The 72,089-nt window shown below is 36.7% G+C and overlaps 2 protein-coding genes, 1 long non-coding RNA gene and 3 other non-coding genes across 9 annotated transcripts; 1 reads left to right on the forward strand and 5 right to left on the reverse strand.

Moving 5' to 3' along the window:
• The first annotated feature begins 12,747 nt into the window (after positions 1-12,747).
• Positions 12,748-24,531, forward strand: LOC121975244 (ubiquitin-conjugating enzyme E2 2). 3 transcript variants are annotated; one of them, XM_042526787.1, is made up of 6 exons: positions 12,748-12,968; positions 13,533-13,702; positions 13,782-13,807; positions 19,639-19,728; positions 21,447-21,535; positions 24,119-24,531. In XM_042526787.1, exons 2-6 carry the CDS (start codon positions 13,578-13,580, stop codon positions 24,245-24,247), a joined length of 459 nt encoding a protein of 152 aa, XP_042382721.1. In that variant the 5' UTR covers positions 12,748-12,968; positions 13,533-13,577; the 3' UTR covers positions 24,248-24,531. The 3 variants fall into 3 exon arrangements, with proteins under 3 accessions (XP_042382721.1, XP_042382720.1, XP_042382719.1); XM_042526786.1 differs by having other exon boundaries at positions 12,749-12,968; positions 13,569-13,702; XM_042526785.1 differs by having other exon boundaries at positions 12,749-12,968; positions 13,573-13,702.
• A 585-nt stretch (positions 24,532-25,116) lies between these two features.
• Positions 25,117-25,187, reverse strand: TRNAG-GCC. Its single transcript has one exon. It is a non-coding gene; the product is annotated as a tRNA-Gly (tRNA).
• Positions 25,188-25,288: 101 nt separating this feature from the next.
• On the reverse strand, positions 25,289-25,359 carry TRNAG-GCC. Its single transcript has one exon. It is a non-coding gene; the product is annotated as a tRNA-Gly (tRNA).
• A 55-nt stretch (positions 25,360-25,414) lies between these two features.
• On the reverse strand, positions 25,415-27,759 carry LOC121977641. The gene is made up of 3 exons (XR_006110986.1): positions 27,383-27,759; positions 26,872-26,963; positions 25,415-25,740 (listed from the first exon to the last, which is right to left on the reverse strand). It is a non-coding gene; the product is annotated as an uncharacterized LOC121977641 (long non-coding RNA).
• Positions 27,393-27,495, reverse strand: LOC121979034. The gene has a single exon (XR_006111315.1). It is a non-coding gene; the product is annotated as a U6 spliceosomal RNA (small nuclear RNA).
• A 599-nt stretch (positions 27,760-28,358) lies between the features above and the next one.
• On the reverse strand, positions 28,359-47,179 carry LOC121975245 (25S rRNA (cytosine-C(5))-methyltransferase NSUN5-like). Of its 2 annotated transcripts, none has more exons than XM_042526789.1 (13): positions 46,857-47,179; positions 45,417-45,475; positions 45,228-45,278; positions 44,721-44,856; positions 43,163-43,251; positions 40,708-40,806; positions 39,622-39,675; positions 38,992-39,136; positions 34,042-34,103; positions 33,763-33,850; positions 31,317-31,400; positions 29,003-29,155; positions 28,359-28,897 (listed from the first exon to the last, which is right to left on the reverse strand). In XM_042526789.1, exons 1-13 carry the CDS (start codon positions 47,092-47,094, stop codon positions 28,668-28,670), a joined length of 1,488 nt encoding a protein of 495 aa, XP_042382723.1. In that variant the 5' UTR covers positions 47,095-47,179; the 3' UTR covers positions 28,359-28,667. The 2 variants fall into 2 exon arrangements, with proteins under 2 accessions (XP_042382723.1, XP_042382722.1); XM_042526788.1 differs by having other exon boundaries at positions 29,003-29,164; positions 46,857-47,178.
• Positions 47,180-72,089: the final 24,910 nt, after the last annotated feature.

Below are 72,089 nucleotides of genomic sequence, written 5' to 3' on the forward strand. Positions count from 1 at the left end.
CATTTTCCATTTTGAAGAAGGATCTATTAGAAGGATCATAAAATTTATACCATCTTAACTTCTCAGAGTATCCTATAAAATTACAGCTAACTGTTCTTGAGTCCAGTTTCCTTTAATTAGGCTTGTAAGGCCTAGCTTCAGCTGAACAACCACAGACGTGTAAGTTTCTAATACTAGGCTTCTTACCGGTCCACATCTCGAATGAGGTTTTAGTTACTGTCTTACTAGGTACTCTATTGAGTAGGTAAACCGCAGTCTTGAGTGCTTCACCCCACAAGGACTCTAGTAGAGAAATGAAAGTCATCATACTTCTTACCATGTCTTTTAGGGTTCGATTGCGATGCTTAGCTATACCATTCTGATTGGGTGTACATGCATGGTATACTGAGGTACAATTCTACACTCAGCAAGGTAATTCGTAAAAAGTCTTGGACATTGTTCACCTGATCCATCATATCGACCATAATATTCACCTCCGCAATCGTATCGGATAGTTTTAATTTTCTTACCTAGTTGAAGTTCAACTTCGGTTTTGAAAATTTTTAACATATCCAAAGATTGTGATTTCTCATGAATAAGGTATAAATAGCCAAATCTAGAATAGTCTTCTATGAAGTTAATAAAATATGTGTGTCCATTCCAATATGCCTTAGGTAATGATCCACAAATATCCGTATGTATTATCTCCAAAACATCACTACAACGGCTAGCCCCCTTATTCCTTTTGTTAGTGGTCTTCCCCTTGAGACACTCTATGCAGACATCAAAGTCTGGCATGTCAAGGGAATCGAGAATTCCATGTGACATTAACCTTTCTAGACGTTGTTTTGATATATGTCCTAAATGTCTATGCCATAACATGGAAGAAGTCTCGTTAGTCAATTTACGTTTTGTACCTATACTATGCATTATTACGTTGTCAACCATAGGAGTAAAGGTGTTCAATTTATAAAGCTTATCAACCAAGGAATCATTGCCAACCAACACTGAATTAAAGAAAATACTAAAAATTCTATTTCTAAATGAACAAGAATAACCTGATTTGTCCAAATAAGAAATTGAAATTAAATTTCGTCGAAAAGACGGTACAATAAATATATTTTCTAAATCCAGAAAAATATTATTGGTTCCTAAACAAAGCCTAAAAACATCAATCGACTTGACTTTAGCCTTCTTTCCATTTCCTGTATAGATATATCTTTCACCATCAAGCAGAAGTCGGCTCCTGAGACAACCTTGCATAGTGACACTTATGCGAGTAGTAGCACCGGTATCTATCCACCAAGTGTCAGTGGGTACAATAGCTAGATTGACTTCCGAACTAACAAAGTTTAGAAGTTTACCTTTCTTTATACGCTAGTTGGCGTACTTGAGGCAGTCTTTCTTCATATGACCTTTCTTCTTGCAGAAGAAACAAGTGGATTCCTTATCCCGCTTCTTGTGCTCCTTATAGCCCTTGCCTCTAGAATCTGCAGTTTGTTTTCCTTTTCCTTTGTTATTGATCCTCTTTCATTTCTTGCTTGTACTTTGAGAACTAGATGCTAAGTGAGCACTCTCAGATGTCTCAATCTTTAGTCTCCCCTCCTCTTGCACGTATTGGGCAATAAGCTCATTCAATGTCCACTTTTTCTTTTGAGTATTATATGATATCTTAAAAGGAGTGAACCGTATAAGCAGAGACATCAAGATGAAATACACTAACATACCCTCAGACATATCGAGTTTTAGTGCTTTCAGACTTGTCGCTATATTGGACATATCTATAATGTACTCCCTTATGTTTCCTTTACCATTATACCGCATGGTTACCAACTGTATAAGAAGTGTGGTAGTCTCGACCTTTTCATTTAAGATGAATCGGTTTGCTAATTGGTCCAGGAAACTCCTAGCATCTCCTCCCTCTGTTATTAAGCCCTTTATTGGTGCTGGTATGGAAAGTTTCATGATACTCAGACACATGCGATTTGATTTCTCCCACAACTGAAATTTAGCCCTCTGCTCTATAGTGCTAGCATTGGTCAGAGGTATGGGGCAATCATTCCTTAATGCATAGTCTAAGTCCATGCAGCCTAAGACTACGATCACGTATTCTTTCCATTCAGTAAAATTTGAACCAGTTAGTATTGGGATGTTATTAATGCTGACAGTTATATATTGCACTGAAATTAAAGAGAGAAATTTATTTAAGCTCACGATTTGACTAAAGCCAAGAACATATAAGTAATATAAAATTATGCAATAAAATAAAATTTTAAATGCATATAAATGGGCTCTTTATGAGATACTAAGTACAACATAATATGTCTTCCTTTGGGTTGACACATTATTTGTTAGCGATACTCTCTAATATAACTCAAACTTTAATTGGTCACACAATGTATCTTCCTTTGAGTCGACTCATTGTACGCATAATATGACACTTTATATGAGTTATATTTTGGTTCATAGCTCACAACAACCTTAATTGGTCACATAATATGTCTTCCTTTGGGCCAACATATTTTGTCCATGATCTGAACAAAATAATATTTTGTTCTATAGTTGTAAGCTACCTTATGCATATATCTGGCATAAAAGTAACCTTCCTTTGGGCCGATTACTTTTAGCATAGATATACGTCTACTAACACAAAATGCACTAAACCTACTTAAGGTGTCTTCCTTTGGGTCAATACATTATTTCAACTTAGTAGTACGTTGTGTGAATAGACTCAAGAAAATTCTAGAACCTTTATTCGAACAGAAATTACTTAATCAACTTTAACAACATAAAAATTAGACTTATTAATCGATTGATACCTTATGATAATCGATTGGTATGATCCAATCAATTATCCTAATCGATCTGAAATCTACTATATGCGACTACAAGATTATATATAGAATTCTTCCTAAGTAGCTAAAGTTTCCTTTAAGTTTTATAATTAAATAGTATTAAATAATATTATTTAATATTTTAATTATTGCTTTAAATAATTATGTAATGCATTTTGATTTTTTTTTTCTTTATTCTGTTCGTTCATTTTTTTATAACGAAAAAAGAAAAAGTGGAAAAGAAAAAAAAATCCTTTCTTTGACTGTTTTATTGAAACAGTGATTGTTTATTTTTTTCATCACTATTTCGAAAAAAAACTTAATCGATTAAAAAAATAATTCTAATAGATTAATAATTAAAATAATCGTGAGTTTAAGGAAAGAAATAAATTAAGAAAAAAAATCTTAATCAATTTCTATCTATTCTGTTCGATATTTTAGACTTGGTAATTAATTGGTCGATTAAACCATCACTAATAGAAGATCAAGCCTTTCTTAAATTTTATATACAAAAGATTTCGATATTAACTAGGAAAATTTTGATATAGCATACAAATAACAAATCAACAAAAAACCTAAATTTTATTGCCAATGAAAATAACAAAACAGAATCTTGGCTCTGATACCAATTGATAGTTCTTGTAAAAACTTAAGCCGCATGAATTCTAAACAATCAAAATAAGAATTCGAATAGAAAAACCAAGAACATATGAGCATGGAGCTTCGTTTCATCAAGAACATGACATAAGAAAGTAAATACTATAATTATAAAGAACTTGAATGCAACAGAATTGTCATTGTTCTTCGTGTAGAGCTTGTCGATCCAACAATCCTGCGGAAGAAGGAGAAGAAGGTTGACCTTCCGGAGGAGTTAGGGTTGATGGTGTCAAATCCTCTTCGTCAATGGGGAACGAAGAGATATCTCAAATATGCCCTAATCTCTAGGGACCAACCCATTATATAGTGCACATCTATTATTAGTCCATCGATAATTATAGATGTGGGACTATAAGTCCATATATATACTGAACATCTATTATAAATAAATAGATGATAATAGATGCAGGACTATAGGTTCTACACACATGAGATCCACATCCAATTACCCGAAACTCATTGGACATAAGTTAGATCACTTTAAAGGGTTCAGATTGTATTCACGTGTGTAACTTACAAATAAACTCATCTAATAGAGATAATTATATCCAACATGAGCGTGACCTCACATCGTGCTCGTTGACCGACTACCTCTATTTCACCATCAATGACTCTACATTATGTCAGCAGTTAGACTTTCCGCCATTACCCCTTTAAATTTTTAATATCTACCAATTAGATATAACCCCTTTAAATTTTCACCATCAATGCCCCTTGATTGGTCCAATCCAAGTGTTGCTATATTAGCTCATCTAACCTGGTTGGCCTATTTGACCATCTCACTCCTCTTGATGGGTCTAACTAACTTGGGCAAGAGATTGGGTTAGACAAGTTGATATGATCAATTTGATCAATGCCCCACTAATCAACTCGCCCTATTAACTAGCTTGCTTGATTTGATAAAGTTACCTAGTCAATTCAACCTAATAGCCTTATAATAGGATGGGTTTTCTGACTCGACCAAACCACCTTATACGACATGACTATGTGATCAACTCATCTTGTTTGACCAACATGATCTATTTATTAGCTCAATTGGTGCGATCAGCCCAAGCAACTTACCTGCTATGAATGTTTCTTCATACCATTCAACTTGCTTAATTTGATAGACCTGCCTTAGCTCTATCGACTTGACTGGAGTGACCACCCCTATGGATTTGCTCTGTTAAATCAACTTAATTAAGTGTATTATTCAAAGAGAGTAAATAAACAATAACTATTTATCATTATTATGAATTAAAAATGATAATACTTTATTATTATTTTTTTAGTAATATAGTTATCCAATTTTTCAAATGACTAATTTTGAAAGTGATCCGTCCGAGTCTAAGAAACTTTTCCGTTGCCAACTAGAATAAATTCAAAAGTATGAATGAGAAATGATGTATCATTTCACAGCTAGTGTTTCAAGATTTTCTTCTAATTAAAGAATGATAATCTTTTATTGTAGCAAAGATGAAGTCGTCATATTAACAACCTATCCAGAATGATCCCACCCTCTAAAAGGGTAAATCACAAGTAATATATATATTATAGATAATCATAATGATAAAATTAGAATACCATCAATTAAACACACTAGTAGTATTTTATAGCATTTGACAAAATTGAAACTATAAGGGTTATTCAGAAAAATATTTAAACTCAGGTGGCAAAATAAATATTATTATTAAAAAGGGTGTAAGAGTATCCTTTAAATATAGTATTTATGTAAAATTTTATAGTTTACATAAAAAAAAAAAAACTTTATATCAATTACTTTATTCATTCTTTAAATTTAGATTTCATGAATAGTATGTTTTTTAAATTTAGGGAATAAAATTCATTCCTTAAACATTAAAATAGCATCTAATTTGGGAGAAAATAAATAAAGGGAATAAATTTAATAATGAAAAGTAGATATTATATAGGGTGAAAGAAAAATAATAAAAAATAGAATAGAGAGAAGAAAATAAAAAATAAAGATAATGAAAATTTCAGAGTAGCTGATATATTTGTTGGTGCAACCTTAGGTCAAGGTTGACCTGGTTGACTCGACTCGAGTTAACCTGACTCGAAGTATATTTTGATGTTTGACAAGAATAGAGAAGTTGTATTTTGATGTTTGACAAGAATAGGAACTTGGGGGATTGTGGGTGCAACCTTTGGTCAAGGTTGACCCGGTTGACCCGACTTGAGTTGACCTGATTCGGGAAAAGTCCAAGTATGGAGACTTGGCACGGGAAAAGTCAAATCAGGGAGCTGGGCACGGGAAAAGTCCAAGTATGGAGACTTGGCACTGAAAAGTCCAAGCAGGGAGCTTGGCACGGGGAAAAGTCCAAGTATGGAAGCTTGGCATGGGAGGTCAGAGAGGGCTCGGTAGCTCGTTCTCTGGACCGGACGACGAAGTTGGAGAGGGCTCGGTAGCTTGTTCTCCGGACTAGGTCAGAGAGGGCTCGGTAGCTCGTTCTCTGGACCGGACGTGGAAGTCGGAGAGGGCTCGGTAGCTCGTTCTCCGGACTAGGTCAGAGAGGGCTCGGGAGCTCGTTCTCTGGACCGGACGAAGTCGGAGAGGGCTCGGTAGCTCGTTCTCCGGACTAGGTCAGAGAGGGCTCGGGAGCTCGTTCTCTGGACCAGACAGAGTTGGAGAGGGCTCGGTAGCTCGTTCTCCGGACTAGGTCAGAGAGGGCTCGGTAGCTCGTTCTCTGGACCGGATGAGGAAGTCGGAGAGGGCTCGGTAGCTCGTTCTCCGGACTAGGTCAGAGAGGGCTCGGTAGCTCGTTCTCTAGACCGGGAAGGCTTTAGGTTTAAGGCTGGGAAATTGGATCGGTCTGTTGACCGATCCAGTGATACCTTAGTTATCTGATCGGTCTGGTGACCGATCAGTAACCCAACAGAAGCTTTCTGTGGGTTATCTGATCGGTCCGTAGAACGATCAGGAAGCAATGTTATCTGAGGAAGCGAGGGGATTCAGAGAAGGGGGGATCGGTCTGTGGACCGATCCACCTATATCCTGATCGGTCCACAGACCGATCAGGGATACAGGACCGATGCCTGATCGGTCTGTGGACCGATCAGGGACCTCCTGGACCGATCAGGATGAAGCCTAATCGGTCCAGGCTTAGCCGTTGTGACTCAACGACTAGATTTCTGGATTCTTCTTTGTCTTCTTCGCAGTGCAGTTTATAAGCCTCTACAGTGAAGGTGGAAACATCTCTCGAAGATCTTCTTCTTCCTCAAGACTGCGATCTGAGCTTTGCTGAGCTCTTCATTTCTGAAGCTTCGTGTGAGCTTCCATCGGCTGGTTTTCTAGCTGCTATTTTTGGATCCGTGAAGTTGCTGCTTCATTAACGGACTCCAGTCGACAACGAGAAGACAAGCAAACTGGGTAGTGTGTTTTTACATTCATATTGTCCATTGTTTCTTGCTCAATTCTTTGTACTCCATTATTGTTGTTGCAAAAGGAATTGTGATGAGGTTTCTCCACCCAGAAGGAGTTTTTATTAGTCGGTTCTCCGGGGTCTCATCCACCGACGGATTGATAGGATTCGTCCACTTTACGGACACGCCGAGGAGTAGGAGTATCATCTCCGAACCTCGTTATATCATCGCGTTTGAGGTTTGATCTTCTCCACTTTCGTTTCTATCTTTTATTTCCGCCGCGTTAACTAAAATTGTAGGAAGAAACATGAATTTGGGGTCGGCTATTCACACCCCCCCTCTCTAGCCGCATCCGAAGGTCCTAACAACATTGTGCAGTGAAAAATAATTATCTAAATTTAATAAATTAGATGGTTTATCTTATTTTTTTAAAAAATAGGTAGATCTGCCACCTTAATGGCTTCCTAGTGCCGACCCTATGGATATGGAGGGAGGTAAATGTAGGTACATAAGCAGAAGACGAATGGTGGGATAAACCATGTTGGTCATCAGTTATTGGGAATCGATCGTTGGTCATTACGCTAGAAATATCATGTGTTTACCGTCTACGCTACGTCCTGAGATCTTTATCTCAAATTAAAAAGGAAAAAAAAAAAGAAAAAGGTAAATCCACTACTTTAACGACCCCCTAGTGTCGGCTCCACAGATATGGAAGGAGGTAAATACAAGTACACAAGTATTAGGCGCATGCTGGGATAAACCTCTGATCGTCAATTCCTGAGAATTGACCCTTGGTTATTATGCTAGAGATGTCATGAGCACACCGTTTATGCTATGACCAAATTTTAAAAAAGGTAGATTTGCTATCTTAACGACCCCCTAGTGTCGGCCCCATGGATATAGAGGGAGGTAAATGCAGGTACAGGCGTTAGGCGTATAATGGGGTAACCCCTAAATCGTCAGTTCTTGAGAATCGGGCCCCTGGTCATTACGCTAGAGATGTCATGCGCTCATCGTCTGCGCTACGCCCTGGGGCTACGATCAAATTTTAAAAATATTATAGAGAATGGATGCTATATAATAATAACATTTTGGCATAAGTTAACTAGAAGAAAATAATTGAACATCAGTTATGACGATAATGATATATATTAATAAACTTAGACTTTGGTTATAAAATTTATAGTCTAAAATAAATATGAGCATAGTAACTTACAATATCTTGTTCAGATGCTCCATTAGGATTCAAATGTTTGATTTGTCATATATAACCTTTCATTTTGGATATTGCACTAAGCATAAGAAGCCTTTTTTTTTTTTTTTTTGCAAAGATCTTGGTGGTCGGCTATGATTCACAAAATTTAGATCTACATGAATCTCTTTCTCAGTTCTTGACCAGAATTAATCCTTCGATTGGTTGATCCCATTGATTAGATTTTGTGAAATATACAGGTAAATATGACATAAGTGTTTATCTTCTTCAAATGAGTATGAAGCTTATCGGGGGGTTGCACTCATTTTAGTAGAAGAGAAACTCTCACAAAATTTGTTGACATAAAATGTGTTATACCAATATTTGGTAAGTTATTATATAGTGAAAAAATATGAATTTAAAATTATACAAATTTTGATTCAACGCTAGGTTACGTCGTTTGCTCAACTTGTCCTGATGTTGTCATTGTTGTGTCATGTCATCTGTGTTTTGTCCAAATGTGTTCATTGTTAGGTCACGTCATATAGACACAAAAAAATGTGTATTTAATGCATGATCACGTTGCCTACTCAACTTGTCCTGATGTTGTCTTTGTTGTGTCACATCATCTATGCAATTTTATCCAAATGTGTTCATTGTTAGGTCATATCATATGTACAATATAAAAAAAGTGTAGATATAACATACATTATAAATATATACCCATAAGCAGCATGCACCTCATCCATTCAATTATCTCAGAAAATGGATAACAATAATGAAGGTTTATCAAATTTATCATCTTCAAGCTCTAAGATGATAACTACACGAAAATTTTTGGTGCAAGGCAACAACTGATCGCTCAGGTGATTTCTAGCAACAATCAAATTATCTTGAATTTGTAGGATTAAGGGATGTGAGAGGGAGGATGAATCACATGTATTTTTAAAATAGAGTCTATTAGAAATTTAAAACAAAGTGCAGCGGAGAATGGAGATTGAACAAAGTAATAAAAGAAACAAACACAAAGAGACAAAACACGAGATGTTTATTTGGTTCGGAGCCTTCGTCAACTCCTACTCTAAGACTCACAATCCCTTGGATCATATCGATGAGAAATCCACTATAAACCTCTTCCGGAACCACCGGACGAGAGAATTGAGTATAATAGTAATGAAGGATAGTGTAATAGACTACACTACCTTAGAAATAAAGTAAATGACTGTAATTTAAATTTACCAACACGTGATTATTGAAGTTGAGAGCACAGTGGTGGTGTCAGTCTACTAACAACGGTCGGATGTCTCAGAGCAATAGCGTAGTAGTAGAGCATAGTTGAAGCAGTAGAAGAGTCGAAGCTCCTAATTGAGTTGTCTACCAGTTATGGTTGAGTAGCTCTTTTAAAGAGTGTTGGAGGAGCCTTCAAGCTCGTTTGAGTGGAGCCTCAAAAATGATCCCCAAAGTCTTGGACTTAATTACTTCCACTGACTTCGGTTTCTATCTATGTGAGGGCACCTCCAAGCTCTTCGCCAACTTCGGTTTCTATCTATGTGAGGGTGCTTCTATGTTCTATAAGGCACCTCTATGTTCTTTGAGGTGCCTCCAATACACCTCCGAGGCACCTCCAATACGCCTCCGAGGTGCCTCCAATGCGCCTCCGAGGTGCCTCCAATGCCTTCAGGGCGCCTCCGCACCACAAAGTTTTATCCGACAATCTTGTCTCCTTGAGGGCACCTCAAACTGGTTGAGGGTGCCTCCAAGCGCAGATCCAAGGTGCCTCTGAGTACCTTTAAGGCACCTCAAATACTATTCATTATAGGCTAATTTTTGCTACTTTAAGCCTGCAATATTTATTAGTCCAAAAATAAAGTGTAATATGTAAAACAAGGTTAACACAATATAGAAAAGCATTATTAATTAGATTTTGCCTTTCCAAGATATGGATCCAGTCATGGTCTCAATTTAGGTATCTAAAATGGACCTAAACTGGACCAACGCCTAAAAGTCCCTAATTGAGACTCGTCCTCCCTTGAATACTCTCCTCCAGTGACTTACTTGCTTACCATGAAGAATCGCTTAACTTGCCTTTGACCCACCAGGTTTTCCTACTAGTTGTTAGGTCCACAAACCCAACTAGATTTTGGTCAGTTGTCAAGTCCCGCGAATACAGCTAGACTTTTCGCCAGATATTGGGTTACTTCTTGACATATTTGGACTTCCCATCAACTATCAGGTTAAATAGATCTAGTTGGATTTCAGCCTGGTGTCAGGTTCTCCAGACCCCTCAAATCCGGCATACTTAGTGACAAGGTTAGATCACACCACACCTAACTTTAATTTATTTGTCATTCATTAAAACTTAGGTTTGACCATTAGTGTTAACTGTACCAACAGAATTATCTCAATGAAGAAAACAACCAAAGCATGAATTAAGGCTCAATTTTTTGTCACAACATGATCAATCGTAATCGTGAAGCTGCTGATCCTAATCAATTAAATGATTATTTTGCCAAAAATGCATTGTATAATGGTGCAATGTTTCAAAGAAGATTCTGAATGGGACGAAATTTATTTATGTGTATATGTGATGTTGTTAGTAATCATGACAACTATTCTATACAGAGAAGAGATGGGCTTGGAAGACTTGGTTTGTCCGGCTTGTAAAAAATAACAGTTACATTTCATATATTAGCGTACGACATCCTAGCAGATGCTACTGATGAGTACATTAAAATAGGGGAATCAACTGCCATTGAAATTGTGAAATGATTTTGTCGTGCTGTTGTTGATGTTTTTAGAGGTCAGTGTCTACGATCTCTAAATGTTCCCGATGTTGCTAGGCTACTTCAAATTAGTGAGCAATGAAGGTTTCTAGGTATGTTAGGTAGCCTAGATTGCATGCATTGGAGATGGAAAAATTGTCCAATAGCATGGGCAGGACAATATTTTGGTCATAGTGAAAACTAATAATTATTCTAGAAATTGTAGCTGATTATGATATGTGGATTTAGCATGCGTATTTTGGGTTGACAGGATCGAACAATGATATTAATGTACTTGAGTCTTCTCATCTTTTTGCTAATCTTGTTGAAGGTTAAATTATTCCTGCTCATGATGTCATTTAAGGAAAAGAGTACAATATAGGTTACTATTTAGCTGATGGTATATACCCAAAATGGTTAACACTTGTTCAAATGATTCATTCTCCATGAGGTCGAAAGAATACATTATTTGCAATGAAGCAAGAAGCGTGTAGAAAGGATGCTGAACGAGCATTTGGTATGTTCCAATTATACTTTGAAATTATTGCAAGACTTTCACATTTTTAGCAGAAAAATATTTTACATGATATACTTACATCATGTATTATTATGCAAAATATAATAATTGAAGATGAACATGATTTAAATGCATCAATCGTGGAACACTTTAAGGTACCGACTCCGGATGTTGAGCCTACAGTAGATGATAGCACTCGATTTGAAGAGTTTCTAATTCGATATAGACAAATCAAAGATAAAGAAACTCATATTATCCATCGAAATACATTAATTGAGCATTATAAGAATAATATAGTAATTATTAAAGTTAAAGTCTTGTAATATTATATTTTCAATTAAGTGTCACGGTTGGTTTTAAATAAAAATAGTGAAATATTTTATCTTAATTGTGTATGATTTTATAATATTTTTAAAATATATTTATGTCTAAACAATTATGTAATAAAAATTAAAAATAAAAATCATAGTTTCTTATATATATTAGCTAGATACTGAATTTTAAAAAATTAAATTGATCAAATATTAATGAAGTATTAATTTTAAATAGAATAATTATCATATAAAAATATTAATAAATTTAAATATATATTGATAATTAAATTATAAATAAATCTATTCTAAAGAATATTTTGTTAAGTGTGATATAGTGGATGGATTGGAACTCAAATAATATATTTGAGGGTTGAAATTGTATTATTTTAATATGAAATTTATATTAAATATGTTGTAAAAGATGGTTTACGCATTCTAGCATCTCTCAACCCGTCCTTATATTACAGAGGAGGAAATTTATATTAAATATGATATTATGGTTAGGAAGGGATCAGATCCTCTGGTCCCCTTGTCTTGGTTTACTCTTACACCAGGATAAAGGGATTAGTGGGAGACAATGACCCTCACCTATTAACAGGTGGATGGTCATTGCCGAGGCAGGATCTCCTGGACTATTTTTTGTGGTTCAGGGTATGTGTCACTCGTATTTGCGATCAGATCATGACCGTGATCTATCCGCAAATGATTGTGATTCCTTCTTGGGTTCATCGTCCCTATTAGGTTATAATTTTTGTTCGGAGCGGGTGGCCGGAGACCATCCTGAGGACACCTTCGCTCGACGTCCAGTAGCCTGGTCACTTATCCACTACTGGAGGCCTCCGGGTGACCTCCGGCCGTCCACTCCGAACAAAAATTATAACCTGATGGGGACGGTGAACCCAGGAAGGGATCGCAACCATTTGTGACCGGATCATGACCATAATCTGACTACAAATATGAGTGACATATTCTTTGGACCATAAAAAAATGATTCAAAAGATTTATGCTCATCATTACCTCCGACTAATATAAAGATTGGATCATCAATTGGTCTAGTTTTTATGAACTAGAGGATCCGCCTCCGGTTCGGAGATGATCTAATAATAAGGAAAATAACCCTGGTCCACCCTTTCACTCCTCTTCTTGTGTTGCGTCTCAAATCCTCTCTCTAGATTCCTTTAGCCTTTTTCCTTCCCCTCTCCTCCCTCTCTCGATCCTGCCCAAAACACTACCAGGTTTCGCTCTCACCGGGCCATCTTCACTGCCGTCGGACGAGGAGGAGGAGGAGGAGTTGATTTGTCCGCTGAAACGGCCAGGGAGGATATTTAGCAGCTCGCGCTCGACGCGTCGCAGGTGGAGCATTTTTATTTATTTTAATTTTATGTTCTATGATTTGTGTTCGATTTCGTTGGGTTGTTCCAATTTCTCGTAGAATTCCATAAAACCGTGCAGTTGATGTTGGGCAGGGAACTTCGATCGATATATTTTAGTGTTTAGGTTTTCTTGAAACCAATTAGATTTATTTGGTTTTTCCCGGAGTGGGGCTAGCCGTCCGTCTCCAAGTTTTGATCTTTTATTTATACTTTGATTTGGATCGATGAATTTGTTTGCCAAAGATTTGTTTGTTCTTCTACCTGGGTTTTCATGAGGCCAACGTGAAGGTAAAAAAAATCCATTTACTGTACTCCGACTCATCTTCTTTTCCTAAACGCTGAAAAAGGCACTGTTAATGTACTAGCGGATGTCTTTCATGAGCAAATAGTAGGAAAATATTGGACAAGTGGTCGTGCTTGATTTTTTTTTTTTTTTTTTACTTTAAGATTTAGAGTGAAGATGTGTCTTTTTTTTTTCCACTCTCCGTCCATTTATCTTTTTAAAATTTTAGAGTGAAGTAGGATTTTTGTGCTTTCTGTTCAGCTCTTTGATTGGAACATCACAATTTCTATCATCTAGGCAGCAAGGATGTCGACTCCTGCGAGGAAGAGGCTCATGAGGGACTTCAAAAGACTGCAGCAGGATCCTCCAGCTGGTATCAGCGGTGCTCCCCATGACAACAACATCATGCTTTGGAATGCTGTTATATTTGGGTATGCTTGGAAGGAACTACTTGTTACATTATTAGTTTGATGTGGTGGATTACTGATACATTGGTACTGTCAATTGCAGCCCAGATGATACACCTTGGGATGGAGGTAACTTGTAGTGAACAATGGGATCATATTGATTTTGTATCTTGTTTTTACATTATTTGACCTTGTTTTCAAGTAAGCTGGTTAAGGACTGAATTTGTTTCATTCAAACTGAAGTATAATTTAAAGAAACAACATTTATGTCTCATGTCAAGGCATATATTGAAAAATGCCAATATTTTACTCATCATTGATTTCTAAATATTATAATCCATACTGGATTTGCATGGTAAACAAACAAGATCTATTCTTATCTAAAAAACTGTAAAGTTAATGATTCTCAGGAATATGGTCTTGATATCAAATCTCACTTTCATTTGATTTCTTTTCCGTTGTATATATCAAGCCTTGTGCCTGAGTTGTTAAATATCTTAGTCGATGATGCCAAGATCTAAGGTTCCAAACCTGCCTCACTATTCACTATGTTGAAGATCGTGGACTGCTGCAAAGATATTGGATTTCAAGATAATTTTACTTGAGATGCGCACAAGTGCACAAACATAGGTGTGATACCCTAATGTTTCCGAACCTGCCTTACCACTTATTAAAGACAATGGCCTTTGACACAGCTTTACCCAAGACACACACACACACATTAATGTTCCAAACCTGCCCCATTGCTTTGTCGGTCAAAGATATTGGCCTTCAACATAGCTTTGCTCAAGACACACACATATGCGCCCGTATGCACCCTAATGTTCTGAACCTGCCTCACTGCTTACCATGTTGCAGATGTTTGATTTTAAGATAGCTTTAATCAAGACACAAAAACACATAGGACACACAAACATTGATAAAATCACAACAGAATAAGCTTCCACATGAACACAACAAAATCCATGTAAGGACCAGTCAACTTCTGCTTCAATTTCTTTAATAGTAAAACTAATATGTAGATGTAATACCAGTCTGCTGCACAGGGATGCAGAAAAATCCTATAAGAAGCAATGGTTCTCTGATGATCTTAGTATACAGGGAAGGAACCTCCTACTTTAAAAATATGCAGATTTGGTATATATGTCACAGCAAGAAGTTAAATAACGAGATTATAGGATGTCCAAACTTCAAGGCTAATGATGTAGCTGAACCCAAATAATTTGGGACAAACATGGCTTGATGATGATAATAGCGATCATATCTAGATGGTACACAAATTATTTGTGTGTTTGATGAGGATGTTATGCACTATCTGTTTCTGAATGGATTTTAAGGATGCTACAGGAAGTCTCTTTTAGTTCAGATAATAGTTGTCTAAGATTAAATCTGGTACCACTAGGAGGGGTATTGGCACTTTATTGCTGGCCTAGGTCATTCTACTTATCACCTTTGACAGTGCTAATGCATTGTTCTTATAAACCTAAGTTCGTAACAACCAACATTTTGACACATTAGAATGTCCCAACAACTAAAGATTATGCATAACTCTAATATTACAACAAACATCATTAGTTTCATTTAGATATTTGAGCAATACCATCATGGTTTAAAGTGTCGTGCCGAGAAGGTCGAAACAGGCGAAATATCTCATTCCACCCGGCGACCAACACCGATACGACCCCGGCACCAGACCCACGACAGCTGCAACGTGTTGCGCAACCCTGTGGCCGCAGAGAAGGGGTCGCTCGACCCTGCAACAGCAGCGGAGGGGTTGCATAACCCTTTCACTGCTGCCACGGATGCATCGCGAGACCCTGTAGCCACTGCAGAGGGGTTGCACGACCACCACGGTCGCGCCAAAGGAGTCACGCGATCCCTGCGGCCTTGGCTGAGGGGTTGCGCAACCCCGCAGCAGCGCCGAAGTTGTCGGAGCTTACGAGTGGCATCGGATTTTGGATTTTTTTTAATTAAACTTAGATTAATTATTTTAATCAACTCCTAGCTATGATGGAGATAATATAAAGAGACTTTATTAAATCCTAATAAAATTATCTAATTAATTTTATATTCCATTTATTTTAATTTAAAAATTATAATAAAATTTTTATTTATTTATTTATTTATCTATTTTCACATCTTTTCCTTTTTTAAAGATTATTTTTTATATTGTTTATTTTGTTTATTTTTTAAATATTTATGTTAAATATTTTATTTTTTAATTATTATATTTTATATTTAAAAAAATACCAAAACTATATCGGCATGGTACGATACGGTACCTATAATTTGTAATTGTCAAAATCATCTGCTATAACATGGAAATCCAATTCTGTATTCAGTTGAAGGTCACAACAAATGAGTCATCACAAAGATGCTAAATAGGAAGGCAACAATATGACATGCATTTATGTGCAATATAAATCAAAGTCATTGAACTCATGTACAAGAAGGGTTGTGTTTAATGTACTTGTCTAATATGCCACAAAATAGCTCACAAATATTGTTAGAACATTGGGTTTTCCACACCCTCTTATACTTGGCCGGGAGTGGAACCTAATACTTGCTCAACATGAGTATGATTGTGCATGACATGACTATGGTGCGTCCAATATCATACTCAAACAGGAGATTGTTTGCTCGTGGGTAAGCAGGTTTGTTAATATAGTTGGAAGCCTTTAGTCACTTGCCATAACTCACTCTTCATATTTGCTTGTCACTATTATGCAGTATTATGGTAATAAGTCAAACCTCATAAACAGAGATGATGCAGTTGAATGCAATGCCACAAAGAGTAGCTGAATAAGAATACCATTAATTATGATGACAAGATATTCTGGTGATGCTACATCTAGGGTTGTAAACGAATTGAGCCGAGCTTGAGCTAGCCTAGGTTCCAACTCGACTCAAGCTCGGCTCGACTCAAGCTCAGCTCGACTCGACTTGATTTATACAAGCTCGAGCTCGATATTTAACTATGGGCTCAAGCTCGAGTTCAAATTTTTTATTTATTTTTATTATTTTTTAATAAATAAATTAATATATTATATATTATATACTATAAAAATATATATTATTACTGACTCGTTTGACTCGCAAGCCACCGAGCCAGTAATAGTTAGGCTCGAGCTCGGCTTGATTTCTAATCAAGTCGGCTCGAAACATCCTGAACGTCCATGTTAGACTAAACATCCTTGTTAGACTAAACATCCTGAAGTAATACTTTCCTCCCATCTTCTCTCTCTTTGATAATTGTTGGATCCACCCTTTTTTCTTCTTGCTCATGTATATATACTTAACATCAACTTTATCCACATGGACAAATTCTCTCCTCTTCTCATTCTATATATAACAAGACACTTACAAATAACCATTCCTTTTCAATTGACCATCAACCTGGATATCTAGTCAATCTTGGCTATTGCTATTGATTACCCACATTGCAAACATATTACCTACAACAACTACATCAAATATGGTGAATTAACAACCACCAAAGCCACATAATCACCATAAACTTGAAATCTTGTTCTTCCCATGGTTAATATGTGCTGATCCACAATGGAAGCAATCCATAACAATATTTAAAAGATCAGGAAAAAATGAGCATGGTGGCACAACCAATGTTGTAAATGACGGTAGGTGGTGGCGGTTAGTAACCGCCTACCGCCTAGGCAATGCCTAGGCAGTTGAATTTTTTTTACCATTTTTATAAATAATATTATAAATAGTCATTCTTCTTATATATACATTTAATAAAATATATTAATTAACAATAAAAAATTTAATCTAAATATTTAAAATAAAAAATTATATATATATATATATATATATATATATATAATGAGATAATTTTATTAGACTTTAATTAAGTCTATTTAAATTATCCCAATCATAGTTAGAGTTGATTAAAATTATTAACCTAAAGTTTAATTAAACCGCGTACCCTGCATTGCCCAGAAGCATCACCGGTCCACGGCGACGCGTTTCGACCCGTCACCAAGCTCGGATGATGCGTTCGGGCTTGCGCGACACATTTGGACACGTCGTTGGGCCCAAGTGACATGTCTGGACTTGTCACGGTGGTGAAACTACAGTAGTGGAGGCAACGGTGGTGGTTCTAGGCACGGCAGTGGCGGAAGGAGGTGAGTTACCACCTAAAGCATCGCCTTTGCTTGAGACGATGCGGTTGATGCCCGCCTCCGGCCTAGGCGGTTGCTAAGCGGCCGCCTCAACCGCCATTTAGAACACTGGGCATAACCTGAATATTGTTTTGGGAAAAGGTAAATAAATGGACTTGAGTATCCTATTTGGAATTTCCCATTGCTATTTTCATTCCTTGGTCTAACCATGCTCGCCTAACACTTCAATTTGTGTGATATCACTTGTCCTCCATCTTTCCATGTTATTTGCCCTCATCAAAACATCTAACACTGCTCTTGTTTGTAACCATATCAAATCTCTCACTTCCATAACTAACATATGTATGGCACACAAAAAACATAAGGTTCATATCGTTTATTACATGTGTATTGTAATTTGTCTCACCTTTAATGACATGTGTGCATGCTCACACACACATATCATCTTTTTGAATTGGGATACATTAATTATGGTGAATCAAATATAAACTTTTGAGTCATTGAGTCAAGCTTAGTTATACATCAAATAAAAAGTTCAACAATAATTGGACCAAGTGTCATTCCAATTCAATCTTTGCTAAACTAAATGCTCCACCACATAATGTTTTTTCATGATTACAGCATATAATTTAATGTCAAATCATAGACAATTTATGAATAAATCCAAATTGAGCTTTTTAATCAATTAATGTTTAGATGGCATGTAAATAGATTCACAGGATCAGAGAATAGGATTACAGGATCATACAATTTAATTAGAATATGTTATAACTATATTTAACATTTATAATTTATCATATGTATTAAGCTTCACTTTATAGTATTACTATGGGCATTTTAAATATTACTCTGCCAATAGTATGCAACATAAATAAAATTATTCATACAGTAAATATATGAAAACTAAAATACAATTTTTAAAGTGCATAAGTGACAATTTCTATAAGATAAATGATAAACATAAGATGGTTGGTAATGATAATCATTAAAAAGGTTCTTTCTGATACTTGGGATTTAAAAGGAATCATATCCAATTAAGAACTTTCTTAAATGATATAATGAACAAATATTTATTATAATAAATGTCCATCTTGAAAATTTCTAATTGAATTAGATATATTCTATTTAGTTAAGGTTGTTGGAACTGAGATCCCACATAGGAATGATAAGAAGGAATAACTTTGGATTGTAGGTTTGAAAGATCCTAGTCAAACTTAGATTCTACTTGGGATGTGGATTGTTTAGTGATTTTAGAGCTTAAAATCTGAACTTCCAAGACCAAATTACATAAATCATGATTCTCATCAAGTAAAAATCTGATATATAAATCAGAAATAAAGTTTAGGCTACCACATGAAGCTCCACAATTGATTCAACTCGTATGTGAAGCCATTCACTCTTCTTAATTACATATATCATATATAAATCCCATCATTACTCATGTAAATGATAAATAGCAATGTGAGTTAAAACAAATAATTAATTCCTTTATTCTCAATAATCAACTTAATAATTATCCTCAATCATAACTCATGAATTATTCAAATATGGTTTTCCAAATAATTACCTCAATTGATATCACCAAACATTACTTGACTGAAAATCTGAAAAGTTCTAGGACCGAACATTACAGTGCTGGCAGGGTCTTGTGGTAATAATAAGGAACCTAATTCATTTTTTTTTCTCTTTGTTTACTATGTTATCATAACATTGCCAATTTCACTTTATGCCATATATGATTCTTTGATAACTTCTAATTTCCTGCCTCTGTAAGTTCATTGATGTATTTTCTAAAGTTGAAATATCTGCTATGGTCAGGCACGTTTAAACTGACACTTCAGTTTACTGAGGATTATCCAAACAAGCCACCAACTGTACGCTTTGTCTCTAGGATGTTTCATCCCAACAGTAAGTGAAATTGCTTATTCTCATTTTCCTGAAAAGCTTCTTGGTGGCTTTACCTGTGAAATATATTCTTCACTACAACATCATACACCTCACAAAGGGCAAGACATGAATTTTTTGCAGTGCAGATGTTGTTACTTCTTATAGTATATTGCTTCCTTGATATCTGTATAGGATGGTGCAATTTGGATACCAGTACTGCATGAGCTTATATTACTTCCTTGATATCTGTATAGGGTGGTTCCAAGCAGTGATTTTATTCATTAAGAATATGTTGTTCCTTTGTCCTATGTTGTCTGATCGCTAAACGGACTATCAAGTCTTGACTAGTTTGTCATGGGATAAGCCATAAGTGTTATTAGCGTTTATGTCACAGATCATCATAGTTCAGGATGCTTAATGTCTCTTTGTTGTTGTAAATTTTTTAGGTATTGATAGTTGTGAGGTTGAGTTTGCAATTAAATATACTATTTGCATATCCTATCCATGTGGGAGTATTTAAATTTAGCCTTGGCACCTAATTGTCTTATACCCTTATTTCGCATAGAAATTGTCAAAGCCCGAGATCTTGACTATTATCTTTGAGAAGAATTGAGGTTGGTTCTACTTGTAAAGATATGTTTCATATTTACCCAATTGGTTGTTTGGGGAAAAAAAATCCAGAACACAGAGTATCTTAAACTAAGAGAAGTTGCTTATATGGTAAATTTTGAAAACAAAAAAAAGTGCTGCATTGAGTTGTGATTTGGACCTGGTTGGTTTCTTTTTTCTTTCCCTTTCATTTACCTTGCCAAGCCATCAATATAATTCATTAAGTAAATATCTTTGGTAATAGTAACTCATGGAGGCATGGAATACCAGTGCCCATTTGTCTCTATATTTAGTATGCTACTGTACTATTAAGTCATTTGGTCTATCTTTTCATCATAAGTTTTATTTGTTTCAACTATTTGAGGCCAGCTACATGAATCTTTTCTAGCTATGAACTCTATTAAGTCATTTGGTTCTACTTGTAAAGATATGTTTCATATTCACCCAGTTGGATGTTTGGGGGAAAAAAATCCAGAACACAGAGTATCTTAAATTAAGAGAAGTTGCTTATATGGTAAATTTTGCAAAAAAAAAAAAAAAGTGCTGCATTGAGTTGTGATTTGGACCTGGTTGGTTTCTTTTTTTCTTTCCCTTTCATTTACCTTGCCAAGCCATCAATATAATTCATTAAGTAAATATCTTTGGTAATAGTAACTCATGGAGGCATGGTATACTAGTTCCCATTTGTCTCTATATTTAGTATGCTACTGTACTATTAAGTCATTTGGTCTATCTTTTCATTATCATCAAGTTTTAGTTGTTTCAACTATTTGAGGCCAGCTACTTGAATCTTTTCTAGCTATGAACTCTATGTGAGGCAATATTATTAGCAATTAATTGATCTTTTCATGCTATAAACTTAGAAGATCAAATGTAATGATATCATTATATTCTTTTTTTTACATAAATGTTTGGCTTTAGTAAAAATTTTTTGTAAAGAAGTTAGGTACCTAGCCATTATCTGTTGCTGTATATAGTTTATCACATTAAGACTGTCATTTGATTCCTCTTTTACCCATCTTTGTAAAATAACTGATGAGCTATTATCTCAGATGTCATAGGACATAATGTTTGATGTATGTTTGGGTTTATCATTCTATTAGTTATTCTAAAGCTTCTTAAATGATCAGTTTACGCGGATGGAAGCATATGCTTGGATATATTGCAGAACCAGTGGAGCCCAATATATGATGTAGCTGCTATTCTTACTTCCATCCAGGTATTATTAATGCCTTCTTTTCGTATTTATGCCTACCTCTGTAATAAATGGGAGTCTTGGCGCAACGGTAAAGTTGTTGCTTTGTGACCAAAAGGTCACGGGTTCAAATCCTGGAAACATCCTCTTGCAAAAAGCAGGATAAGGCTGCGTACAATGGATCCTTCCCTGGGACCCTGCATAGCGGGAGCTTCGTGCACCGGGCTGTCTACTTTTGTAATAATTTCTTTTTGTATCCATTTTCATAGAAAACTTGTATATTAAAAGGTGATGTGAATAAAATCTTGTTCAATCATCAACAACTTCCAATGCCATCTCTGCAACTGTAGGAGGACTAATTAGACAAAAAGCTTTTGTTGGATACTTTATATAGTTTGTCTCAACAACACACCTATAAAGCCATTATGAAAGATAGTGTTGTACCAATGACACCAAAAAATGATGAAAAGAAATTGATGATTGGGATTTCTATGTGAAAATTTGTGATCCATGATTTGGATTATCATCAGTTGTTTGACTTGATTGAGCCAATGGTTAGCAAATATGATCAGTCATAGAATAACTCATCAGGTGTGGTCAAGATATGTATTGGACCCAATTATGACCCGAATATCAGTCCTTTTGACTTTATTATAACCAAAATAGCAATTCCTAATCTTTTGTAGAGTGCATTATAGTTGAGATATACCCTTATAAGACCCATTTCTACCTTTCATTCACCGGGAGGTGGTTGGCTGGGCCCCACGGAATTTTCCCACCGACCATCGGGCAAATCTGGGAAGCGCAGATGGGCCATGAGGAACGACCCAGCATCACGAGTGGTTCGAGCGCTGCAGACATTTATCTGTATTGCGTGGGAATCAAACCCTCGTTGCTTGGGAAACCCATCCTTCCGCTTACCATCGCACCAAGCGCGAGGGGCTGAGATATTCCATCATATTGTAGTTAAAAAGGTGATTACGCTCCAAGCTCCCTTCACAGTCTACCCTTAGGTTATGCGAAGAGAGGTAAATCACAGGATTAACTTATAGCTGACAGCCAAATGGCTAGGGAGTGGGAGGAGTTTTTTTCCGAAGGCATGTCGGAAATTGATCCCTGCTAGCAAATCTACCATCCTCTAGCCAGGGCACACATGGGGACGAGATATACCCTCATAGGTTGCTAGGGAAGTTGCATGATAAGAGATTAAACCATGGTTATCATCCATTATCTAAACGATGTAGCCTAATATTTAAATTTTTTGGGTTACTTCCTGATATGAGTTACTACTGTATTGAAGACCTCTTGTCTTGTTGATTTTGTGGAGTCAACAATGGTGTTGATTTTGTGGAGTCAACAATCACCATTTCATCTCTTGTTCCATTCAGAGTTGCCCAAGTGGCATCACCACCTCATTTATCATGATCCGTATAACATGCGTCCCCTCGGGGCGGTGCGATGGTTAAGGCATGGGATGCTGCCACATGAGGTCTTGGGGTCGAAACTCGGCGTGACCGAGCATAACCTTTCCCATGTCTTGGCCATTTGCACTAATGGCTAGTAGTCACCCGTGATTTACCTCCTCCGTGTTGGCCTAGGGACGGGTTGGCGGGGGGCGCTGGGGGCGAGTGAATCGCCTTTTGCCACATGATCCGTATAACATGCAAAAATGTGGCGGTGCATCACTAAGCCATTGTCTATTGAGCCGCTCAGCATGGTCAGTTCCTGGCTTGTATGATGCAATTTTGTGTAAAATTTTCTAAATTTGACCTAAACTGTAGCCAATATACATATTTGCTACCGTTGTGCAATTAAATACCAAAATATCTGGCTCAGAAATTAAAAGACTATTAAAAACATCTGGTCAGTTCCATTCAAGTATGCAAATGCCATGCTAAGGAGGTATTTGTGTCCATAACACAGGAACAATACTCTTCTATCAAATTTTGGACTCAGATCCTGCCATCAGCATATCCAAACTTTGATCTTAATTTTTACTCGGATTTATCTTAGGTATGAAAAAGATATTTTGACTTTCATCACTTAAAAAAAGTAATCAAGTTAAGAGTTACTTTAGATTGTTCATTTTTTCAATAAAATTTTAGTTTAATATTTTCTGATTTAATACTTTATTTTTGCCAGAGTATATTAGATGTTTCACATGTGCTCTCTCTTTTAGTATTGCTGGTTGTCAAAGAATGCATTTTTGGATGAAAATTGTGCTGGAATTTTCTGATCAGCTTTTTCAGGATGCTTTGCATTTACTCCCTATAGTATTTTTAGTGCTTTTTATCCGCTAAAATAAGAAGAATATTAAAAGTTCAATTTCTTTTGGTACTATAACCTGAATGATCATCCAAATGTTAATTACCCGCAGACATGATTTTTTGACTTCAAGGCCCCAGACACAGGTGCTGATTCTATTAAACTATAGAATATAATTGGAAATGAATACTGAAATAACTCTAGTTGGCAAATACATCAGCAGTTGTCTTCACTTTGGTAGAATATTTTGTAATATCACGGGGGATTTAAACCACCAAGATCGGGGATTAATGTTAATAACTATCATAGTAGGTCTGTTGAAATTTTGATTTGATGCTGCAGTCTCTGCTCTGTGATCCAAATCCCAACTCACCTGCGAATTCTGAAGCTGCGCGAATGTTCAGTGAGAACAAGCGTGAATACAACAGAAAAGTCCGCGAGATCGTCGAGCAGAGTTGGACAGCAGATTGATTCATGGTGGATTGTGCCTACCATTATCCAGAAGTTAAGTTACTATGCGTGACGAATAATGCTTGTTTAACTCGGAGGCAGACAAAAAATGTGTTAAATCATATTCCCTCGTTTGCAAGTGTGGAACTTGACCGGGTTTTATTTTATTTTTTTGTTTTGGTTAGGGTTTGCTTGTCCTTTAAATTCACACATTTGCTACCAGTAAATGTAATCGCACGCTAAAGTGGATTATTCAGTATATTGTAATGATGATAAAATTAAAAAGTATTGTAATCTTTGATGCTCGTTCTATTGTCATAAAACCATGACTTGTAGTCTATGTTTTTGAAATGCTCTTATAGTGTTTTAGAGTAAACAAATACTCTTACAATGTTTAAATTATTTTCATCATTTAATTCTTTTAACTATTAATATTGATATGTTATTCGAACAAAATAACAGCATGGCACCCATGGATGAATTAGTGTTATTAATAACATGACACGCATGGTAAACACTGTCAAATCAGTCTTATTAGGCATTCGTTAGTAAATATTGCTAAACAAAAATTAGTGAGTTGCAAACTCTTGTATTATTACAAGTTACAACGTTTGGAAATTATAACTATAATGTTTTGAACAATGCGACAATCTAACAGTAAAACGTATCTTTTGTTCTTTTATGTTAAAGAGCATAATTTATTTTTTTATAAAGTTGTAGAAAAATTTATGAGAAATTTCTTTTCTCAATAAGCAAAATTAATTTTTGACCATTTTCAATGACTGGATAATTTTAAAATACATGAAAAAAGAACAAATGCACCAGCCGAACAGGCAAAATTAATTTTGGACTGGAGAATTTTAAAATACATGATAAAAACAAAATGCGCATGCACCAGCCGGGAATCGAACCCGGGTCTGTACCGTGGCAGGGTACTATTCTACCACTAGACCACTGGTGCTGTGATGCTATTGCCGTAAATAATATTATCTTGTAGTAAAATTACTTTTTGACCATTTACAATGACTGCAAAATTTTAAAATACACGATAAAAACAAAATGTGCACCAGCCGGGAATCGAACCCGGGTCTGTACCGTGGCAGGGTACTATTCTACCACTAGACCACTGGTGCTGTGATACTAACGGCGTAAATAATATTATCTGTAGTAAAATTAATATTTGACCATCTACAATGACGACAGAATTTAAAAATACATGATAAAAAAAGAGAATGTGCACCAGCCGGGAATCGAAGCCGGGTCTTTACCGTGGCAGGGTACTATTCTACCACTAGACCACTGGTGCTGCGATGCTACCAGTGTAAATAATATTAACTTATAGGAATACACAATTCATGACTATAAGCCTTCCCAACTGTACAGTTAGACCATGAAAACTGAGATACTTTTGGCGACAGAGTCATAACAAACAATTGTGACCTAAACAGCTAAACTGGTGGTTTAGCTCATCTTGACTGCATGCTCGTGTACATGTGCGCCAATTCCAGAACCGCCTACAGTTAGTTGTACTTGAAATAAAAAAACATCCTCATAAACGACTAGTAAATGATGCAACAGAAAACATGGTCATTGACTAACAAGAGAAGTTCCAATAAAACAAAATTTGGTCTTGATGCCTTCACATTCCCTACATATGCATCTGCTATTGGGGTGGTTTATTGAAGTTGCTATCAGCTTCTTAAACCCTATTTTGTTCTAAGTTTCTAGAATTGCAAGTGGGAACACCATTAAGTACAATATCTTTGCCATAGGTCATAAATCAAATCAGGGAGAACTCTACAAAGTTTATTAATAGGTACAGAACATGCATGATGCCAACCCTCTAACTAACCGAGATAGAACATGCACATTGACTAAACAAGAGAACTTCACATCAGCATTCCAATAAACCAAAACTGATGTTGATGCTTTTGATCGGCTACTACCTAGGCCTGTGTCATTGGGATTTATTAAAGCTGCTAACAAATACTCAAGTCCTAGTTTGTTTGTTCTATGTTTTTAGACTCGCACAAATACTCGAACATTATTAACATTCAATCTAACCCAAAAAGTTATGTTCTAACTATAGATTATAAAATCAACATAGAAAAGCTTCAGAAAGGTTATTATAGGCACCTCACATGATACCAACTCTCATAATCATGATAATAAAGATCAACTTGCTAATTGCAGCTTAATAGAAGAATTCACCCAGTATTAGTGGCAACCGGTAAGCCTTGATGGGATTAGACAACCTTGAACATCAAAGGTGCACAAAATTGAAGTAGATGAGCAATCAATGTTAATGTTATCGGATGAAATGGTAATAAATAGATTCACATGGAAATTTCTTTTTCTTATATCATTTCTTGGCAATATGCCTAAATATAAAAGGACATGAACTAAGCAAAACAATTTTTTCTAGCATGAAAAGTAAACATAATAGCCATGCCCCATAGTCCTGAAACCAAATATTCAATCTCCTAATGAAAATTCATCTTCTAATATCTTGTGTTTGTAGTTCCTATTTCAAATGAACGACAAACTATCACCAGCTTCAACAATCATCCTTAAGAAAAATGTTGGAAGCAAATAAAGTGAATATAATAAATACTCTTTGCAAGTAAACAATCTGTTCAACATACCTCAATAGTGTTCTACTTATCCAGGTCACAGGCTGTGCACTTCAAAGTTGTCTCATTCCCATGGCCATGCAAAGCATCCAATAAGATTGCTACTGAAACAAAAACAAAGAATTGTTTTTGAACTGTTACATGCTCCAGATTTGAGAAAAGTAATATGATCCTTAAGCACACAATCCACTCCTTCCATATTCCAATTAGACTTTGCTGCTCTAAAACCAACTCAAAAAAAGGGCAAAGAAAAAGAATCACGAGAGCATATCATGAAAATTAAATAGAAACAACAAAACATCTAAAGAGAGAAAAAAATTCTGGGAATTAGAGTTAAAGCAACGGCTTAGGGTTTACACCTTTTGAGGGAAAAAAGGGAAACATAGATCAACGAAAGATCAATAACGACGATGAAAGAACAAAAAAAAGACATTACAGAAAAAAATCATAATGCAGAAGTGTGAAAAAGAAAAAGAAGATTTTGCAAAAACACCGATGAACAGAAGCTGGAAGAACCGATTACCTGATGGAAAAAAAATTTGGACCATTTCTCGATTTATGCGTGTCATCCTTGCGCAGGGGCCATGCTAATCTTCTCTGTATCGTTCCAATTTTATCGGATGTCTCCGAAGAGACAACCCTAGCCTCGCGACAAATCTATAAGAGTGTCAAAATATATTTGTAATTGACGATGCGGGACTAAAAAATGAACATTAGACACTTTGCCCTCTTTGGATATTGAAGTAGCACCAGTTCCCAGCCTCGACGAAACATGCGAGAAGAAGCGAAAATCATGAGATTTATTGGAAAAGAAGAAAAAGGACACGAGAACGAGTCGCAAAAGACGGAGAAGACGAAGACAGGCACCTGGAGCAACTAAGGACTACTTGTTAAATTTTCTTGTCCACTTGGCAAATAACATGGCAGATGATCTTTACGAGTAGTTCATTTGAAAAACAAATACATCATCAGCTGAATGGTTCTCTGACAGAGAATTGATTTTCTATCATTTATTAAAAGCAAAAGTGAAATCTAAAAAATATGTAATGCAAACTTAAATATTATTTTTTTAATTTTTTGGTACATGTTTCTCTCGTACATTAAATATTTGAATTTCTCAATAAGCATGATGATTTAAATTAAACATAATATGATTCATATAATCTACAGAGATGGTAATATCTTAAAGAATAATGATATTTGCTGTCACAATTCGCCGCGACAACTCATCGAGAATTACTGATCGGTCTGTAGACCGATCAGGTTGCCTCCTAATCGGTCTATAGACCGATCAGTGAGTGTGTCGCGGCAAGTTGTCGCAGCGAATTGTCACGACAAATATCATTCCTCATCTTTTTATTATGATGATTTAAATTAAACAGGCTTAAATTGTTCATCTTTTGTTTTTTACGTGTGACATTCTATTATGAAAAACAAAAAAAAAAAAATCTGCTGCTGGAGTTTGTGATGAAATTTATTTTGCAATCTAAAACATCAAATTTAAATCTATAAAATGCTAAAATAATCTCTAAACTTATCCAACAGTATCAAATAGCCACTTGTTATTAAAAAAATAAAAATCCACCCTACAACTGCAATTACCACAGGCATACAAGACATGCCGAAGACATGAAAATTGAAAGAGGCTTGAGAAAAAGAACTCTGTGCCACTGCAACAAGCTTCATCTTACAACGAATTCAGTTAGATGAGCAAAAAAGGCTCCATTCTAGCTGGGCAATAAGTTAATACGATCACTAAGAACATATTGTAGTAGGATGGCCTTCAGGATTTAAGCACGGTAGTCTAACTACCATTTCAGTGCTTCATTTTTCTTAGATCCTTGCCTCATCAATCGTTTATGGAACCAAAATGCTGATAGTTTACAAAAGGGATAAGGCATGTATCTATTATGTCTCTTAAGCTTCTTGGCCGAAGATGACCTGTTCCCTCTGTTTATTTTCTCAGATTTCCTGACAAATAATGCAATAAAGAATCCTTCTGTGTCTTCTTTTGGATTGGTCCTTAACAAGTGCTCGGCTGAGAATAGGAAAAAGAAAGGTTAGTATTGTGAGGAAAACATAATTTGAATTAGTTTGCGAAACTAGTAGATGAGAAACCTTGTGAGTATTGCACTATACTCACCACCATCAAAGACGGGTAGACCACGATGAGGCCACTGTGGGAAAGGAGACACCAATTCAAAGTTGAGCGACTTTGCAAAAGGGAGGACTGATTTAATCACATCTTCATTCTCTGTTTGGTAAACTGAGCATGTGCTGTACACAACTCTTTCGACTGCAGGAACTATTAAAAAAAAAGTCATCTCTCAACCGATGTGAAAGAATATGGTTCTGGAACAAGAAACTACCAGTGGTCTTAACCAGTAAGAACTACATCAGCAATGTTGATAAGCTTACAAATCTACTTTTTTCTTTTTAGTCTACTTTTTTTTTTACTTTTCAAATAAATGGCATGCTAAAGTTTTTTTTTCTTAACATATAACCTTATATTCTAGTTAAACAAAAGGAAAGCACACAATAAATGTGCAAATAGACACCAAATTTGTTAGGAGAAAAGTCATTTCTCACTAGTAAAGCCAGTTCATTGATGGTGTATGAGAGCAGTGCTCTCCATCATCAATCTATGAGATGATCTATCTTCAATAAAAATAATTCTGTCTGATAGATTAATTCATATGATTCTTAGTGTGCATAAGTAATAGAATTAAAGTGTAGTTACGCAACATGAATATGATTAGTAATTGAATCCTCACATCATTTGTGAATTAGCATTCAACTAGATGGAACCTAACCTCTAATAATCAGACTTCATTTTCCCTCCATACATCAGACACAGACCCTTTATGTGACACTAAGCTTGAAAGCCAACTCACCCATTCATATGCAAAGACATAAAAAGTTAAATTTAAAATAAGTAAGATTGTGAACAACTAGATCCAAACCTGCGTTAGCTACTCGCATCAGATAACATATATAGTATAATATTTTGTTATGTGTGCATGCCAAAGTTTGAAATCTCGTACCATACTTAGATGCAGCCCCGGTCCTTCGACACAGGGGCCCAGGGCGAAAAAACTAATTTGCATCCCGTCCTTCACTTAATCTCTTCTTAGTAGTAACGATCACAGATTCTTCCTCTCCGGCAATGGCAGACGAGAACGGGAAGCAAACTGAGACGGAGAGCAGGCCGTGGCATCAAACGGTCACCCTCTTACTCGTATCACTAAGGTTGGCAGCTTTTGTGGCCACCTCCACGGCTGCAGGGCTCATGGCATTCAACAAGGAGACAAAAACAATCACAGTGGTCGTGGTAGGGACCAACCCCATTCTCCAGTCCTTCACTGCGGCATTTCAGCAAACACCTGCCTTTGTGTAAGCTTCCTTCTCTAGCGTCGATATTTGAGATCCATTACAATTTAGCATTTTGACATTTGGCTTCGTCACAGATACTTCGTGCTTGCCAATGCCATAGCGAGCCTGTATAACCTACTGGCGATGCTGCTCCGGCCATGCTTGAAGAACATAGGACGTCAAGTTTTAGTGCATCTTTTGCAGCTCCGGTCGGGCCCTCTCAAATTATGGGCCCAGGGCCATCGCCCAGTGCCGCCCTCCTCCAGGGCCGGCCCTGCTTAGATGACACGGTCAATATATATCATTCCTAATACTAATCAACACTTTAATCTCTTTTGTGTCGATTGCGCCAATGGCTATTGTGTTGTGTTGACACTTGACACATTTGGACATGTTATGACACGCATCAAATTGAATTTCATACCTATTTTTCCAAAATTCTCATTATTTAATTTCTATAGTTTTATTTTTACAAGTAAATAAGTCAAGTGTGGATGAAAATTATAAGTGCAAAATATATATGAATTCATGTTGACTCACATTAAAGAAAAAAATGAATTAACTTATTTTAAATTCAATTATTAAGAAAAAAAATTCTAAGTGATAAAAGACTAAATAAGCAAAACTCATCCAAATCCATACATTCTTTAACATATGTTGATTGTACAACATAATATGACAAAATTTAATTCAATTCACCATTTAGTTGGTACAATTTTATTTTTATAAAAAATAAAGGTGATTTTTTTTTTTATCAAAATTCATCTAAGCACGGTTCAATGCATGTCAAAATATGCTTAAATGTCACACAACATAGTGCCGAAATCATTCCAGTCCATCCGAGGACAGAAAGTCCGGCATGGAATGATACTTTACGCTTTGCCCCTAGGTATATAGTTGCCTTCTTTCTTCTTATTCCCCATCCTCCATCTCTAATAATTACAGTGTCTTATTAAAATATATCAAAATACAAACAAGCACCTGAAAATTAATATAGTATTCTAGTAATATATTATCAAGGACTAGGAAGCTAGAATGTAATAAAGAAAATATGTCAGCTTGAAAGTTTCACTGGGGCAACTTACATGAGAGTGCATGCAAAAGAGCTTTTGTTTGAAAAGCAGCAAGCTTCTTTACTCTGTCACTCTTGCAAGCATCAGCATCCTCGCCTATTCAACAAAGAAATAGCCCAGAAACATAATACATCGATCACTCTAAATTATTGTGAAAAGATGAAACAATAGAAATAAATCATTTAAGACCTACAGAATGGTAAATTTGTTATGCTGAGGACAAAAGATAATCTTGGTTCCCATTCCTTGCTGCCACATAAAATTCAAGATAAAAACATGGGATTTTCACATATAAACCACCCTTCAAGTGATAAAAACGTGGGATTTTCACATATAAACCACCCTTGAAGTTCTGCTATTTGAATGGAATTAAAATGAAGAAGAAATATTCTTTCTCCAGAACTGTTGGCTTTCATAAATTGGGGGGCACATGAACAATCCGGTAAAACTCTAAGAGCGCGTTTGGTTTGCGCATTTTCCATTCTCATTTTCTGGAAAACGCGCATTTTCAGAAAAATAGTGTTTGGTTTGCATTTTCTATATTTGTTTTCTAGAAAATGAGATAGCATTTTCTAGAAAAGTAGAGAATCTTTAAGTCATTTTCTAAGAAAAGGGAAAACGTGCGTTTTCCAAATAATGAAAATGGAAAATGCGCAAACCAAACGCTCTCTTAGTTTTCACCTTATTTCCATTTCCACTCTGGATGTTGCATCACTAAGTACCTCTGCTATGCTCACCACCTTTTGCAGCTTTCCTTGCTTGAGCAGTAGCAACTACTTAATTCCTTGACTACCATTTTTCTAATGATATACATGTCAATTAGCATTGGCATAGTTGATTCTCCTTGCATGTATGTTATGGATCTAATCAAGGTTTAAAATATCGACCTGTGCCGAGGTTTCGGTCCCAAACCGGAACGATACGGTTTCGGTATCGTATCCTACCGTGCCGATACGGTTTCAGTATTTTTTTATTTATATATAATAATTATTAGATAAATATATTTATTGTTTATAATTTAAAAATAAGTTATATATTGATTTTATATAAGTTCTCTATTATTAAACAACTTAATATTGTTAGAAAAAATAATTAAATATAATTTTTAAAGAAAATTGATCTATCAATAATTCGAATTAAATAATCATAATTATATAAATTAATACAAAATACTATTTATATATAATATTTATTTATTTAATAATTTAAATAATATATTTAATTAAAAAATTGATCTATCAATAATTTGAATTAAATAATCATAATTATATAAATTAATACAAAATACTATTTTATATATAATAATTAATTATTTATTTATTTAATAATTTAAATAATATATTTAAAATAGTAAGAAAAAATTAGAATATCAATTAAACATTAAAATAGTAAAAAAATATAAAATAATTTAAAACAAAACATCAGAATATAAATTTAATTTATTAGAATTTTTATAAAAAAAATTTTAATTTTTTTTAGAATTTTTTTATTTTTTAAGAATTTTTAAATAAAATTTAAAACAATATAAACAATTTCAGAATATTATTTAATAAAATTTATTATTTTTTTAAAAATAAATATATATATATATATTTTTTTTATTGGAATAATTTAATTAGGGTTAATGAAAGTCTCTTTCAAATATCACACCGCCTTAGGAATTGTTTAATTTATTTAAATTAGAATATGAATTTTGTCACGCGATGCTTCCAACTCCGGCAGAAACGTCAAGACACGCACGCATGATGTGCCAGTTTCGCCTCCACGGCAGAACGGTAAAAACCGTCCGTGCTGCCGGAACAATATTTCATTCACTGGATCTAATTCCCAATGTCATAAAAAATGCACTGCCCACATTAGACATTCCTTTGTCCTCCTACAATAATGAAATTTTAATAGAAAACACCCAGCAACAGAAGATAATGAATGATAAAGCCTCAAGGTGGAGTTTTAAACTAAAAGAACTTTTTCAATAGTGGAATGCATGTATTGCCTTAAGGGCACATGTTTTATACATTAAACCCATAAGGAGGAGAATCATGCAAACATCATAGCTTCAATAATCAAAAGACTAAAATTTTGTTACTATTTGTTTGACTCCCAATTTATACTGAAACCAAATCCTTCCAAGTTCGCACGGTAAGAACAAAAAAACTGAAAAGACTTATAACAATATCATACTTTATTAAATAAATAAGAAATAAACTATAAGTTGTTCTGAGTTGAGATAGCAAGAACCACGAGACCTTGTGGCAACAATAAACTTCATTAAACAAACAAGAAACAATTATACTCCCTAACCTAGCAGGCAGACACAAACAGACAAATACAGAATCAAGAAGGCATACATTCTATAATTTCTTGAATGATTTATCAAAATTTTCCCCTTGTAAAAACAAACATGAGATTTTAATAAAACAAGTGCACTTAAACTCCCCGTGATAATACTGGAATCTACCTTTTTCATAAGATGGAAGAAGATGATCTAATCTTTCTGCTGAAATTCCAGATCCAGAACATGATGGGTCTAATAGAATGGCATGGACCTGACAAACCATCAAAAACATAAGAGACTCCTATAAACGAAGCATTCCATTGGTACATAATTAACATTATTATTTAAACACACCAATCACAAATTTGTAATTTGCTTCCCCAAAGAAAATAATCCTGACATTCCAAACTGCAGATCACCTGATATAAGTTCACTAGAACAGTTTTATGTTAAGAAAAATACCTCTTTGAAGAGAGGAGCTGTCGTATTTATGTCCAAAAAATCACCATGCATGACATCCACATCTTTATATCGAGTTGAGGACAAACTGTTGGCTATCTTATGGCTTGACAATAAAAAAACAAATAAAAAAGTAGAAAAATGTGCAAAACATGAATAACATGCTAATGATCAAATAACTGTAAAATGTAAGAGCACTAAGCCCCACTTGGGAAATTGACGTCCTAATTTATTCAGAAGATTAATAAGTTCACTTAATTTAATGAATTTATGTTAGTACCATGGTAATAAAGATTTGTCAACATTTCAATCTTTATTACCATTTCTGCAAAAAGCAGAAATGATAATAAAGTTTGAAATGTTGACAAAATCAAGCGACTGTTACACTATCAGGTTAAACATAACCGCAACTTTATGGAAAATCTCTAAGAATGATTTCAAATTTACACCATGTTACCAACAATGGATGGAAGGGGGAAGAAAGGTAGTTGAGAGAAAGCTGAGCTGGGACCAACTTTCTCTCCACTTCTTTGGAGAGACATGGAGAAAGAGAAAGAAACATGGAGAAAATCAATTCTCTCTGTTTCTGTTAAAATGTTTCCACCTGAATCGAGGGGAAATATACAAGAGCCAACTACAGCAGGCTGTTTTTTTAATCATCCCTAAAGCTGCAACAATCTCCTTTACACCTTTAAAATTTACTAATTGTCTAGTCAAATTCTCTTTATCAATAGTATGGCCAATATCATTATTTGTGCTATTTGACTGATTTTGATTTATGAGGTAACTTCCCACCTCCAAAACTATAATTATTTAAAAAAAAAACTTTAAATTACAAGGAATCTGACTGAATTGGTGAACTTTGGATAATACCAGCAGTCAGTTGCAGACAGCAGTAATTTTTTGCATCAGCAAGCATTCTTGTCGACTCCAATACTTGGATTTTTCATGAAAACCTCCAATACCGGTGTCTATCAGACACCCGACACTTCAAGACTACCACCCCCATTGATCACATTTAGATATTTTTTTAGAAAATGTGATGTCTAATACCTAGATCCATACCCATTAGAGTCTGTATCTGAATTTGAGAAACATAGCTCCTCGGCTGCATAAATCTAACTTGGTGCAGCCTTTGGTCCAGAATATGCAGCACTTCCTAAGAAATCATTGATCTTTCAGCAACTTCATTTGAAAGCTTGTAATTTCTTATTATGAATTTTGAAGTGTCAATCTTTCATAAATTGATTCACATTCTAACTTCACTCGAAATATTACTTTCATATTGGTCAGAAGATAAACTCCTTTGCCTGTTCTATAGCATGTGACCCATACTTGTATAGATAGAGATTCATGATCTTCTGCATTTGACTTGTAATATTTCTTTCTATTTTTCTTAAATGTACAGTCATCACCTTGTTTTTCTCTATCTTAAGCACATGGTCAAGTTACAAAAGAGGATGGCCAGATGATTAAACCCTGTTGTTTATGTATTCAAACACATTAAAATAAACGTCATTAAGGAACCATTATTTGTTAGCTCATCACCTTTTTGGTTACATAATTAATATCGGCGTTGGGTAATAGGAACATCACTATAAGCACTACATTGTTCAATATGAATTCTTCTGGTTATCAGTAATAACCAGGTTCACACTTAGATAATTGAATTTGCCAAAGAGTTAAAACAATTGAATAATGCAAGATGAAATCACATATTACCGTACCATTTTCTTATGAGCAAAATCATAATTCACAATGCTCGCAGAATGTTACAACTCTTCTTATGAACAAAGGCAACTGGCATGATTCATTCACAATACTAAACATATAAAACATAATTAGCCAGGATTGCAATTTTTCAACACGGAAACATGTAGATGTCTTTGGCATGAAACATACATCGTCTAATGATTTGTTAATGTATAGATTTATTCAAAAAAATTAAGTATCTGACTTTAGGTTGTAAGCTATATTACTTGAACTCGGGAAATAGTATCGGGCATGCATGTATGGTATATGTGCAGATATGTAAAAGGTGGTAAGGATCTATTTGTAATATTTTTTGTCATAATACATATATAAACATAGAGGCTACCTAGAGGTTCTTATGAGGAACATTTCCCTGTAACATTGGTATTGGAGCCGAAGCCGGAATCTGTCTCGTCATTTGTTTCTATTCTCCTCATCCATGTGCTCTTCTCTTTTTCTATCGCCCAATCCGTGTTGTTCATTTACAGTGAGAAACCATCTGCTTCACTACTTCTTTCATCCCACCAAGGACTATGATCCACTGCACCACATCTATCCTGTGTTTGTTGCTCTGCGTCTTTACTTGTACAAGTGCATGTAGCCTTTGTTTTTTGGGTGATATTATTCTCACTGCATATTATCTCATTAAACCGCATATCATCCTTCACTCTTCGAAAGCAAATTGCCTTTGCTATTCTCTTTCTACAATTTGTTAAATAACTTTTTTGTTCACCTAGTATTGTCGTGATAAGTTATCACGAGTCTTTAAATGCACTTTCTTTGTTCACCTAGTATTGTCATGACAAGATCTATTTTTCTTTTGTTATTCAGATTTTTATCCTTTTGGGTGAAACCTTTATCTATCCTACTCCTTTCTTTTCATCTATATTTTTTTATGAGTCACTTCAAGAAAATTTTCCTCTACCTGCCCCATCATGCCTCTCTATAGATGTGACGCCTGAACCTAAGGACCTTCCATCATATTCGCTTGATTCACCACTTGATCCTTTTGTTGTTGTTGACCCATCATCTGGGGCACCCCTTGCAGGTGTATAGCCAATGAATGTGCCTTGGAGACACTCAAGTAGCTCCCTAGGATTCTACCACTCTCCAACTGCCAATTGTTGTCCCGGATCCCTCTTTAATTTGTACATTCTCATCGTCTTTCAAAAGGTACTCGTAAGTATTTCACCTCCCATCCATTTACTTGCTTTATATCCTATGCATTTTATCACCCAATACACAACCTCCAGAGAGCCTATGCCATCATCATTAGGAGACAGCTACAAGGATTCTAAGTTAGCTGGAAGGTACTCCTGGGAAATATATCATTATTTCATAATCAAGATCATCTTCAGGTCATTGGGTACTCTAATGCAAATCGAGGCAAGTTTTCCTACAATAGACAATCTATACCTACTTATTACATTCTCTTAGGAAGTAGAGGAATAAGAAGCAAATAATGGTGGCTAGAAATAGTGCTGAGGGGAAATACAGGGCCATCACTTATCAGCATGCAAGTTTAATTAGGTTAAGCATGGGATGACCAAGATAGAATATGCCCTGTAGAGCCAATGAAGTTTTTTACTGTGGCAATCAAGTTGCAATGCATATAGCGTTGAATCTTGTGTTCAATGTATTCAATGAGAGGATAAAGTATATAAAGATTGATTGTCATTTTATTAGAGAGTTCAATCTAATGAGATCATCTCTTTTGCTAGTTTTAACAATCACTTAGACTTCTCGACCAAATTGTTAAGAGGGCCTAGAGTTGCATATATTTGTAATTAGATAGATGTCTACAATGCCCAAGGTGGAGTATTATATGGGCCATGAATTTATGTGCAAATATGTAAAGGGAAAATGACTTATTTATAATGTTCATTTTTGTCATTTTACATGTATAAAGGTAGAGGAGACTATTTAGAGTTCCTTAGAGAAAACATTTCTCCGTAGTAGATTAGTTAAAATCTTTTAACAAGGACAATTGGGATGTTGCCAAGTTGGTATCATGAAGGTATTAACATTGAGAGTGAATGTTGGAGTATCGAGTGTCTAGCAAAATATTCAGGGATTAGATATTTATTCTGAGTTAGGTTGCAAGTCATTGCTGCTGCCCACAATTTCTACCAAGTCCACGCATCACCTAAACTTTTTAGGGTTTAGGCTCCTAATTATATCTAGAATGCTTGGGGATTTGAATTTGATTTTCCCTTTTTTTTTTTTGCATGAGTTGGAGATGCACTTGGCCCCCCACTAGTTCCAATCCATCTTTCAGTTTGCACCACATTATAAAGAGTTTCCTATATCTTGAGATGCTCAACTACTGCAAATCACAATTCCTATTCATATTTAAAAAAAAAAAACTACTACACGGAAAAAACTTCAAGCTGAAATATCTTGAGCTACAGATGATTCTTTTGAAAAGCAATGGTCTCTAATAAATTAGAAATACAAATACAAGATATATTGACAGACAACAGTGAATTTGTGAATGCTTTCCTAATGTACTTGAGGTTTAGCCTTCAAAGCACTATGTAAGAGTAACTACATTCTCAAAACTATTATAGGGAAGCAGAGATTAAATGGAAGATAGCATGGTGGATATGAAAAATAGTGTTTTTTTAAAGGCGATTTAAAAAGTACGCGTCAAACAAATTTGTAAATTGGATTTAGAAATGATTTCCCAAAGTACTTTCATAAGCACATTCCAAATACTTTGGGAGTAATAAGGTGTTTAGTAAATAGATTCTAAAAGCATTTTATCTCAATGCATGCCTTCCCAAGATCGTTTCCATTTTTAGATAGTAATTCTGAAATACACAATTTCCAACAAAAATGATCATGTATATTAAATTATTAATTTTTCCAAGGCTCCTCTTCCCCGGGACTCTGCATTGGTGAGAGTTTCGTACACCGAGCTGTCCTTTTTAACTAATAATGTATTAATATTTAATAAGTACAATTTTGATATAATGATAACAGGGAATTAACACAAGCACCATGATAAGTAGTACTTATCAGATTAATAATGATTTCTTAAATTAACATATTGGTAGCAGTTTGAAAATAACTAAAAAAGTTCCCATGTCACTAGAAGATGGATGTAGTGATCGATCATGCTTGGGAAATAAATACATAAAGGAAAAGTAAAATTGCATTTCGAATAAAAAATGGATAAGAAGATGAACGAAAGGATACTAGAAGCTCCGGATCGTCTAATTGTCTCTTCTAAAGTTTTAAGTCTGTCCTCATTCAACTCACATGCTATGATTTTACCCTGCCCTTTCATAAGTGCTGCAAGATGGGCGGTTTTGTTTCCAGGAGCCGCACAAGCATCAAGAACCTTCACAAGCAGAACATGATTGACCCTTATAAGAGTATCATTTCACAATAGAAAATGACAATATAAAGATTGTCAAGTAATATCTTATTTGTCATATTGTAATCTAAACTGATTCAATAGACACATTCCAATTGAAGCAATCTCATATGAACTTATTGGACAGTGGCATGAAGAACAGGTCAACGGATATCAATCTACTATCTTACTTCAAAAAGAATCAGCAATGATGAGAGATTGCTAAGTTTACAAACAAACACACATAGATGAACAATTTATTTGATTATACAAGGTGAACAAGATAACTTTATGAATTATGACTACTATAAATATGTAATATGTAGCATTTCTTTTGATCACATCCAGTAAATCATTTTTCCAAACAAACGGAGAGAGAAAATTAGAAATTGATATGGTATTCAATCGAGAGTCATGCAAGTTAAGAATTCAAATTAAACATTTGCATTAGATTAGTAAAATTATCATACCTTCCAGCCTGGTATAGGATTTAAAGCAACTGCCACCATCGAGCTTGCTTTTCCCTGAGAGAATGTGAGAAAACTAAAAGAATAAATCTAATTAACTACCCGTGCAGGGCGCTGAAAACATGGAGAAAGAAATATTGAAGATATAAAAAGAATGAAGCAATCACAGCTAACGTTTTTAGCTCATCAACACTGAAGTCCACTAGCTGGTTTTAACATAGGATTAGTTCAAACAACAATTTCATTTCTTCTCTTAGTTCAACAGATTCCAGAAAAATCTAATCATATGTGATAGACACATTTGTGGCAACAAAAATACAAATACATTTCATGTTGGTTGTTGTAAGTTGTAACTCTACTAACTGTAACTGCAGGTTAAACTAACGATACAACAAGAAACAATTATCAAGCGTTTATGCCACTAAGTGTAGTCAGCTATATGAATCTTCTTACACCATTGAGCTTGACCCTCTAGTATATCCTCATTTATATTTAAATGAATTTTATCCTGTTCATCGTCGCTAAATATTCAAATAATTGATAATATCACTGTTGGTATATCACCTCATATTGTGTGTTCCACATCAGATACACAGGCGCAACACACATATGCTGGCCCAGGCCTTTATTGGATAGTCAAAATGCTGAGAACACCCTTCTTACTGTCCATCCATGAATGGCAAAAAGATAGCTTTGAAGTATATTTAAGTTCACATATATTACCAAAATAGCATTCTCATGGCAGCTGTACTTCATTTGGTTCTTTTACTCGTTCTGTGTATAGTTCATGTATTGTAGCTAATGCTATAAAAGGGGATTCGAGACTCACGTCGTTGTTGTACTCTCCATAGTTGTATCATTAACAATATATATCTGTATACATGTGTGTATATATATTAGTTGATAGCTGTGATGCTTACAATTCCTTTCATAATATTAGTTTGCTTCTGAATCATTTTAAATTGTGGTTCCATATCCAAGAAAATCATTATTTCAAACATAAAGTAGGATGTTGTGCATATACTACCAAAAGAATAACGGGAAAAAAAAAAGTAAATTGGCAACAAAAATTGTGATTTAGGGGCCCACCTGTAAAAAGATGCTTCCATTACAAACTAAAGGATGATCATGCAAATCAATACCGGATGCAAGTGATAGAACTTCTGGAATAATGTCATCCCTTGAAACCTAAGGCAATATATCAATACCATGAGAGTTTGTTTTTGTTAAAAGCACCTAAGGGCATGATAATATAAAAAATAAAAGAAGGAAAGCTAAACAAAAAAGGTGAAGATGAGTGCAAACAACTAAAAATCAGTAGAAAAGCCAGAGAAAGACAACTTTACTACCTTCTATAAGGTTTCTTTTTTAGTAGAACATTCACAAGAATTTGCAAGTGATATCGTCATTCACCAAATATGGTAAAGGACATAATCCAGTAACAAATAATCACTTAAGATCAGAGAGAGTAGCAGCTATAGTTTATGTCAGTGAATTGATCCTTTCTTTAGGTAAAAGAAAATTACAATCCAGTAATTCTTTAACCAGTGGATGTTTCAGTCTTTAATTCAGGATGATGATGGAATATAGGTGATAATAAGGCAGCAAAGTTTGACTTTGCTGATAAATGATTATTAGTGAAAGTGTTCTACATTTTTATTCTAAAGCCCTAGCATCTCTCTTTGCAGTTGGCACAGAACCCCTTAGTACCGCCATCTTCGTGTCACTGCCATGACAACACCCTTTATCTCAGACAACGGCTAGCGCTTTCATGCTATGATGAGAGCCTCGATTGATGTTGTGTGACTTCTACGAAGATAAGAACTGAATTTCGTTCAAAGTTATTATTTTTGTTTAATCTAATATTGCAGGGAAAAGGCAACCTGACAAAGAAAAAAATTACATGCTTTCGTCATGCAAGTGAAACTCCTTCCATTGTGACGATCAATGATAACCAACAAGAGTTAAAGTTCTAAAACTAGTAATGCATAAATTATCCCTATACATGTGCACCCAAATCAGTTAATTTCTATGTGCCCCGTGTTTGGAACAATTATCCATGGTCATGGAATGTAACCAAACAGTCTAGTGACTCAATGCCATACCTAATTATTGTGACTTAATATTGTACCTAACAGTGATAACCTTGACAAAATACAAGATCTAGTTAACTTGTGATGAGTCTTTCATCAGTAACTTGGTTCTCATTGATGTTCCACAAAGTTCAAATAGTAAGCCTACTAATCAGAACATTCACATAAATTCTTCTCAAGATTAAACCATACAATTCACCCGCATGACCAGCCAAAATCAATTATCAAATTAATTATCAACAAATATGGATTTAGCCATTCAATTAATAGAGGTTTATCCCCATAAATGTGAGAATTCATTAAGTCGATTGATTAGTCCTTCCAAACTTAAGAATAGAATTGATTAATCAGGAATAGAATATTTCTGAAGCAAGTTTGGCAAGCCATTAGCAAAGTTCATGAAGTTACTTTCAATTAGTAAATTTCTTCTTTAGAGGCTTTGTAGCTGTTACTCAACCTGTGGAGAATGATTGCCCGGGCAGAAAGCTCAGCTACAGTGCCACTCCTGGCAGACTTTGAGGACACAAGACCTAAGAATGAACTGAAACTCACACTAAAGCACCGAAAGTGTTATTGATCTATGAGTATAAAATGTCTTAAATTGATTAAATATGCACTCTCAGTAATGAGGTATCTTTTGCTGGAATTGGTAGGGTTCTCCCTAATAAATCTATAATTAAACATGTTTGGTGTGGAGCAATTCAAGTATGAGTTACCTTTTGGGAAGCTCCTTGCCTTGGTCAAAACCATAAGACTAATGATATGTGAGATGTATCAAAATGGATAACAGTAATACCTCAATGTTGCCTAATACATGTGTGCTACATATTGGTATAAAACCATGACCCAACTAGTAGGTGTGTGATTCAAGGATGAACCAACAGAAGTGAGTGAGCCTGTACGATTTGGTCTGACAAGGACAGGAAGCGGAGCAATAGCTAGGAAAAAGAGCTCAGACAATGCATGATTCTAGCAGGCTTCTAGGCCAGATGGGCAGGAGCAAACCAAAATACACACCAACACATGAGAAGTGTGAAATAACTTAATAGATTAAATGTATACCCTTAATAACAAAGCGTCTTTTGGTGGAATTGGTTGGGTTCTCTATAAGAGATCCTTAGTTAAATGTGTTAAGTATGGAGAAAATTAACCTTTCAGAAAATTTCTCACCTAAGAGTGAAATTCCACTTGGATCAAAATTGTGAGGCGTGGTGGTCAAATTGGACAACACCAAGATCTTGTTGAGTACACGGTGTATTACATCTAGAATCAAATTTGAGGTCAAATGTTTGGGTCGCGTCAAATAATAATTACGAGCGAAATTCAAATATTGACAAAACACAATTAATGACTGCTGAAATACAAGAAGATGAATAAATCATAAATTAGATCACAAGAAAGGTATGTTCAACCATAACTTGCTAAGTTTAAGATGATTAGAAATGAAGTACCATTATATTTGTTTTTCCTAACTCTTGCATCACAACTTCTGCATCCACTTTGAGTGTGTTTATCCGTATATACCTTGGTTTACAAGCAACTGCAATAAGACACATGTCAAATAGAAAAAGAAAAGGAAATGAGGCATGAAAATTCAAAAACACTATACAATAGGAACTAGAGTCAACTTGAAAAAGATGAAAGAAACTAGGATTGTGTAATACATATGCCCAACACAAAACGAATTAGAGTCCACTTAAAAGATATGAAAGAAATTAGGACTTGCAGCCTTTTGACCACTTAAGACATTTAAGCAATCCTTATGAACTCAGAATCCAGTTAGGAATTTCTGGCTTTGAAAATATCAATTAGTATAGTCTCAGGTGTTTGGCATGAAAAATGACTTGCGCATCTAAAGAAAACTCTAGCTTCAGAAACACTTCACTACATTGCAAAACTAGAATATTGTCTGCAAAACTACATTGCAAAACTATACAAAGTGAACATATGCAAAGTTAATAAAAAAAAAATAGCTATATAGATGCAAGACCTTTCTGTAGGCATCCACATCTATATGTAAAGAAAGTAAAAGTTTGAATATACACAAAAAGATTGCAGAATGAAATGCTGTCATGCCCATGGAAAATTATTATTAGTTTTTAATACATAATTCAAAGACTATGTTTCACAAAAAAAATTACAAGGTCATAGGTGACAAAAAAAAAATGTATTGACTAATTCTAAACTGATCACCAAATTGGCCTGCCGCTAATCATCCCTTTGCCTTGGATCTGTTCTCCACAACTCAGACTGCAGCGATCTTGAACAGGAAGGACCTCATTGTGAAATTCTGGTAGAGGCTCATTGAATTCATGACCACTGTCTTAGCTGTTAGTGGCTGAAGTTTTCTGGGTTCCTCAAAGTCCCCAATGGCACCTCAATCTACATCACCATCATTGTGGCTTGGCTAGATGAGCAAATTGCCTTTGTCATCAAGATCAAAAATGACGAATACACCTGCATGCTGGCCTTGTATTGCAACACTCTTGATGATATCAACATCCTATCAACATTTACATGTACATGACTCTTGCTTTTGTCACCCTTCAACCTGATAGCATGCGCTAGTTCATGTTCTACCAAAGCAAACATTTCTATGCCCCTCATAACCCAACTACTAACATGACTTGCAGAGGACTACCATGAGCGACTGCAGTAGAGAAGGCCCTTCTTGCTCTTGCTCTTCTCCAGAGTGTTAGTAACTCGACATGTGTGAGGGTGCAACGGGTGAGAGGCAGCAGATGGCAAAGAATGGAATGAGAATGAAGGATGGAAATGAAGAACCAGAAGGCATTTTGGCAAACAAAAAAGGATGTGTCCATCTGTTTTTCCAACCAATTTCAGAAGATGCAACATGGGGAAATGAAGTAGGGGCTTGATCTGACCAGTTTCCTTCCTCTCCAATCCATCCAGACAAATAAATAGCAAGAAGGATAGAAAAATTAGGAATTCACATTTCTTTCCATCCATTCACTAACTTACAAACAAGAAGCAAAAATAAAATATTACCAGGAACACAATTATTTTGGAGTAAATCTTCAATCTTCTTGACTTTCCGTTTTGCACAAATCTTTGCCAAAGCATATTCTAGCTTATTTTTGTGAAGGGTAAGAAATTTCTCAACTGCACCAGTCATTGCTATTTCCTGGTAGAAAACATATAAAAAGAATGAAATATAAAGACACAAAAATCATAGTATGTATGTCAACATTAATTTTTAAGAGTGATTTGTTATCAAGTTACAACAATTAGAATAAAAGTATGAAATATGGGAAAGCATGAAACTTGGGTAAAATATATCAAATAAATGATTCTATCACCAATTTGCATCAAGGAAACAACAAAATACAAAACCTAAGGCATCTAACTTGTTGGCAGTTCAGCTCAATATGTTAAGGCAAAAAGACTCAAAATTATCTAAGATATTTTCTTCATCATAGAAACAACAAAAAAATTCCAATTAATGATGATGATGCATAGTAAGTATTAAAAGAACCCGGCATATAAAGCACTGACCTGGCCAAACAGAATATCATAGAGAGTCACATATACCAGTTCTGCTTGCTTCTGTTAGAGGAAAGGGAAAAAAAAAGTCAGCATCGCAAGGTTGATAAGGCAATTTATGTAATTTTGACTTAAAATATAGTGAAAGCTAGGTAGAATAAATGCATATGTTACAGAATGTCATGTGTACATTTCCATCACCTTCCACTTGTTATTTAGAATTTGAGTTGCAACTAAAACATCTTTAATAACTGGTAGACCTGTCAACAAAGCATCAATACGATTTCAGAATTTTGTTATGCACACTACATGCAAATCACATCAAAAGGTTTTAAACTAGCACACACAGGTTTCAGATTATAATTATTTAGCTTAAGTGTAGAAGGATTTTCTTTATGATTATATACTAGCAATACTTTTTTCTTTTTGCAAGATAGACTACTTAAAATGTATCAGTATTATTCATAATTTTGGAATGGCTAGTATCTTGATTAAAAAATCAATTCCAAATAGAGCTATAGTGCAATTCGAGATATGTAATGCAACAAGAAACTATTAAAGTTGAAGGGTAATTTAAATTCAATGATGTAATTTAAGAGGTACTAAAAGGAAGGATACAATAATAAGTGAATCCATTAATAAACATATGATAGGATAGGCCAAACAAATGGAAAAAAAAACTTTAAGCAAAATTTCATGGTACTGCAAACAAAGTAAATCCTAAAATGGTTTAGTAATGTTATTCGGACTTGTGCTAAATTTTGTACGCCGTAATTATACATGGACAACCATATATCACACTTGCTTCAGAAAGTTAAGGTTGAAATTGATATATGGAGTGCCATATAGATACTGTTGGACATATTCTACATTTGCATAATTCCATGCAACGAACAGTATAGTAAACTGATAAGACTAATTATAAGATTAGAAAATAAACTGAATGTTGGTCAAACACTTCCTTAGAGGATTTTTTTTAGTACTTTGTGTTAACTTAGATGAAGAAAGAATGATAATCACTAATCAGCAGAAAGTAGATACAAATAATATTACTCTTCCAGCAGGTAAGTTGATGGAAAAACTTGAAGACACCTCTTTCAACACCAACTAGAGCAGTGAAGATAAAGAATAAAACAAAACAAAAAACACTTAAAGCCGCATAGACGCATAGAAGGCTTTTGACCATATAGTAAATGATGAAATTAAGAAGATTAATTATAAAAACTACAACATACTAAACAAGAAGCGATAATAAGATCACCTTGAGGCTTGAGAGGGCAAAAATTTTACATATAACAAATTCATCTTTTCACTAGTAGCAATTAAAATATACTAAAACAAAAAATAATCTACCAGTCTATGGATTAGTGCTTCCAAAATAAATAGCCCATAGCAACTATAATGTCATTCGTATTGTATAATCTTTTCAGATTTTGAAAAATAATAGTTTGTCTAAGTGAATCTATCCTTCCCACGCCAGTTAATCAGAGGAGAGCGATCAATTTGATTCCTACAGCTCAGCAGTGAGCCTTTTCCAAGTAACTAGTCACACATTTGTAGCGCATAACACTGAAAACCTACAAAACGCTTCTCCAAATGTGCAGAAGGGAAAAAAAATAGGAAAAGCACGGAGAGGCGTACACTTGAGGGTTTGGCAGACAAGGGCGAAGGTAGCTTTCTTATTGCGTACAGAGGGAGAGTAAACGAGGGATTTGATGGAAGCAGTGGCGCGGCGGGCGGCGTCGTCCTGGATCACCCGCCGCAATACCCCCGCCGCCTCCCTCCTGGCGAAGTACGCCGACCGCTCGGCCCCGTTTCTGCTGCTAATACGGTGATTTCTGGCTACATTTCCTTTCTTCGAGGAAGTAGGATGCGCCATGGTTCACACCGCCAGCGCGCCCTACCACCGCCGCCACTGACGAGTTTTTCACCTCGTTCCTGAAATAATGACCCGAGGAAGATCCCACGTTACGATTAAACCGATATGTATCACAAATCGTTATAATTCAGATATAAATGAGTTACGTAACGGCAAAAAAAACCCTCAAAAGATATAATTAATAAAAGAGGAATGATACTCATTGCAACAGATTACCGCAAGAACTTTTCACGACCCCATTGGCAGTCCGTGTGACCAACTCCACCTCAGCCCTCTCTCTCCGCTTCGCGAATGCAGTCTGCATCAAAATGTTCGGTTTTTTTCACATGCCCTAACTCTCTGAGCCTCTTCCCCCTTGCGAAGCAGCTTCCCAACTTTTTCTTCCCCCTCGCAAAGCAACAACTTCTCCCTCCCCTGTCGTTCTCTCTTCTCCCTCTGCCACAGTCCTCATATCTCCATTGTAGTTCTCAGATCTCCCTCCTTTGTCGTTTTCTCTTCTCCTTCCCCTGTCCTAATCCTCCTCCCAGCGAAATTAGTGTCGTGCCCTAACTTCTTCAAAAGCGCCGAAGCGTCTTCTCCTTCCGTTCTCTTCCTCCTCCTAGCAAGCCTCGTCTTCCTCCTCCTAGTTTTCTCGAAGAGCAATGAGCAGTTACATTGAGTACTCTTTGAGGTAATCAACTTCTTCTTCTACATTTTTGCTTTCTTCAATTCGTGGTAACCTAGTCCTAACTCATCCACACCTCCTCCTTTTTCTTCTTCTTCAATTAACATTTTCTTGTATGGTTCTTGGTTATTTTCCCTTTAGCTAAGTTGTTGTGGTTGATGTATTCTATTGTAGTGTTTCTTAAGTATATTGATCATATTTTTCGTAGGAGCTTCTGTTGCTCTCTCTTTAATTTATATATTTCGTTACTTGCGACATTTCTATTTTCATTGGAGCTGGCCAACATGATCAAGTCATATATATTTGGTTCTCATATTGAAAAATTATTTGACAGGAAGGAAGTGACACCCTTTATGATTCTGTTCTCTCGATATCTTTTGCCTGCCAATGTACGATATCACATAACTTATTGTTTATTTTCCCTCGAGTCATTTAACACTATGTTTCAGTTTCAGGATATATTTCCTCTGTGGTGGGACTTTCTTTCCTAATTTCTATGAATCCTATATGCATCCTCAATTTCTGCTTCTAGTTCAATTTCGTGCAGACATATTATCCACTTTTCAGGATCCATTCTCTGTTTCTTTTCTGGTTTATGTTATTAACTTTTCTCTTAATAAATGTAGGTGAAGAAAGTATAATGGAAGAAGGAAAAATTGATTTGAATGAGATGAAGGATAACACCGACCATGCGGATAAAGACCCATCTCCATCTACCGTCGAAGAAGTCAAGCTACCTGAGGTTGGAATGCTATTTTCCTCTGAAGAAGAAGTTCATACTTTTTTTATAATTCCTATGCTACCAATGTTGGTTTTGATATTTCGAAATTAGGTGGTAGGAATGGAGATGATGGAAAATAAAAATATTTTTCTATTTGATGTGCCAAAAATCATAAGAAGGTATCTCAAGCTAAAAATATTTTACACCCTCGACCTTCTAGTAAGATAAATTGCAAAGCTAAAATTAATGTAGCTGTTCGAAATGATGGGAACTTTATGATAACTAGTGTATACATTGTACATAATCATATCTTGAGCTATGGAAAGTCACGACATTTTAGATGTAATAAAGTATTGAATTCAGCTACGAAGAGAAAATTAGAATTAAATGATCAAGCTGGAATAACTTTAAGTAAAAGTTTTCACTCTTGTGTAGTTGAGGTTGGAGGTTATGAGAATTTATCATTTGATGAGAGAAAATGTAGAAATTATATTTCAGAAGCTAGAAGGTTGAGATTAGGGGAAGGAGATACTGAAGCTGAGTAATTATTTTTGCCGCATGCAAAGTAGGAACCCAAACTTTTTTTATGTGCTGGATTTAGATGGTGAATCTCGAATAAAAAATATTTTTTGGGCAGATGCAAGATGTAGGGTTGCATATGATTACTTTTGTGATGTTGTGACTTTTGATACAACCTATTTGACTAATAGTTATGACATGTCTTTTGCTTCATTTGTTGGGGTGAATCATCATGGGCAATCAATCTTGTTGGGATGTGAATTAATATCAAGTGAAGACTCAGCAACATTCACATGGTTGTTCAACTCGTGGTTGACATGCATGCACAGATGTGCTCCAAAGGCTATAATCACGGACCAATGTCATGTCATGGTAATTGCAATTGAAGAGATATTTCCGAATTATCATCATCGTCAACGTCTTTGGCATATTATGAAAAAACTGCCAGTGAAGTTAGGTGGTCATGCTCATTACAAAATGCTAAAGAAACAATTAAAGATCATTGCTTATAACTCGCTTATAGTTGATGAGTGTGATGAGAACTGGTTAAAAATGATTCAGGAGTTTAAGTTGGAGAACAATAATTGGTTGAAATCTTTGTATGAGTAGCAAAATAGATGGATACCTGTGTATGTTAAAGATCACTTTTGGGCTGGTATGTCTACAACTCAAAGAAGTGAAAGTATGAATGCATTTTTTGATGAATATATTCATTCTAAAACATCTTTGAAGCAATTTGTTGAGCAGTATGATAGTGCATTGAAGAAGAATATTGAGAATGAAAAAAAAAATAGATTTGGTTTCTTTTAATTCTATCATGCCAGTTATTCTTGGTCATCCTATTGAAAGACAATTCCAAAATGTCTACACTAACAATATATTTAAGTTGTTCCAAGATGAAATAAGAGGGTTGATGTTTTGCGATGCCTCTTTGTTGAGGGAAGAAGGGACAATTTTAATATTTGAAGTAGTAGAAAATATGTTGGGATAGAATGGACAACCTGGAAGAGAAGTTTCCTTTAGGGTACATTATATCGAATTAGATTTCCAATTGAAGTGTGTGTGTCGTCTATTTGAGTTTCGAGGAATTTTATGTAGGCATATGATCAAAGTGTTAATGAGAATGAAGGTTATTGAAGTTCCAATGATATTATGGACCGATAGCGCAAAGATATTAAGCATGGGTATCACAGCATCAGTAACATATATGATGATTATGGTTGTGGTGGAAAAGACTTCGATATAATACTCTCACCCCATTGATGCAAGAGGTTCAACAACTTGGAGCTGAAAATGACGACATTTGTTCTGTTTTGGTGGAAATCATGAAAGACACTAAGGAAAAACTTATTATTGCTATGGAGTGTTGGTGCAACCTTAGGTCAAGGTTGACCTGGTTGACCTGACTCGAGTTGACCTGACTCGAGTTATATTTTGATGTTTGACTTAGGAGGATTGTTGGTGCAACCTTAGGTCAAGGTTGACCTAGTTGAGTTGTATTTTGATGTTTGACACTCGTGGAAAAGTTGTATTCTTGATATGGGACAAGAATAGATGTTTGGGAGATTATTGGTGCAACCGTAGGTCAAGGTTGACCTGGTTGACCTGATTCGGGAAAAAGTCCAAGTATGGAGACTTGGCACTGGAAAAGTCCAAGCAGGGAGCTTGGCACGCGAAAAGTCCAAGTATGGAGACTTGGCAACGGAAAAGTCCAAGCAGGGAGCTTGGCACTGGAAAAGTCCAAGTATGGAGACTTGGCACTGGAAAAGTCCAAGCAGGGAGCTTGGCACGCGAAAAGTCCAAGTATGGAGATTTGGCACGGGAAAAGTCCAAGTATGGAGACTTGGCACTGGAAAAGTCCAAGTATGGAGACTTGGCACGGGAAAGTCCTAACTGGGATGTTAGGCAGTTGGAAAGTCCTGGTGAGTGAAGCCAGGCAGTAGGAAAGTCCTAACTGGGATGTTAGGCAGTGTGGAAAGTCCTGGTGAGTGAAGCCAGGCAGTGGAAAAGTCCTAACTGGGATGTTAGGCAATGGGAAAGTCCTAACTGGGATGTTAGGCAGTTGGAAAGTCCTGGTGAGCCTGACTGAGAAAGTCCTAACGGGATGTTAGGCATTGTGGAGAGTCCCGGTGAGTAAAGCCGCAGGAAAAATCCGGATGGATCAAGGGTGATCGGACATCTGGTGTGGAGAAGTCTAAGTGGGTCAAAAGGATTGACCGGACACTTAGCGGGGAGTGCTAGCAGGTCAAGGGAGTGACCGGATGCTAGGCGTGATGTACCAACAGGTCAAGGTTGACCGGATGTTGGTGTGGAAGCCTTAGGTTTAGGGCTGAGAAGTTTGGATCGGGCTGCAGACCGATCCAATGATACATGGCTCATCTGATCGGTCTGGTGACCGATCAGTGACCGATCAGTATGCTACTGATGGTTATCTGATCGGTCTGGAGACCGATCAGAAGGAGATCAGTGGTAAACTAGCAGAGAAGAGAAGCCTGATCGGTCTACGGACCGATCAGAAGGTTCCCTGATCGGTCTGTGGACCGATCAGAAGGTTCCCTGATCGGTCTGTGGACCGATCAGGAGGTTTCCTGATCGGTCCATGGACCGATCAGGGATGGAACAGAAGCGAAGGCTTCTTCCCTGATCGGTCTGCAGACCGATCAGGATGTTACCTGATCGGTCCACAGACCGATCAGGGTTCTAGCCGTTGTGACGCAACGGCTAGTTTCTTCGCTGTTTCTTCTTCGCAGGTATAAGGAGACGAGGGCATCTTCTGTGCAGGGTAATTCTTCCTTTTTCCTCCTTAGAACTTCTGTTCTGCTGCTGAAGTTTAAGCTTCGACTGAGCTTTGTTGAGCTCACTTCCGAAGCCCCGCGTGAGCTTCTTTCGGCTGAGTTGCTTGTTGGCATTCGTCCGTGAAGTTGTTGCTTCCAGGACTTCAGTCGACGACAAGAAGGCAAGCTTGTATTGTTACATTCATTGTATTTACTTCTTGTATTCTGTTGTACTCTTAGCTTGCTGTTGCAAGTGTTTGTGGCGAGGTTTCTCCACCCACAAGGAGTTGATATTAGCCGGTTCTCTGGGGACTCATCCACCGACGGATTGATAGGGCTCGTCCACCTTACGGACACGCCGAGGAGTAGGAGTATCATCTCCGAACCTCGTTACATCCTTGCGTTGAGGTTTGATTTCTTCTCCTGTTTTCTTTCTGCATTTAGTTTCCGCTGCGCTAACCCTAGATTGTAGAAAGAAACGCGAGAAAGATTTGGGTCGGCTATTCACACCCCCCTCTCTAGCCGTACAAAGGATCCTAACATGGAGAATGGGCAACCAAGGGCTGAACAACTTGAAGAAGCATCTACACCCGGGACAAAAACGATACACTCTCCATTGAAAGTAAGAACCAAAGGTCGTCCACCCACAAAGAGAAAACAATTTAAGGTTGAACAAATTGTGAAGAAATCATTTGCAAAGGCTCGAAAGAAGGTAGGTGATGTTACTATTTTGTACAAGTAAATTTATGTGGTTTTAGTTAGTTTAAAGTTTGTTTATAATCTATCTTGCAGCTATGAGTACTATTTTTTGGCTGACGATGGAATGAAAATTTAGGTTAGTTAATGAAAATGCTTGATATCATTGTCTTTCTAATTTACAATTAAGGAAACAATTTTATTAGCTTTGCCTTTGTTTTCCATTTCCACGCCATTAGGTAGAGATTGCAAGTATAATTTTATAATCCTTTGTTTTCCATTTCTTTACAATTAGTGGTTTATTCTAATGCAACTTTATAGTATAGATATTGAAGCAGTGTAAGTATGTTGCGTTCCAAGTTTCCTGTGTCTAAATCATTCCTTTTAACATCTTCATTCCTTTTAACATCTTCTTTTGTTTTATTTATCATTTTTATTAGAGCATATCATGCCTTCTCTAAAGACTTTTGGAAGAACATTGATCCTTTTTTGCCTTTGTTACATTGGACGATATATCTGAAGTTGCGGCTTTTGAAGTTGTTGATTTGGAAGAATATGAAATTTTGTTAAGTTGCTAGTTCTAAAGTTGAAATGGACTTTTGGAAGAACATGGAATTTCTATTAGCACTGTTAAATTGTTATTAACACTGTTATTCTACTTGTAATGAAATTGTTTCTCTTTTTGGCTTAGTTTACCTTTTTTATGTTTGAATTTGTATCCTATGTTAGCTGGGAGTTTTATAGATTTGTGAATCAAGAATCAATTGTTGATGACTGCAAGAAATATCTTATTAAAATCTTCTTGTTTCTCTTTATCAAATATGCTCTGCAAGGAGCGACAGTGATTCCGATCCTTAGCTAACAAATGCAACTGATCAATGATATTGTCTAATGAATAACTTCTGAAATGCAGCGATGAAGATTTCATTTTCTGATTGGAATTATCAAGAAAGGAACTTTCGATTTTTGGAATATCCAAGTTTAGAGCACGATTATTCTGAAATATGCAGCTCATCTTAGTATTAGGCATATACCTCCTACTATTGTTAGTAAATTGGGTCAATTGACTGCATCCACTAGAACTAGATTCAGAAAATAGAGATGATTCCCTCCATGTAATTTTATTAGAAAATTTTTAGGAAATTTTTGTTCACCAAATCTGCCCAGAACTCCATGTCCATTGGAACTTATGCCATCACTATATAGAAAACATGATGGTTCTTTCATCCCGTTTGGAAGCATAAAGCTGTCACACTAACCAGAATATCCATTAAGATGGCATCTACCAAGGTTACCACTTCTAAGTAAAGAAGGATTCACTGATTATTTCTTCCATTGACCATATTAACATTTTGACAAGGATCTAACCTACCATGTCCAGCTTGAAGAGGAATGGACATGTAAACTCCTGGTAGTGGCTCATTGCCAGAGAAAAGCCAAGTTTCCATGTTTGCTCCTCTTTCAGAATGCCCATCTTGACATTGACAATGACACTCAAGATTATTTCTATAGGTTCTATCATACCCCACATTGTAACACATTGTTTATTGAATTCAGAAATCATGATTGTGATTGTTTATATCTATAATTGCATTTGTGTAACTTTCTTCTCTCATTTTTTTGTTGCTTGAAAACAAATGCTAAAATCAATCCAGTTCTTCCTCGAAAACGACAAATCACAAATGCATTTTTTTGTTGCTTGAAAACAACTGCTAAAATCGATCTAGTTCTTCCTGGAAACGACAAATCACAAATGCAATTAATGAAAAAAAATAAATAAAACATGCTGATGTTGCAAGCTATAACTTGTAAATGACAGTTTGTAAAACCTTCTCACTTCAAAAATCTACTATGAGTTTTTATTTTATTATTTTACAAATATATATAGAACTCAACATTAATTATCTTAAGAACTCAACATTTCAATTAAACAATATTTCTATTCAAACACTACAATTAAACATTTCAATTAAATATTCAGAAATTTCTCGAACGGTGTTTAATCATATAAACTAACAAACCAAGTTTACGTCTAGAATTACAAACATTTAACCATTTACATTAGAACACCAACATTACTTAACACTAACTAACTAGATGAACTAATAACACAATCAGGATTATGGCTAAAAGAATCAAGTTCACCATCACTAATATCCAAATGAATTTTGGTACATTGATTATTCCTCCACGAGAAACATTTTGTTCACTTTTAATTTTGCCAGATAAACTAGTATCGGACGTCACCTACTTTTGCCATCCATGTGCCCACATTGTAATATTATCTTCCAGGATTCTTGGTTGATCTAGAAACACAAACCATTATTCTTTGTCTGTAGTCCCTACATGTTACATCTTGAAATCTTGTATTGTCAATGCTGCTATAACTTGATGATGCCATGAAGTAGCAACCTAATAATCAAATTTTCATTACTTAGATTAAAAAAAAAAAATCTATGTCATTCTTCACAAAAAATAAATCTATAAAAGGGCAAATCAATAATGTCTTTCATGTTCTTGTGCAAAAGGAATTAAATATGAAACATAATGAAGCCTATACGAAACATGAAACATACACTGTGATTTTTGCTACTGTAGCAGCAGAAGAATCAATAGACTTATTTTTCTGATTTCTTCTCAGGAATCAAGCATGTAATACATAAAAGCTAAAGAGAAATTTGAAAAGAATAAGTGAATTCTCCCTCCCTATACGAACAAATAGGGGAATGCCATGAGATTAAACATGACACAAGCTATGATTTTAGAATATCATGCTAGATGATGAGCTAAGCTCTATGAAAAAACATGAACTAGAAGCAAAATCCATTATAAAGTTTCCTTCCATACATTTCATGTGCTAAGTCTATCCTCTTCAAGAACTTGAACATTTTAATCCCACCTACCAAACTTGAAAATTAAATAAGAAGAGAAGCAGAATAAGTTGATTACCTCAAAGAGTACTCAAACCCAAAGTCACTGCTCCTAGCTTGATGCTATAACTTGATGTGCTTCTTCGATTCCTTGAAAGAGAGAGGGAAGAAGAAGAAGAAAAAGAAAGAGGAGGTGTGGATGAGTTAGGACTGAGTTACCACAAATTGAAGAAAGAAAAGATGTAGAAGAAGAAGTTGATTACCTCAAAGAGTACTCAATGTCACTGCTCCTTGCTCTTCGAGAACGCTAGGAGGAGGAAGACGAGGCTTGCTGGGAGGAGGAAGAGAACGGAAGAAGAAGACGCTTCGGCGCTTTTGAAGAAGTTAGGGCATGACACTAATTTCGCTGGGAAGAGGATTAGGGCAGGGGAGGGAGAAGAGAAAACGACAAAGGAGGGAGATCTGAGAACTATAATGGAGATATGAGGACTGTGGCAGAGGGAGAAGAGAGAACGACAGGGGAGGGAGAAGTTGCTGCTTTGCAAGGGGGAAGAAAAAGTTGGGAAGCTGCTTCGCAAGGGGGAAGAGGCTTAGAGAGTAAGGGCACACAAAAAAAATTGTACATTTTGACGCGGGCTGCATTCGCGAAGTGGAGAGAGAGGGCTGAGGTGGAGTTGACCACGCGGATTGCCAACAGGGTCGCGAAAAGTTCTCGCAGTAATCTGTCGTGGCGAGTATAATTTTTCTTTAAAAAATTAACAAATTTCTATTTCATGCAACTTAATTATTTTATTCCTAAACTATTTTTCAAAGCATCATATTATTTAATATTTAGTATGACTCATAATTTTAATTATTTTTAAAATTTAGATTGTAATTTTTAACTTACCAACAACGGACTAATGCTCATTTAAGAGATTATTTTACCTCCAACGTTATATGCAATAGGATGATATAGGACGGATTATACTTGAGAGGTTCAAATTATTTATCATGTTGGATCATCTATCAAGATTTAATCATGCTTCTCGATTACTTTGATGATCGATAGAAAACTTCTGTTGGCCAAGTTGGTCACCTCTAGAATAGGGATAACAATTTTTTCAATGGGGCTAGATTTGAAACCGAGGTGGGTGTGAGGAGTCTTTTCATATATGAATGATGTATGCCTAAGGACTAAAGCTATGAGAGATCAGTTATTACTTCTGGAAGGCTCAATTACAAGACTGCGAGCAAAGCATTTCAAGGAAGCACTAAATGGGCTAATCAAAGAACATTGGGTGGACTATGAGCATGGAGAGACCAAGATAATCCCAACTGCTAGTCATGACATAATCCACGTAATTGGGCATAACTATCCATGACTCGACCGCGCTTAACGGAAGAACGCTAATAAGCATGGGAACTCGTTCATGCATAAAAACTTAAGTATTTTAGATTGTTTAATAAAGCATGCAACTTGGGACTCTAATTGTGCATGTATTTATTTTGCTTTGGGTTCCTAGATAGCTTGCATGAGGTATGCCACATTGGGACTCTAATTGTGCATGCACTTATCTTGTACTTTTTCTTGTTCACTCTCATTATATAAGGGAGGGACATCTTAGTATGAAGCAACTTAGTTTTTGGTGAGATTGTGTGCTCTTTTAGTTCTTGAAAGGACTTTTTGAACTTATCGAGTTTACTCTCGTGGCGTTCAACGCATTGAAACTTATCACCCCGAGTGTGATATTTCTTTCCTTTGTAGGCTTGGTTCGTGTCAATTCTTGGTTACGGGTCAAGACTCTCGCTATTGTCATATAGTTCTTGGGGCTCTCTCCACCTTTGTCTCGGGTTCCATCACATTTGTTGGTAGGGTTCAAATCATCTGATATCAGAGCTTCGGTTCAAAGGCAAGCGTAAATCTATCTTTACTTGTTGTTCAGCCAAAAGTAAAAAAAGAAAAATCGTGGAAAAAAAGAGAGAGCGCAACGAAAAGAAAAAAAAAAGAAGAAAATGCAGAAAAAAAGACTATTTGTGGAAATTGAAGTAAATTGTCTTCAACAATCCCTTTCTTGTTTTCCTTACTCTCAAACTTCTACTCTTTCATTTTCTCTTAAAATTCTGTCATCATAAGTTTTGGTGGTATTTTTTGAATTGCTACGTGATATTCCGATTTGTTCTTGAGTTTGATTAAGAACTAAGTGATATCATCAATTGAGAGCTTACCACCCAAATGTGAGTTGAGTGCTTGTGAGGTTTTCTTTCATTTTGCAGCCATATCCAACAACCAGGAGGATGGAGCAAATGAGGGGGCTAGGCCACTTTCGAACATGCAACTACAAGCATTGATGGGGAGATGCAGCGAATGATGAGGGCAGAATTAGAATATATCCATGAGAGGTTGGATCGGGTGGAGGATGGGACACCAAGAAGAGATCAACAAGACCGTATTACTAGACTACAACGAAGACATGCCCAAGGGATTGATGTCAAAGAAGATGAAGAGGTTATTGTGGAAGACTTTGATGAGCAAAACTACAATCAGGGCATGATTGGATATCGAGGAGATAGAAACGAAACTAGAAGAAATAATGATTTAGGAGGGATTAAGATGAAGATTCCAACCTTCCAAGGGATAAATGACCCAGAAGCTTACTTGGAATGGGAAACTAAGATGGAAATGGTGTTTGGCTGTCATGAATTCTCAGAGTTTAAAAAGGTGAAGTTAGCTGCCATTGAATTCATTGATTACGCTATTATTTGGTGGGATCAAGTAGTGATGACTCGAAGAAGGAATAGAGAGAAACCTGTGTCCACTTGGGAGGAGATGAAAGTGCTCATGAGAAGGACATTTATATCCATCCATTATTATAGAAGTTTATTGTTGGTGCAATATCCTTAGGTCAAGGCTGACCTGTTTGACTAAGCTTGAGTTGGTTCAAGCTTGAGTCTTGATGTTTGGGTTTCGATGTTTGACAGTAAGACAATACATGGAGATTGCAGGTGCAATCATCCGATTGGGGAGATTGTTGGAGCAATTCTCCTCTGGTTAGGGTTTGACCAGATTGAGTGTGAAGAAGAGTCAAGTAGGTCAAGATTTACTGGATACTTGACTGGGAAGTCCTAGTGAGTGAAGATAGGCAGAAAGGAAAATCCTGGTGAGTGAAGCCAGGTGAAAGACCTAGTGAGTGAAGCTAGGCAGAATGAAAATCCTGGTGAGTGAAGCCAGGTAGTTGGAAAATTCTGGTGAGTGAAGCCAGGTGAAAGACCTAGTGAGTGAAGCTAGATAGTTGAAAATCTTAGTGAGTGAAGCTAGGTGAAAGCCCTGATGAGTGAAGTCAGACAGTGGAAAAATCCTGGTGAGTGAAGTCAGGTGAAAATCCTAATGAGTGAAGCTAGGCGAAAGTCCTGGTGAGTGAAGCCATGCAGATGGGAAGTCCTAGTGAGTGAAGCTAGGCAGAAGGAAAGTCCGGGTGAGTGAAGCCAGATATGTGGAAATCTAGGTGGGTCAAGACTGACCGGACACCTGGTGTTTGGAAGTCCAAGTAGGTCAAAGGATTGACCGGATACTTGGCAAGAGAAAATCCAGATGGATCAAGGGTGAACAGACATCTGGTGGAAGGAAGTCCAAGTGGGTCATGGAGGACCAGACACTTGGCATGAGATGGTAAGTCCAAGTGGGTCAAGGTTGATCGGACACTTGGCATAAGGAGAAAATTCCAAGTGGGTCAAAGGATTGACTGGACACTTGGTGAAGAAGTCTCAACAGGTCAAAGATGACCGAATGCTAGGCATGAGGAGTCCCAACAGATCACAGTTGACCAGATATTAGGTTTAGGACACCTTAGACTTGACTTGGGCAAGTTAGGGTTAGTCAATTTGATCAAGTGATCAAATTGGACCGAGCCCAATCGATCAGTTGATCGATTGAGCGCAATGCTACGATAAACATCATCCCAATTAATCAACTGATCGATTGGGAAGAAATGTCACGAGAACAAAACGGTCCCCAATCGATCAACCGATCGATTAGGGGCTAGAAATCGCGTGTGATACGAGAGAGCTGAATCTATCGGATGATCGATTCATGCCATTTCCCATAGAGCACAGAAGAAGGCTGAATTGATCAACCGATCGATTCAGCCTCCCCAATTGATCGCTCGATCAATTGGGAGACGACTGTTGCATAGGATAAAGTCGTTGGTGAACATCTTCCTCCGCAGTTCTTCCTCTCCACTTCTTGAGATCTCTCTCACATACCCGTTGGGTTTGCAAAGCAGTCGTACCTTTAGCTGGAGATTCTAGATTTCGAGAGACTTCGTTTCTCAGGATAGTTTCTCGGACCAAAAGGTTAACTAAAGCCAAAGCTTGGGCAAACTCATATATAGATCTCACCTTGTCCAACAAGAATTGCCCCCGGAAAGAGGGATCTGAGGCCATACTCTCGGTAAGAAGAAGTGAACAAGGAAGACAAAGAAATGGGGCGAATGGAGAATGAAGAGAGGGTAATAACCCTATTTAAAGGATTAAAAGACTCACAGGATCACTGTACTTGAGTTCACAGGATGACTATAGCAGAGGATCATGAGGCTGCTACAGTACCTATGGCAGAGTCACGGGTAAAGACAGGCAAAGAAACAAAAATAGATTTGTGTCTAGTTAGTCGGCTACACCTCCTTCGACTAGACTTGAAGGGAAGGCTAGTGATATGAGTTAGGTTTAGTGGGTCCCTGGTGAAAAAGGGAAGGAGATAGTAGAATTAAGAAGACAGGTCAATATCGACCGAGATATACCTTAGGGGGGGCAGGTCGATATCGACCAATATACACCTTAATAAGAGTAAGCTAATATCGACCCAGATAATACCTTGATGAAGGAAGACCAATATCGATCGAGATATGCATCAAGGGAGGAAAGCTAATATCGACCAAGATATACCTTAAGGGAAGTAAACCAATATCGACCGATATATACCTCAAGGGAGGTAGACCGATATCGATCGATACATACCTCAAGGGAGGTAGATCGATATCGATCGATACATACCTCAAGGGAGGCAGGTCAATATCGACCGCGATATACCTTAGGGGAGGCATGTCAATATCGACCGATATATACCTTAGTAAGAGTAAGTTAATATCGACCAAGATATACCTTAAGGGAAGTAAACCAATATCGACCGATATATACCTCAAGGGAGGTAGACCGATATCGATCGATACATATCTCAAGGGAGGCAGGTCAATATCAACCGAGATACACCTTAGGGGAGGCATGTCAATATCGACCGATATATACCTTAGTGAAAGTAAGCTAATATCGACCAAGATATACCTTAAGGGAAGTAAGCCAATATCGACCGATATATATCTCAAGGGAGGTAGACTGATATCGATCGATACATACCTCAAGGGAAGTAGGCCAATATTGACAAAGATATACCTTAAGGGAGGCAGGTCAATATCGATCAAGATATACTTTAGGGGAGGAAGGTCAATATTGATCGATATATACCTTAATGAGAGTAAGCTAATATCGATCGAGATATACCATGAGAAGGAAAGGCTAATATCGTCCAAGCTTAAGCATGCAAGATAGATAAGGCAAGATGATCTGGAGCAGTACGATTAGGCATGAACTAGTATTAGTTAAGTATACATGATCACCCGGGAATGAAAAGATCTAAGGCCTTATAGAATTGGTAGTATGTTACTGAATGATTAGTTGAATGATAATAACAAACCAACCGAACAAGGTCTGGGTTTAATATTCGATCAATACAAAACATAGTATAATACTAAGCTGTCTACAACATAATAAAGACAGGACAAACAGGTAGACTCATAATTAATTTAATAAAGATATCTGTGTGTGATTGTATAACAGGTTTACCTATTTGGCAGGAAGTGTGCTTCCAGACTTTTCTGCAGGTACTAGACGACAAGTACATCTGGGGTATAAAAAAGATTCCTTAAAATCCATTTGCCACAAGTACGCAGCTTACGTCATCTCATAACAAACTCTAACAAACCGGGGTCCACTTCATGACTACGGAGGTTATATGAAGTGGTATAAAAAGGGGAATCCTCTCCGTTGGCTAGGTAAGTTCACATTACTGCTCGCACTCATAAACCCTAATTCTCAACTACTGTTCATCTTCTTCTTCTTTCTTCCACACCAAGAGAGATCACTGACTTGAGCATCGGAGGGCCTAGCCAGAGATTCCCACCCCGGTCTTAGGTCACTGACGATAGTGTTTGTTGGTCTCTTGTGCGCAGGAAGCCTTGGGAGCTCCGGATCTCGATTTTCTTCAGTCAAATTTCTCTCTCGTCATTGAAGCTTCGCATGAGGAGGGCATTCTGTGACTTTATTCTCCCCGATCCGCTTTGGATTTCTCGGATCGGTATCCAGTCAGGTATTACTCTTCATCAGCAGTAGATTTTCTCCCCAGCTTTCCATTTTGTCAAGTTTCTCAGACAGGATCAAACAAGATGTCATACTAGTACAACAAATCAAAACTTTAGTCACCACTATTCCTATGTTAACACTACTCTATGATTTCAACTATTTAATCATTGAAACTAATGGATGTGAAATCAGCTAGAGAGGTATCTTATTAAGAAAAATCTCTAAATATGATGCCCAAAGCTCTATGGCCTTATGCTAATATGCTTTGGGAAAATATCAAGAAAAAGGCCATTTAACTTCCCTAGATTATGAAATATTAGCTGGCATATACTACCTAGAAGCTTTTAGATTATTTATTTTATAGCAAATAGGAGATTACTATACTGACAGATTGTGAAGTTATAGAGAAATATGACCAACAAATAAAAGGGTTAAGAAAATGGTTTAGTACAAAAAAAGATGGTTGAGCTTCTTGCAGAAACAGGGTACGCCCACCACATAGGTTGAGCTTGCAAGTGCCAATTCCTTTGACTTTAATTCTTGCATTGTTTCCTACATATATCCATTTGTTGTCAGCTGGTACCCAACAATACTCCACATATGTAGCTTGATCACATGTTACGTGGTTCGTTGCTCCTGAATCTACAATCCACAAAGGATATGAATCAGCTAACAACACTTTACTTGCAACATGATGCTCATGGAAAGAAGATAGAGATGGATCTACCTTTTTAGGCTCAGTACAATCCCGAGCAAAATGACCCTTCTTGCCATAGTTGTAGTATGTCAACTTGCTCCTAGGTTTTTGTCCATATTTCTTTCCTTGCTTCTTGACTTGGTTTTTAACAGCAATAGCACTGGCCTCCTTTCCTTTCTTAAACCATCTTTTCTTATTCTTGGAACCAGAACCTTCAGCTACAAAAGCTTGACCAAAAATCCTTGCGGATTCAATCCTCTCCGCCTCAAGTTCAACATGGCGTGAGACATCGGTGAAAGTCTTGATACTTTCACTATAAGTCAGATTCTGTTTCATCGTTTTCCAAGAATCAAGAAGGGAACTGATAATTGCCTGAAACTGTTGTTCATCAGTCAACACATGACCAACAATATTAAGCTCTCGAATCATGTTACCCATCTCCCTGAGATGTTGAGCCATGGTAACATTCGAGCAGTTTTTATAGCTATCAAACTTAATTGTTAGCTGATAGAGCTTACTAAGACTTACTCTACTATACTTTTCTCTAAGGGCTACCCAAACAGCATAAGCCGATGATAATGGCTCATACTCAAATGTCAGGTGATCTACCATTGAACTAATCAATATTCCCTTAGTAATGGAGTCCTTCCTTTTCCATGCCTTATAAGCATTAAGGTCACGTCTGTGCTATGCTGTAGACCATCAGCTGGTTCTTCCATGAATTGATTTACAACCTCTAGAACTCCTTGTTCCTCAAGAACGTATTGTATCTTGAGGTGACAGATTTTGTAGTTATCCTCATATAATTTTTTCCCTTATTGAGTTCAGCTATGATGTTTTTAGTTGCCATGATCTACATAAATAAATACATTATTTATTATTTCAGTGTAATTCATATATGCACAATTAATTATTGACTCAGTATAAATTAGAATTAGTTTACAAATCAAGTGATTACTTTATTTCCACTCATCATTTGTATGTTTTAATCTAATCAACATTGATCAATTATATTACACACATCCCATCTAATGAACGAATCATTATTAAAATGAACTAATCATATGGATATATGAACTAATCATATTCACATGAACTAATCATGAGCAAGTTAGTTAATGCATAACATAACCTTTTATTATATAATTATGTTCATACATAACGATAGAAATTATTACATGACTCAAAAAATTAAATGAGCTAATATTGTTCGTACATAACGACAATAAACAGAATACTAATAAATTAGATAGGCCAACATCGCTCCCACTATGACAAATACTAGTGCAGCAACCAATATTATTATTAACCTAAACTCATTTGGGATAATCTCAGATGGGGCAACTTCAGGATTCTTCATCAGATCCATTTCTAGATCTTCCTCGAACATTTCCTGGTCCTCTTCAGATTCTTCAAGCTCTTCTTCACTCATATAGTGAAGTAGTTTCTCACACAGTTCTGAATATATGACACGTCCTTCATGACATCCCCATACATAGTCTGCTATTACCCTAAGATACTCTAGCAATGAATGCATCAATGCCTAGATCCTATAACTATCCAGGACTGGAAACTCTTCTTGCTTAAGTTTTCAAAATAGTCTATCAAGCCTTCTAACATGTCCGTCAACTCCATAAGCAGACTTATACTCTATCTCCTGAATCTTCTCCCGGGGCTGGTTTCGCTGCACTTCGTGACGAGTCAATGTGGTAATCGTCCGAGCCATCTGAAAAATTGAATTTAAATAAGTCAGTACAAAACTGACTAACCAGTACAAAACCAGTTTAATTCAATTTATACAGATATAGAACCATCATTATAAATTAAGAAAAATAAATCTTCTTGATTTTTAGGAGTTTAAGTCGACTGACCGATTGGATCGGTCGATTAGGAATCCGGATCTTAAGCTTAGTATATTATCCTTATTAGAACTAATCTAATTGGACAGGGATTTTTGACCTATATTCTGTTATTATTTAAGCCCATTTGAGTCAATCTCAAACTCATTGATCAAACTTAGGTCCGTTTGATTCATCCATTAGATTAAGTCCGACTCATTAGAACCAATCTAATCTTTTTGATCAAATTTGACACAACAGAACTAATTTGGTCATATTTGATCAGCCCAACTTATGTAATCAAATTGATCCCAATTAATTTAATAATAAATTGAACTGGTTAAACCAACAAATAATTTGAACTAGATCTAGGTATCATTGAATCAAATTGGACTGCTTAAATCAACTAATAATTTAAACCAGACTTGGGTTTGATTGGACAAGTTGGTCTTGTTTAATTTTTAGTTAATTGAACAATAAATTAATTAAATATGTATTTATTAATTAATAATACATTTCCCTATGTATATTATTAATTAATAAATATATTTAATTAAATTTTAAATCACTATTCATGCATGTTGAAAAAAAACAAAGCAACGAATAGGATTTACTGCGCTTCGTCAAAATAAAGCACTGTTCGTATTTTTGAATCGATTAAAAACTTCATTATATCGATTCAATTGAATCAAATCGATTGATTTAATCAATTTAGAATTAAATTAATAAAAATATAGCTTCATCATTTCAATCGATTGAGCTATTATTTGAATCGATTCAAGTTATCTTAATCGATTAAACTTCTTCTTCTTCTCGTCTCTATCGTCAACCGTGACATTCTTTTCTTCTGTCGCAATGAACGAGGTTGCCACGATTGTCGATTGTCTGCCTCCCGACGTGGTTGCCAGCACTCTCCGGCCACGGAAGCCAATAGCCAACAACCTCTCAGGGCTCGACAACTATGGCAGATCACGACCCAGTCGCGATCTCACCTGGTGAAGGCAACTGAGAGATTTTCATTTCGACGAAGAGACCAGTTTCATGCTTAGGCATGACTCTGATACCATTGTTGCATATTTGTCAGCGTGGATCAAACATAGGAAAAAGCTATAACCACTCACAGTGATCTCCCGAAGAAATCGAAGAAGAACCGTCGGACGTCGCTGTTGTCGGAAGCACGATCACGAGTAATCGGAAAGTGCTTCAAGGTTTAGGAGCCAAATCCCCAGCCTCTCGGACGTTCTCCTTTGCTCGACCAATACTGATCACCGTCGCCTCACCCCTTATGCTCTTGTCGATTCCTTCTCATGGCTTGGACACACCATTTATAAGAAGATTAGGAAGACAAAGGGGAAATGACGCCCCCTTCGTCTCCTTGGTATTTGCAACAAAGAGAGAAATGAAGGGGAAACGGTGCCCATTCATCTCCTGCAACGCCCAACAGTTATCAATCATAAGATATGAGAGTAAAGTGAACCATGATAGTGCATATTTTTATAAACAAACAACTACAGAAAATTACTAATAAGCTTTAAAAAAAATATTTTCAATGTGAAAAGAAAAAAAGGATATTAATATAATTTGATTTTGGGGTCCACCAAAATTGGTTAGTAAAGGTCAGATTTTTAATTTTATATATATATATATATATATATATATATATATATATAAAGTGATTATTTTACATTATTTCCTGACTAAAATAAATAATATTGATATGAGAATGACGAGAGTCCCACCAAAGATGAGTCAAAGTAAGGAAGACCTGCTGACATGGAAGACAAAGTCAAGCGAGGTGTCCAAGTTGGCTGAGCAAATCATGTATGTGGCCGAGCGGACAACATAAGCTTGTGAGACAAGCAAGTCGTTCATTTCCCGATCGTTGTCCAGGCCGAGCCGGAGACATGCCCGCTCAGGTAAAGATAACCCTTGAACCACGAAGAAAGCTGATGTAGGAGTTGGTCTCGCCAATCAGGCTCCATGCCCAGTCAAACGGAGATAACCGACGACGGTCAAGAAGCAAGGACAGAGACAAGCCGACGTGTCCGATGGACACTATCGAGCGGGGGCAGCTTGACCGAGCGAACTCTGATCGGCCGCATGTGGACCCACTAACTATCTTATCGTATCTTTTTGGGAGTTTGTGTCGCTGACAGCAAAGTATGTCCAGCAGGCAAATCATACTTTAGAAGCTTCCAAGCTATCATAGCAAAGAGTTGCATGGCTACTTAAGAAATGGTGTTAAGGACACTTTTCAACTTGTCTTTTCCTAGGATGCATAGGAAAATATGTCTATGCTTTGAAATGCATGCATGAACACTACAATGACACTATAAAAAGGGGGTTCCCATTTACAAGAGGAGATACGCACAACTTTATTTTCAACACGCTTTAGTTACAGTCTTCCATTCTGCTACTCACCGGAAACTGACTTGAGTGTTGGAGGGTTAATGTCAGAAACCCCTTCCTGGCCCAGCACTGGCGCTTTTGTGTTGTAGGACTACGTGGAGTCTTCGCTGCATCAACTTTGGAGCCACATACCTTGCTTGCCATCTTCACCATTTTTAGACAGGATCATATTTGGCACCGTCTGTGAGAATCTTACTTGAATCTGAAACACAAAATGGAGGACATTGGATGACTCACCACTGTGATGCTGACACAAGAAGAGTTGGAAATGTTAATACAAGCGCAAGCGACCAAGATGTTGGAGCAATAGCAGGCAATAGTCAACCACCAGGCAAACGAATCCGCAACGTCGGCGATAGGCCAGGAAGCTGACCATAGAGGCCGAGTGGAAAACCTTGTCGCTCGCAAGTCGAACAACAAGCTGACTGGTACATTCGGAGATGCATCGAATGTGACAATCCCTTATCACTGAACGTTGTTCTGCACCCCTTCTGAGGAACAAGGTTGAGTAAATAGGGCACAAGGATCCTCATTGGAGGGTGCGCCCGTTCGGGACAAGTGAAAGGGTAAAGTGCCAAGGCTTAATGATTCTCTCGAACGGATAAATAGGCAATTCTCTCAGGAGATCCTAGATGACCAACTGTCGTGACACTATGCATTATTGACGATCGGAGAATACACAGGGGCGACCGACCCCAAGGACCACCTAATCAAATTCGACAATATGGCCACGCTCCATCAGTACACCGACAGAGTCAAATATCGGGTCTTCCTCACCACGCTCTCTGAATCAATGCAGAGGTGGTTTAGGCGACTACTGATCTCGTCAATCTGCAGCTTCAAAGACTTTCTCTTGGCATTCCTATAACACTTCATAAGTAGTCATCACCATCAGAAGACAAATATCAATTTGTTCATGGTTAAGCAAGGGCCCAAGGAAGTATTGCAGACCTATATTAAAAGGTTCAACCAAGTAGCCATGGAAATTCCATTAGACACACCAGAGATCTTGATAAGTGCTTTCTCCCAAGGACTTGTAGAAGATGAGTTCTTTCGGTCACTTATCCGGAGGCCTCCTAGGGACTTCGATCATCTACTCGAATAGGCTATCGAGTACATCAATGTTGAAGAGGCCTAGGTAGCTCAGAAGAAGTAATTGATCTTCAAGCCAGTCGCTATCCAGGAGCGCTGAACGACCCACACACACCAACCACCAAAGGGGCCCCGAGCGGGAGCAGCGCAGCCACAGTCAAAGCCCCATACACATGTGGTCCAGCATATAGAAGTTGAGCGGATGAGGTTCTCTGAGGGTCGACCATAGACACTGCTTTTCTGTTATTATGATCGGGTAGCAACACACAACACCAGAGATTGCTATAGTTTTAAACTGAAGCCCCATTGAGCGGCTTCAACGAGATCCCATCGCCGATCCCCCTCTCCTGATTGACATTATCCCCACCGATCTAGAGGGCGGCATGAAGATAGAAGGCTGGCAACCGAGCAACACCAACAGTTGGCTCAATGGAGAGGTTATGATGGACTTGCTAGGGCATTAGCTGAGCGGTCACGTCTATCAGCTCGGGAGGAGGATAACCGCAACAACAAAGCTCGGGGTGATATAGGTATGATCGCAGGAGGTCTGACCGACGACAACTCCAACCTAGCCCGAAAGTCACAAGCCCATCGTTTGGAAATCCACGCTGTCTGATGTAGTAACCCAACAACAAAAGGACCAAAGATCAGTTTCGGTCCTCAAGACTTAGGGGGAGTGGAGGTCCCTTACAATGACGCCCTAATCATTAAAGCGGTAATTGCTAATTACCATATTCACTGCACTTTTGTAGATATATGTAGCTCGGTAAATATTATCTTTAAGAAAGCCTTCGATCAATTGCAAATCGATTAGAGCGAGCTGTAACCTATGGCAACGCCCTTATACGGGTTCACCGACAACAAAGTATTGTCAATTGGCCAGACTCAGCTGGTGATATCCCTATGGGAGGAGCCACTCAGGAGGATGAGAGCGACGAACTTCATCATGGCGAATGCTCAGTCTGCCTACAATCTTATACTTGGCCGACCGACACTGAATGAATTCTAGGCGGTCGTCTCCACATTTTGTTAGAAGATTAAGTTCCCCGTAGAGAACTCGGTCGGTGAAGTAAAAGACGATCAGCTGGCAACTCGACGATGCTACATCAAGATGATCAAAATCGAGTTGCGAGCTGCTCGAATGGCCCAGCGGCTAGAGGTAAACACAATTCTAGAATAGCCTCCCTCGTTGGTCTATGAAGAAAAGGAGGAGGTACAATTTCATCCTAGCCGATCAGAGGCTATCACTTTCATAACAACCAATCTGAGCGCAGAGATGAAGGAGGAGTCGGTCGCCTATCTGAGGCGCAACCATGATGTGTTCTTGTGGGTGATGCACGAGCTCCTAGGCATTTCTCCGACTATAGCACAGCACGAGCTACATGTCCAACCAGGCGTAAGGCCAGTGAAACAAAATAAAAGAGACTTCAACTCAAAGTAAAATCAGATCATCTGACTGAAAATAGAAAAACTGTTGGAGGTCGGCCATTTACGCGAAGTACAATTCCCGAGCTGGCTAGCTAATGTGGTGCTAGTCTCCAAGCCGGGTAATAAATGGCGAGTCTGCATCGACTTTTGAGACTTAAACAAGGCCACTCTAAAAGACTACTACCCATTGTCACACATTAATCAAATGGTGGACTCGACGGCGGGCTGCGAGCTGATTTACATGCTGGATGCGTACTAGGGCTACCACCAGGTGCCGCTTGCCAAAGAAGATCAAGAGAAGGTTAGCTTCATAATGGCCGACAGAACCTTCTGCTATAATGTGATGTCATTCAGACTGAAGAACACCAGAACCACCTACTAGAGGCTGATGAACAAGGTGTTCCAAAGGTAGATCGATCGAAACATGGAGGTATGTGTTAGTCCCTTTAGAGGCCGGCAAGAGGGGAGAGGTGAATTGCCCTACAAAAGTAAACCACAAACCTTTCTCGGATATTCAACTAATTAACAAACACTTGTAATAATAAAAAGAAGAGACTAAATGAAAAGAGCAGACACAAGAGATTTACTTGGTTTGCAATCAGGGGATTGCTAATCCAAGGAAAGTAAGCGCACTATCTGATGATCTCCTTCGGGCGGAGTAGCCTCTTTACAGTGTTGACAGCACAAATAAAAAGAACATAAATGAAAGCACAGAGAAAAATGATTACAAGTGAGTTACTCAAGCTGTGCAAATCAGTGCTATATTTATAGCACTGGTCGAGGCGCCCCGAAGGGGTTTCGAGCGCCCTGGGGGGATAAAATTTTATCCCCCAACGTTCAGATCGAGTTTGACTCGATCTGGTCAATTCTCCTTGTCCGGGCGCCCAGAAGGGTTCCGGGCGCCCCGGGCTACTCCGGGCAATCGGAATGGCCCGAGCCCTAAAGTCAACAGAGGTTGACTTTTTCGTCTCCGGTTCAACTGGTCTCGGTCCGGGTCTTGTTCGCTCCGGCTCCACTAACTTGGGTGATCTCGGTCATCCGGAATAGGGCTCACCCGAACCCAAGTTCCGTCCTTCTCCTCGAGCAGCCTTCCTCCCCGATTTCTCATCCCTCGAACGCCGTGCACGTTCTTCTCGTCCACCGATGTACTCTTCCACGGTCACCTCGTCCCTCCGACGCACCGAGCCTGTCGGTTCTCTCCCTTTACCGTCCTTCTCGCTAGCTGCGTCTTCCGCTTGACTTCTTGTGTTCCTAAACTCCTGCACACTTAGACATAAGGGTTAGACAAAACCGAACCTAACTTAACTCGTTTGATCACATCAAAATATCCTGGGGTTCCAACAATCTCCCCCTTTTTGATGTGAACAACCCAATTTAAGTTAGGGTAAAACAAATGCAATAAAAATAATTAATATGCAAGTAAGTCCAAGATTTTGTCAATTCTACAATTATTATATACCTCCCCCTAGACTTAACATACTTCTCCCCCTTTGATCACATTAAAAAATTGGGGTTCCTACACAAGTCTAAGGTTAAAATCTAACTTAAAAACAAATGAAATTAGTAAAAAAAAAATTTAAGTTTTGTAAAAATTCTAAGGAATCAAATTTTAAACACTTTATTAACATAAATGAAAAAATTATGTTAGAGAAACTGTGAAAATTTTTCAAGGATTTTAAGTGTTTGCAAACATTTCTAAGTAAAATAATAATTTTTTTACAAACTTTTGTGCAACAAATACCTTAAAAAAAATCTTTAAGTAAAAAAAAAATTCTAAGTTTTTGAAAATATTTTCTAAAACAATTTGAATAACTCTTTTAAAGCATTATTTGCAACAGAAAAAATTTTCTAAGGTAAACAAAAATTTTCAAAACAAATGTTTAAAAACTTTAAAGTATTATTTAACTCTAACTTTAATACCTTTTCATAAAGTTAATTAAACATTTGATTTCAGTATTTTGACTTCCAGATCGTGGCGAGGCACTAGGCCTTCTTGGTTATTAGAGCAACAACCACTTCCTTAGACAAAACCTCATAAAGAAACTATCTGTTTAACTTTCTCGCTGAAAAAATGCTAAGTTTAATTTTAAATTTAAGTTAAACATGTTTTTGAAACCCAATAGAGGTTCCTACCTACAGGGTTAATCAAGTATTTCCTAGGTATATAGGCTTTTGATATTTTTCTAATTTAACTTTGGTGAAACCTATAGTACCAGTTTAGTCCTCTATAATTTTTAAAAGCAAAAATATTTGTACCGTTAGACCTTTTCAATCTTTCTATTTCTTCTTTTAGTTTTTCATTTTCAATTTTCAATTTTCAATTTATCAAAATCCTCTATAAGACATGATTTTGCCAAAATTCTTTTAGTTTCTAAAATTTCATTTTCTAATTTGGTGTTTTTATTTTCTAATTTATACATGGATTTTGCCATAGACTTAATTCCAAAGTAAAGTTGATCAGGAGGTAAGAGGCATACCTCACTTGCCATATCAGACTTAAAGCCTGAATCTCTCCCTGCTTCGCTGCTTTCATCTGAGGTCGCTCCCCCTTCATCGATGTTGGGTTCTGATGTGCCTTGCCCTTCGTAGCTTGCCATCAGTGCTAGCCCGACATATTCTTGAATCTCGGACTTAGATGATGAAGTGTTTTAGGTTCTTATGCTTCTTGGGAATCTTGCCTTTGTCCTTCTTTAGTTCTGGGCAATTCTCTTTTAGGTGTCCTTCCTTTTGACACTGGTAGCAACGCATCCTTCTTCTATTTCTTGGATTCTTTTTATTCTGCATTTCTTTAAATTTATTAGATCTAAAAAACTTTTTAAAGTTTCTTACCATATATGCTTCCTGATCCTCTTCTGAATCTGACTCGGGTTCATCCTTCTTGGTTGCGTTTAGTGCAA

The sequence above is a fragment of the Zingiber officinale genome, chromosome 4B, assembly GCF_018446385.1.
Source record: "Zingiber officinale cultivar Zhangliang chromosome 4B, Zo_v1.1, whole genome shotgun sequence".
Classification (NCBI taxonomy): Eukaryota; Viridiplantae; Streptophyta; class Magnoliopsida; order Zingiberales; family Zingiberaceae; genus Zingiber; species Zingiber officinale.

Bases quoted from the DNA above. Each gene is read 5' to 3' on its own strand.
- LOC121975244 (XM_042526787.1), top strand. From the start codon at position 13,578: ATGTCGACTCCTGCGAGGAAGAGGCTCATGAGGGACTTCAAAAGACTG. The intron at 13,703-13,781 runs GTATGCTTGGAA...TGTCAATTGCAG, and splicing joins TGGAATGCTGTTATATTTGG to CCCAGATGATACACCTTGGG. The intron at 13,808-19,638 runs GTAACTTGTAGT...TGCTATGGTCAG, and splicing joins TGATACACCTTGGGATGGAG to GCACGTTTAAACTGACACTT.
- LOC121975245 (XM_042526788.1), bottom strand. From the start codon at position 47,094: ATGGCGCATCCTACTTCCTCGAAGAAAGGAAATGTAGCCAGAAATCAC. The intron at 40,807-43,162 runs GTACTTCATTTC...ATATTGCCTTAG, and splicing joins TAGGAAAAACAAATATAATG to GTTTCAAGGGATGACATTAT. The intron at 39,676-40,707 runs GTGGGCCCCTAA...ACATTCTCTCAG, and splicing joins ATGGAAGCATCTTTTTACAG to GGAAAAGCAAGCTCGATGGT.